Source organism: Malaya genurostris, chromosome 3 (assembly GCF_030247185.1).
Source record: "Malaya genurostris strain Urasoe2022 chromosome 3, Malgen_1.1, whole genome shotgun sequence".
Classification (NCBI taxonomy): Eukaryota; Metazoa; Arthropoda; class Insecta; order Diptera; family Culicidae; genus Malaya; species Malaya genurostris.
This window is the reverse complement of record NC_080572.1, coordinates 226,904,058-226,976,146: the sequence shown is the minus strand read 5'-3', so window position 1 is coordinate 226,976,146 and position 72,089 is coordinate 226,904,058. Positions and strand designations below refer to the sequence as shown.

At 36.4% G+C, this 72,089-nt stretch overlaps 1 protein-coding gene across 1 annotated transcript; it reads right to left on the bottom strand.

Moving 5' to 3' along the window:
- Nucleotides 1–17,341: 17,341 nt before the first annotated feature.
- Nucleotides 17,342–67,442, bottom strand: LOC131436212 (uncharacterized). Its single transcript, XM_058604826.1, has 3 exons — nt 67,068–67,442; nt 18,473–18,724; nt 17,342–18,418 (listed from the first exon to the last, which is right to left on the bottom strand). Exons 1-3 carry the CDS (start codon nt 67,092–67,094, stop codon nt 17,549–17,551), a joined length of 1,149 nt encoding a protein of 382 aa, XP_058460809.1. The 5' UTR covers nt 67,095–67,442; the 3' UTR covers nt 17,342–17,548.
- Nucleotides 67,443–72,089: the final 4,647 nt, after the last annotated feature.

Here is a 72,089-nt window from a genome sequence, read left to right as displayed (position 1 = left end):
GTGTGTGTGTGTGTGTGTGTGTGTGTGTGTGTGTGTGTGTGTGTGTGTGTGTGTGTGTGTGTGTGTGTATGTATGTGTGTGTGTATGTGTCAAATAATCTCACTAGGTTTTCTCGGAGATGGCTGAACCGATTTTGAAAAACTAGGATTCAAATGAAAGGTCTCGTGGTCCCATACGGAATTCCTGAATTTCATCTGGATCCGACTTCCGGTTCCGGAATTATAGGGTAAAGTGTGTTCAATATTGTACACTGTCACTTAAACCGGCGAAACAAAAAACGTGAAATTTTTTCTAAACTGGTCTCAAAACTACACAAATCGATAGTCATTATCAGTAGGCAACTAAACAAACCGATTCCGGCTATCCTGGTTCCCGGTATCCGGTTCCGGAAGTACCGGAAATAGTGGTCATATATACCAAAATGGATCTCACTCACTTTTCTCAGCGATGGTTTGACCGATTTCCACGAACTTAGATTCAAATGAAAGGTCTTCCGATCCTATACGAAATTCCTGAATTTCGTCCGGATCCGACTTCCGAATCCGGAGTTATAGGGTGCGTACTAGAAGAGTTTGTGTGTCATGTTAGTTGGTGGCCGTACGAACCGACTTCGATTATACCGGTTCTCGGGTTCCGGTACCGGAAGTGCATATAATAGTGAACCTATTTCGTTCTTTTAAGGATGGCTTACGTAATCAAAGCACTGTTTTACTCTGTATTTTATGCATAAACAATCACTTGGTTTCTTTCAAAAATCGAAGAGAAAATGTTTGAATAGAATACCACAATATTATATGTACATGAGAAAGGCATCATTACACCACTAGGTGGATTAAAACAGGTTTTTTTGTTTGCCGGTCGGGCAGCTGAATACCGCAGATTCTAAACCGGGCCCATTTATGGATCCAGGATATACAATATCAATTCCTTGACAGACGAACTAGTCTATGTTGGCCAACTGAACACTGGCGGCCAGGAATTGTGCATTGATCCTTTCACCATGTGTAAATTCGTTGTTGAAATATTTAAAGAAGATATTCAATAGAAATTATACTTGATGGTGTACTTAATCTATAATCTTGGAAGAGGAAATAAATATATGTTTTGCATAGTAGAATATGAGTAATGATTGATGAGTTAGTGAATCATTAGTTTGGATCTAAGTAAAAGTGTCGAATGTCTGAGAAAGCGTCAAGCATACTACAATGTAATCTAAGAGAGAGCTACTTTCAACAAGCAACTAAACTACTATGTGTGGATGTTTCGGGTGCTGTTATCCACTCCATTTGCGGTTCCAAGAGGTAACAAAGAGTACACGATTCGGTGATCATATAACCAACGGCATACTGCAAAAGAGATTAAATTTGATTAGTATATCGCTTCTCTTCCTTAGATCAAAGTGTAGTATTTGTTGTAGCATGGACAATGCCGGACAAGTTTGGCACACTCAGAAAGATGAACATATTCATTTTACTGCTCCCATTCTGTGTATTGTTGCCTTTTCTTGTCAGACATTATCCATGGCACCATTAGTGTGCATCCTTCTCCATTAAGTAAGGATACAGACAAGCCCTGGGACCGCGACAGCATCATTCAATCTGTCTCAAGGTTGTGCTAACGCCCAGGGAACGAACTTCGAAACTTCGATTCTGGAACTGAATTTTGGTACGGAATATAAGTTTATAATTTAATGCTAGATTTTGTAAATTCTGGAATTGAACGAAAGAATTCTAGAACTAAATTCAATAACTGTATTTTTGATCTTAGTTCCGAATCTGGATTTTACTACTGAATTCGAGGCCAGTCTCAGGTTCCGAATTTAGTTCCTTAATTCAGTTCTTGTGCAATTCTGGTGAAAATAAATAAATGGTGTCATAGAAATGTTTCACAATGTTTCATTGTGAAATTTCAATTTCATAAGGCTTTTTTATTGGAATTCAAATTTTCGTGACTTCATAAGGCGGTCTTATGATTCGCATACGATGTTCTTGTGGCTTAAAACTATACAAAATCATAATGAAATTCCATATATTCTTTGCCTCAGTGCACAGTTGTGAAAGCGAAGTAGTAAAAGTTGTCAAATTGGCACAATTAATGAACTGTCGGTCAGTTTTCAATTTTATACCTATTCACGTTCTCCACTTATGTCTCTGACATTACCTTTCCGTCTTTTTTCAAGTTTTGGATATGTTGTGAAGAAAAGTTCGTGCTTTCCAGGAAAAAATATGGAAATATGACAAAATTAAATTTTGTGTTTGAAAACGCTGATTGTTTTACTAATAATTTCAGAATTTTTCACATTACATGCTTGTTCGTTACTTAATAACGTTGCATGAAGAAACTGCGAACTTTTAAGATAAGGGCCTACGCAGATTTCTCTGTAACCAATTTATCTACTTTTGTTCCCAATTTTTGATTTTTTTTCTGTACTTGTAGCTTGTTGTTTGTATTGAGAGAGTTCTCTCTTCAAGAGCAGAGACACATGCAAAGTATGCACGCATCATGAAAGCGCGTGTTTATTTTCTTTCACCTCTAGGACTGGATCACACCAAATTGCTAGAGCAATGCTCTAAAATTCTCTGAGGTGGATGCAGAAGAGAAGCGTGGGGCCCGCATATTCAGCTAAAACGCAATTTACTGTTGAAATTTAGTTTTTCCTTGATGAGAAAAAAATTTTCATAGAAAGACCAGCGCTACTTTCTGTAAATTTAGTCACGCTCACCAGCACGCGCCAGTGGTCACATGGGTGTATTTAGGCGAGAGCGCGTGAGAGCGATCCATGCGAAGAGAATGTGGTTGTGGATGGATAATCCCTTTATAAAAAATCCCAAAGCATGATACCAAGATGCTAAAGCACACCAGAATAGGCGACATGACTGCATAGGAATGGTATTAATCGTTTCTTTAGGCATTCTTCACGATATATTTCCTTGTTTACTGTTCGAAAGTTGGATACATTTTTATTTTGACGTACCGAAGAAAAGGGTCTCTTCGGCAATATTTACTTCACTTTCGTGTCCTTCTGGTTTTTCAAGTTTTCTTACTGACAGATCCGGATTTTCATTGCGACCAAATTCAATTGCTTTTCGCATATGATCTCTTAAAAAGTTTCTGTTACTGGTCTTGACATTCACTGAGTGTCAACATGGATTCGTCAGCTGATTGGTAAAATAAAATTAGGGTTAAACAACATTGAAAATTTGGTTTCTTAGTAGCCGGGAGCATGAAGATGGAATATATTTCAATTTATTGTAGCCCTTTGAAGGTTTACCCGAACATATCTCTGTCTGTGATATTAAACTGGTTTTATATTTTGTCAGATGGTAAGACTTACCATTTTTATGCTTAGAAACGTTTTCCATTAATACTGAAGCAAAACCGAATAAAACTGTTTTTATTAAATATGTTATTGAAAATCTTATATAAATTGTAACAATTTTTTACTTTAATACATATTAACAGCAAACTATACATTTCACATAACGAAATTTTTGAAGAAAATTACTTTATAGTAGGATTTTTTTCACCTTTTATGCTATTTCATGAACAATTTTCACATAAAAAACTGCTTTTTATTGTGTATAGGAGAGTAATTCATCGAATAATTATATTTAGACGAAACAATAATCATACAACGAAATCTATATAAAGTTTTCTTGAAGTTTTCGATGAACGCTGCATTTTTTCCGGGTAGTATACAATATCATCGGATTCTAGTGTTGCCTTCTCCATATGAGAAACATAACAACTTATGTTCAATGATCCATAGTTTTCAATCAGCTCTAAAACGTTTTGTTTGAATTTTGTTCAACCTAGATTCGAATCCTTGAATTGTAAAATTCACAATCGTTGATTCGGTCGAAGTGAAAGAGCGAGCATCTCTAAAAATCGTTTCACATGTTTGACTGCTCCTGAAAATTAATGATATAAAAAATATCATCATTTTATTTAAATTTAATACCATTGTTCTTTGAAAAATAAAAAACTTCAGTCTTTGAAATTATATTTTTCTTCATGTGACATTTGCAATTTTCAGGTTACTTTGCTTATTACGATACATCATATCTCCATGGTTATGTTTTTAACCAGCAAAACCCCAAGAAAGGACGATCCATATTCAACCGTTATTATGTGTATCAAAGAGAAGGAAAGCGTACATGATCGTATGCAGCGTAAAAAAGCCTAATCGAAGCGAAGTGCAGTTTTTTAGTGTCGCCCCCTCGCGTTTTTGTTTAATTCAACTTATTTATTTTTTTGTGGTTGTTTGAAGTCAAAACAATAATTTTCCAAGAAAAAACCCGCCATTTTGTATCTGTAAAACCTCTCTAGAGTAACAAAAAACGAAAAAAAAAACATTTGGATCTGGTATTTTACATGTATAAAAAATGTGCAAAATTTAACAAAATGTTGATGGACATAGTTTTTGAATGACGATGGACATGCTTTCAAAAAAACGCGTTCAAAGTTCATAGTTTACAAAATCGAAGGAAACAATTTATTTTTCTTTTGAGCGAGTAGCGTCTAAAACTTTAAAAATATCGTATTATTTCTTTGTTTTATTAAATTCTCAACTTAATCGAAGCAGAACTTTTACGCCGAGCCTCTTCACAGTGCACACAGAGAAAAAAATTGTAAAGAAAACTAAATTTGGGTTCCATGCAACGGTTTTTTTTATTGAAATAGTGACAAAAGAAAATCTGATTTGATATAGTAAATATTGCTGCCTGAAACTATAAAACATGATAATTAATTTTTAGTTTGTTTCAATCCCTATTTTGATAAAAATAACAAATATTTTACTTGTGCGTTCGAGACAATTTGACAGTAAATTGAATTTGAAAAATTTATTTTCAATGAACTAATTTCAGTTAATAATAGTTAATAATAGTTCAGTCAATAAGTTAATAATTGTAACATTTGAAATTTACAAACATTTTAGTTGAAATAAATGAAAAAATGAAATAAATAAATAAAATAAATGTTTGTTATAATCACACATTTTTGTTTGTTTTTAAGAATAAAATGATTTCTTTTTAACTTATTAGCTTGTTATGTAATTGTAATTAAATTATGTAATGTTATGCCATTTTGAAAATTATGATTGAATATCAATACAAACGCTTGAATTGTTGATACCCTCCTAGGAAATTGAATTTAAACAATAAACTTAGTTGTATCATTACACAAATAAAATCATAGATAAACTGAACCTTTTTTCTTGATTCTTGATATATGGTATGATAGAATTGAATCAACATAGATATTGACGATAACATCAACTCAACATTGGATGATATGTAATAAATAGATAGTTTATTTTAATCAGGCACGCACACAGAAAAAATTGCGGGTGGTCTTTTCATAATATAAAGGATACATGGGCTAAATCGGATACTCTTTGGAAACATCCATTAAACCAAGCCATTTCTACTGCGTCATCTCCAAGCGCGATGACAAAGTCAATCCATGAATCGAGATAATAGCAGGTTTATAATATATGTTATTTAAGCTGTCCGGTTTAACCACGTATCCGGACTAGCCCCTGTATCCCATAATAATTTCTTGAGTTTCTGAGGGGGGGGGGAGGGGGCGCTGGGGGGTTATAACCCATAAAACGTCCCTCTGTATGCGCGCCTGATTTGAACAATAAAACAGCCGGAACAAATATTTTTTCCATTTGATTAGACAAAAATTATGATTCAAATCTTCATAAATCAAATTTAAAAATCTAATTACAGTTTTGTTATTTCAAACGTGCTGCATTTCTCTGCGTGTATGAGATAAGCAAAGATAAAGTTCCATAACTTCCAGATCTTGGCTCCGATATGCTTGAAAATTTAACAAAATATTCTTGCAATGGTTTGCTTTAAGAAAATACAAAGAAAACAGAGGTGATTTTTCAAAAGTGTTGGAAGGTCTCACCCCTTATATCGTTAAAAGAAAACGTCTGGACTGAACAATTTATTGATGAACAAAGCGAATGACCAGATTGGAAATTAACGATTCCTAATATGAAAGAGTAAATTAACAATCAAACAGCAAAGCAAAAGCACTTTTTCGATGCAAAATTTGACCTTCTTTTTTAACAGACTCTCCAGTCGATTCATCGGTGTTCAGGACGACTGCATGAATAGTGAAAAATGCTACTGATTTTAGGAACCCTACAATGTCGAAGCTCTAACAACGTCAACTGGCTTGAAAAATCAGTAGTTTATGCTTTGTACACGGCTGGGCCATTTAGGGATCAAGAGTAAACCAAGTTAACTTGTGTTGGTAATTTGTATATTACGTACATTTTATTTGGTACGTATGTCATAGATCTATGTATTCATATATGCAGTGCACCCAGTTCATCAAAGTGGCTTGCAGGATTGAGTTTCAAACAATCGTTTTTTTAACAATAATTTATTCTCAAATGAATGTTAAGCCTGACTTTCTCGATGAAATATCAGTTTTGATCAGCTTTTTCACCAACTTTTGATGGAAAATTGCTTACATTTTAAGATTTTAAGTCCCTAATAAAAAAGTTAGCAACACTGTTTCAATGCATTTGTATTAGATTGCACTACACAAAATAAACAAAACTAAATCTTTTCTGTTACAAAAGCAGTTTTCCGGAAAAATCCCCTAATAATTTCTTGAGTTTCTGAAGGGGGGGGGGGGAGAAGGGGTGCGGTTGGGGGTTTAAACCCATAAAACATCGCCCTGTATACGCGCGTGATTTGAACAATAAAACAGCCGAAACAAATTTTTGTTTTCATTTGATTAGACAAAAATTTTGAATCAAATCAAACAAACAACAATGTTTATTTTTAAGGGAAAAAAAATCAGATTCTAGCTAGAAATCATCATAAATCAAATTTCAAAATCTACCTAAAGTTTTGTTAACTTCCAGATCTTGGCTCCGATATGCTTGAAAATTTAACAAAATATTCTTGAAATGTTTTGCTATAAGAAAATACAAAGAAGACAGAGGTGATTTTTCAAAAGTGTTGGAAGGTCTCACCTCTTATATCGTTGAAAGAAAACGTCTGGAAAATAGTTTTACGACAACATTTCATGTCCATTGCTGTTAGCCTGTTAAATTAAAGGTTCCTATTTTGCGGGTTATAAGTAAACCCGCGTACGTAAGTAGGTACGTAAATCTTTATATCACAATAATTTCTGCAAGAGGATACCGATACCCAAGCAATACGTTAAGTTGCTGTTCTGTATTTTTCTACTGATTGTGAAATTTATCAAATTAGTTTATATTACTATTCTAGTAACTGTTGTGTTATGGAAAAAGCGCATTTTTTCTTGGTTGTGCAACATATCTTTATGGGCCGGGTAGGGCCTAACTCGTTTGAAAAATCATTTATTATTTTCTGCATGTTTTCTTGTAGAAAAACATTTCAAGAATTTTCTGTGCAATTTTCAAGCATTTTGGAACGAAACTCTGGAAGTTATGGACCTTTATCTATGGCTATCTCATTCTGCAAAGAAGCAAGAGCTCGGCGCACAGGCCTAAAATTTCTACTTCGATTGACTTCAAAACTTGACAAAACATTCTCAAAGTGTTTCGTTATAATAAATTATGAAAGAAAAAATATGATTTTTTGAAAATGTTAGACGACCCTGCGGGCTCTTTGGAGTAATTAATTGTTTCCATTGATTTTGTAGACAAAAAACTTCAAACGCGTTTTTCTCGAAAGCAGATTTTGAAAGTCCGTATCCATCGTCATTCAAAAACTACTGCACCATTTTTTTGAAATTTTGCACACATTTTCTACAGATAAAAAACCAGACCCCAACGTTTTCCTTTTCGTTGTTTGTTACTTTGGGAAAGTTTAACAGCTACAAAATGGCGGATTTTGTCGTAAAAAATCGTAGTTTTCACTTTGAACAACTACCAAAAATAAAATGAAAACTAAAAAATCAAACAGAAACGTTGGAGTCTAGAAAAACTTCTTCTCTAACTATGCTGCATTCATTTGTTCACTTCTGATTAGTCTGCGCTGAGATACAGTGGACAAAGCAAATCATGATTTTTGAGAAGCGTCTTCAAAATACCTCTTCACCGACCTATTTCTCAATATTTTTCCACGAAAAAATTGCGAAATGTTGTTCGAATGATGCTTTTTATCATGCAAAACATTTGAATTTATTTTGTTGAACGACTGAACGTCACCCCCCTTAAGTTCTTTCGTTGTTACGAACATTTATTCACAATTATTGTGCAACTAATACAAAAACTCATCGCATCGACCCCATTACAAATACAGCAATTAAATCAGCGAAAAAACGATTGTGAAACTACGACGTAATGTAAACAAGAATTGAATTGATGTTTACAAAAAAATAGCAAACATAATCTCTAATGGATAAGTTTCACATTTGATTTTCAAAACAACTGCTCGTAACACAAACATGGAACTTTAAAAATATTCTGCACATAAATAAATAGTAATACTACATTTTGTAGAATTGATCTTTTATGTTTTAGTAAATAGTAAATCGACAACGAACTGCCTTTTTATGGTGAAACATGTCTTAGTACGCCTGAAATTTTCAAGTGCCTTCGAATGTACGTATTTCGATGATTGCACATCAATTTCTATGAAAATAACAATCTATTCTTTTCAATGAATATGATCGGAATAGTGTTCAAAATATGTATAAGAAAGCTATCAAACATTCATACACCTTTTCAGACGATTTTAATCATATTGATGTTTCAATTAATCTGAAAAATCTTGAAATGAATTTTACTTCAATATTTTTCAATATGGCATCGAGGATATCAGTGTGTTGAAAAAAAAAAAGGTTCATCCAACGTAATGATTTATTTCACCTAAATAAAAGAAAATACAAACGTGTAAATATTGAAAAGAAAAATTTTTGTTTTTATTTTTATCAAAATAGATGTTTTTATATTTATCAAACTAGTTGACTTAAACAACAATATAATTTAATCATTCATCTTAGTGAACCCGACTTTTGTGATACACACTGCAGGTATGCTTTAGTTGCAAAAACAAGTTGCTCAAGCTCAACTATGATGAACTTAACTTTTCTTTCACTATCTTTAAAAAGTGATGTCAAGTCTGTTCATTTTTTTCGCGAGATAAAAATCGGATACAAATTATCTCATTGTTTTTTGTTTTCATTGCATAAATACAGCATGCATAAATACAGCATTACTATTTCTGAAACTTTTATGATAATATTCTCATGTCGCCAAGTTTTGCGTTCATTTCAAGCAAATAAATCTGGTACAACATATTTGAAAGTTTCGAATTGTGTTTCTAAAAATGAAGAAATCTGCATTATTTTTACTGCGAGGTTTTCAATTCGGCTTAACATTTTGTGACGTGCGGAAAACATAATTTCGCTAATTTCGCCTTCACGAGAGATTTATAGCAATTTCGACGTTTATTGTGTCCGATACAATCATGACAGTCATTTTAAAATTTTTTTGATAAGTTGAACAATTGTTTTAGTTACTTCGATTTTACATGACGATGTGAAAATTTTTGCTGAGCTTCTATAACTACTAGTGCAACGTGAGCAAGTTGGTGATTTGCTGCACAATTGTTTCAGATGTACCTTAAATTGTTCGATAGTGATTTTTTGAGTAGTGTTGTAAAACTTAACAGTGATAAGTTGCACCACCGATTTTAATATATTTGAAAATGTTTCTGAGCTTATCTAACATAAAAAACAATTCTAAAACAATTGTAGAACCTCTTGAAATTTCAAAAAGTTACATTTGCTACTTGGGCATAGGAATGTGTTTGTTGCTAATCAAATGTGTTAGTGGAAGTAAGCTGAAACTGAAATAATTTTGCTCGAGCAGTTTTAAGTTAAACGGAAGAGTTTTAGACTAAGATTTTAGCTTTTCTTGAATTGAAATTTTAAGCAGAATGAACCGATTGGTTTATTTTTTAACCATATGGAAAATAATTAATTAAAAACAGAAAAAGAAGCGCCGGAATTGGTTTTCACGCACACATTGTTGACATTCTCATACGCTTGCGAAGAGTCTTGCTTCTTGAAGTGGCATCGTGCAACCAAATAACTTTTGACAGAATTGTCAGATCGACTGATGGCATATCGCGTTCGAAGCGTCATTCCAAGACAATCTTATCATGGAAAAGTACACACCAAAAAAATGCGCTGAGCTTGTTCAGCTTTACATTCAAAATAAATTCTTAATTGTGAAAACCAATTAAGATAAAACCAAACGTTAGTGGTTGCGTTGAAAAGCAAAATTATCGGTTCAATGCCACTGAAAAACCTCAATCAGTTGATGTATTTTCATATCTTTTGTTCAGAAACAAATGCTTCCACGAACTACGAACCTGGCGAGAAAATGATAAATTCTAATTCTTCTCTGTTTTCACTGTATATCGAGGGCAGCTTCAAGATGCTTGGAGTTTACACGAGAATATATAAATACAAACAAACACATAAGAAAATGTTTTCAACGATTCTGAAGACAATTAGGAATATCTCACAAGTTTCAGTAAGTTCTCATTATAACAAAGTTCATGCGTGACCAACCATATTTTACCATACAGCGTGGAAACAATTTGAAAACCACGAATCATTCAGTGTTCCTCACATTTTTTGAGTTCTAACCCTGAAAGATCCAACCTCCTGGCTATCAAAATAAACGAGAAACATCAATCCGCTTGAATCGTTCATTGAATAATTGAACGCGATTAGTTAGATAAATGGGGGTTGTTTCTGCCGTACCGGCTAAATTCACTCGAAATTGATATCCAACTCTTACTTACTTTCATCTCCGCATAAGCACTGTACAATCCATTTTGCTTTACCTGTTGCACGTTCCGAAACATGCCGCCATAAATTCACTTTGAACCTGGTAGTATGCTACCCGTTGAATTAATCATAATCACACCTACAACTTATAACGTCATTACCAAACCGCCAGTCAAACAAACAATAGAGTAGAAGCTAGGGGAAATTAAACTGGGAAATTACCGCGCTGGTCACCGAAACCTCACAGCAAACCACCAAAGACCAACTAGGCTGACTGCTTCGGACATTTGGTACGATCCGATGATTGACTCGAATTACCTTGTTGCTCTTGCTGCTATAAAACTGCTGCTCAAAAGACGACCGCTTGTAGTTGATTATCTCACGCATAAATGTGCTCCCAAACTGGCACCACATTACTTATTATGTCGCTTTACAGCATAACGGCGGTACCAAGCGCAGAGAGCACCGAACATTTTCGCCATTAGCTTGTTCCGGTGGGAAATGATTTCACTTTTCTTTTGCCAAAATGATAAGCAGAAATGTCACCACAACAAACGCCTATTTGAATTGAATATAAATCATGTTTTAATCATAATTGCAGTTTTGAACATTTCTCGGGTTCATTAGGTTTTGTTGTCCACATTGCGAACTTTTTCTCCCTACCTAGTCAAAACGGCGATAAGTTTATTTTCGTGTTTTTTGTTTTTACTGCTTAAGCTATCCTATCGAATTTCCATTCGGCAGAGGTCTTACTTACAATGTCTAAAACTATTTCGTTTTCATTTGAATAGGTCACGGCAGTTCCTCACGGTTGGTATGCCTACTTTATTACTTACTTACCTTCTTACGGACCGTGATTAATATCGTTGCAGTAAAGGAAACGACGTAAATAACACAGTTCCTGGCATGCAGTCGGCCGTTTATTTTACTGCGGCAACTCTCGAACCACGGGTGACCGGCGGAGGACCGGGACCGAGGCAGTTGCGGAGACGATAAGCTGAAATTCATGGTGACGAAAGCACATGTAAATTAAGTGTTTGTGATGCCGGCGTTTATCACAGTGCACTGGTGGTGGCTGAATTGTGGAACTGTTCCTAGACTATTTGTTTTCTGTGAATACAGGAAACAGAAATGCCAAAAATATTACTGTATATCGAGTACAGAAAACTAATTTTTTTCAATATTTTGAGTATTTCTAAGTGGTTTTTCAAATATGCGTAATTTATGATTTCGGTAGAGATGTCGAAGAAAATCGACAAACGATTCGCGAACAAATTTTGTTCAACTGACACCTGCACAGTGTTACCAAAACGTGTGCCTAAAAATTCTCGAAATTTATAATAAAATACTGGTGCTGTGTCATTGACTTTGAAGCCTACAACAAAGCGATTGTAATGCAATTGCCAGGACAATATTTCACTGACAATACTGAATGTTTACCGTTCTTAAGACAGCATGATCAGAAACCTCTATTAAGATGCGATTTAGCTTCATACCATTGCTCCATAGTAGAAAAGTTATTGGCCTGACTCGGAAAATTTTAGGCATATAAATCAATTCCAGAAAAGAGGTGGCAGGCCAGCAAACTTCACATACTCTGATCTGAATGAAACTGTGTGCACGTTTTCAGTATGAGTATCAGTACCAGTAACTCCGAATCCCTTTAAAACCATAATAGTTGCCCGCAGACTCCCACGTTAACACTCCTAATACCAAGCCTCAAAAAGTTACGCGAAGCACCAAGCCTCAAAAAAAGTTGGAACGGTAATTTGAGCTGTCATAGCTCAGCTGTTTTTCAATTGATCTCAATAAATTTTACAAAATTTTCGAATTTTGTGCAGTTCGCAGATTATTTTAAGTATGTCGTTATTGACAATCAGTTAGGAAAAATCAATGAAAATGTGATTTTTCCCGTTCCAAGTTTTTTTTCACGCACAAAACATGCCCTATCTGCATTTATGCGGCACCAGCATTGTGAATAGAAGTTTGAGAACTTCAACTTTCTCGCGTCATAACTTTGTTGTTAGTCAACCGATCTTCGAAATTTGTTCACCATTGGAATGGTACTATAAAATAAAAAAAAATTAAATGCACTAAAACATACGTAAAATAGAGTTGTCTACCTAAAGTTATAGAGAAAACTGTAAACAGAAGACTACAAAAAAGTGGGATTTTTTACAATGGTCGTAATTATCTCTGAATTCAAAGCGATGACCTATATGTTTTTATACATTATTCGATTGCTAGTCAGCCCAGCTACAATTTATGCTAAGCTGACGTTTTTGCACCATCAAAAACAACCTGAAAATATACAATGTAAATGTAAATATTGACAAATATTACAAAAAAAATATTTTCAACATAAAAATCAAAAATGAAAGCGATGACTTGTACATTTTTTGCTCCAAATTGTTAGAATCATTATCATAAAGATTGTTTTGATGAATAAAATTATGTATTCTCTTAAAGCAACTAAAAAAATTGGTAGAAATACATTCAATTTCTATCAGCGGAAATATATTGCCTAAAAATTTCAAGCCAGAACAGTTACGTTATTGATTAATATAATTTATAATTTTTTATATTTTGAAATCAATTTACATATAAAGCAAACTCAATTGATATCTACTACAATTTTGAATTTGTCCAACATTTCCGTAGAATCTAAAAAATCGGTGCAGGATCGGAAATTTCAGTTATGCCTTCAACGTTTCAGTATACACTCTAACCTCAATTTACGCGCAAAGTCGTGGGTGCGTAAATTAAATTTCGCGTAAATTGAGATTTTATTGTATCGAAATATGTTTTCATACTTCTATTGTTTGCAATCAATAGAAACTATAATTCTTAGAGACTCATAATTTTAATTTCACCAATAGATTTTTAGTTTTTAGATAAAACGGAAATTCTTAATATTTGCGATGGCTTTGTACAATAAGAAAGTAGAACTTGAACTGAGTATTTTACATACTAACCCATCGCAAAAGAAATCAACTACTATTTAGGAAAAAATATTGTTTGATTTTGTTTCAAAAAGATCTCAAGAAATTAGGTGAAATTTCATAAAAGTTTCCTATGATGCCTGAGAGTTTTCGTCTACGAAAAAAAAATCTAAATTGATTGGTTCATGTTTTAGGAACAAATGTAACAGTTTTGGTGGTATACTATTTTGCTGTTTATTTCGCATAATCAGAAAGCAGTAAGATTCCCATGGCTTCGAGTCATTGGTTCTAGCCGTTGTTGTAAACATTGCTTGATTTATATTTCGCTCTTCATCAAAGCAGTTGTGATGAAGGGATGCACAAAGAGCTTGCGAGACAATGGGCCGTATGAATAAAATGTAGTAAAGTCTGTTGTTTGTAGTATCTTCTCAAAAACAAAGTCCACAGAGTATAACGCGTTTTGGTATGAATAAAAAACAAGTTCGAACATGCAGTTAATGCTAATGAATTTAAGCATTTACTGCATACTAATTAAGTATATAAAAAGTGTATTTTTTGTTATATTTGTCAATATTTACATTTACACTGTATATTTTCAGGTTGTTTTTGATGGTGCAAAAACGTCAGCTTAGCATAAATTGTAGCTGGGTTGACTAGCAATCGAATAATCTATAATATAAAAACATATAGGTCATCGCTTTGAATTCAGAGATATTTACGACCATTGTAAAAAATCCCATCTTTTGTGGTCTTCTGTTTACAGTTTTCTCTATAAATTTAGGTAGACAACTCTATTTTACGTATGTTTAGTGCATTTTATTTCTGAAACTAGTACCATTCCAATGATGAACAAATTTCGAAAATCGGTTGACAATCAACAAAGTTATGACGCGATAAATTTGAAGCTCACAATATTCAGTCGCGACGTTGATGCCAAAGGAAACAAAATTAGGTAGCAGATAGGGCATTTTTGCGCCTGAAAAAAAACCTGGAACGGGAAAAATCACATTTTCATTGATTTTTTCTAACCGATTGTCAATAATGATATACCTAAAATAATCTACGAACTGTATAACATTCGAGGGTGAAATATTTAGTGAGATCCGTTAAAAAACAGCTGAGCTATGATAGCTCAAAGTTATCGTTCCAACTTTTTTTCGGGCTTGGTATTTGGAGTGTTAAACATAAATTTGCACTCAATTGCATGCATACCTATTATCACAATCTAAAATTAGAATGAAAGGTCTTATAGTTTCCTAAAAAATTCTAGAACATTTTATCCGGATCCAATTTCCGGTTTCGGAACTGAAGCATGATAAGTGTAAAATTATCAATTTCATGAGTATTTTTTCACGAACGATGGTCAAAACCAGGTACAATTCTCATCAAACTTTCTGATACATTCTTCTAGTTTGCAGAACTTATTAGTTTTTGAGCATATAAACCTTAATTCGCCACTACTGCCCTCCCCCTCTTTTCTTGTTCCGGAATCACTGAAGGCAGTGAGGAAAAACTTTAAAAATAGAACTCTGTTCCATTTCTCAGCCTTGCTTGAACCGATTTCCATAAATCATACTGTAAAATAAAGCTCTTGTTTTAAAAAGTTACTGTGGAATATCATCCTGATCCGACTTCTGGTTCCACAATTACAGGGCGATGAGAGTCAAAGTTTTCAAACCGTCATAAAGAATGACAATATGTACAACACCGGTACGCGCAACATGGAAGAAGAAAACACAACACGAACGATGCGTACTTTGTTCTATGTCGTACACGCTGTATAAAAAACGAAACGGTTACGGATGTCTGCTACTGGTGTGTGATATTGGTAAAATACAGTGCTGCTGTTGATAGCAAATTTTATGAAAAGAACGGACGAAAGAGTAAAGTAATGTCAATACTACATTTTCTATGTTATGACCTACTTATGCAAAAGTAACAGAAACGCAGGTTCGTTTTGTTTGTAAGATTTCGCTTATTTGGTTTATTCTAAATAGAACATGATATGAGACAATAAATCTAGGTTCAAAACTGTTCCAATTTTTAGGTCTTTTTTGTTGTTGGCAAACGAACCAACTTCGGCTATTCCGGTCATCTGAATCCGGTTTCGGTAGTGTTGGAAATAGTGACCTAAAATTGCAAAAAAATATCTCACTCACGTTTTTTCAAGATGGCCAAATCGATTTTCACAGACGTAAACTTAGGTTTAAAGAGATCGACTTCTACCTTTCTCTTATCATATAGTCCCATTGTCCGGATTCAAGCTTTTTTTTTGTTTTCGATTATAGAGGTTTTAACCTTAAGGTCATTCACCTCTTCCGTCCAGAAAAGTTTTCTGACCCTATGTGCGGGGTTGGGTATCGAACCCAGGTGGGCTGCGTGAAAGGCATCGACTAACCCATCACGCTATACCCGTCCCCGGATTCAAACTTCGATTCCGGAATTACGAGTGATAAATTCTAAAATCTTCAATTTCACGATTTTTTTATAATAAGTGACAATGTATAAAGGAGCAAGCACTTTGAAACTATTCGGTAATCGCTTCTAGTTTGTAAATTTTGATAATTTTTTTTACGAGCACATTTAATTGAAATATAGCGGTTCCGAAAGCGATCAAATATTTTGAAACAGAACTCACATCGTTTTCTTTCAAACGAAACTATGCCATTCGACGGAATCCGTTGCGCTGAAAGGATACAGAGTATCAATATCGCTGTGATAGAACGACCGTAAATGAAATGTAGTATTTGCATCTGACTCTAAGAATTCCTTTGATAAGAACGGTTGTTTTACTGCCCAACATTACGACTGCTGATTTTGTTTTTAGTAGAACGTTATTTTTTTATTTTCAATAACATAAGGAAATCGATATTATTAACCAGTGTATCAAAAACTAAAATTCGCTGAAGATATATTTGTCTATTTTGCAGAGTGTAAAATGATTGATGTTGATGAATGCGATCGTAACACCGTATTCCAGAATACTGCGTACTAGTGCAGACGCGACACAATTAAAATCTGAAGTATCCAGCAGGAAGACAGATGGTAAATTAGATAAATGGAGTGTTGTCTTGCGGGAGGATGTCACAGAGAAGCGAATCAGAGTTGCACTACGTAGCGACCGTGCAAAGTTGAACATGCATGTGGGTTCTGTTCAAGTAAGTTGAGTTCTGTATCGTGTTTCATATTCGGAGTAGCAAAATTGTAAAAATAGGCTAACCTGACATGTGAAAAGTCCTGAAGGAGTCCCGTCTTTATGGTAAGTTTTTTGCAAATTTATCAAAAGCAAAAAACATGACTCAAATATATTTCGATTCTATAATCGTAAAAGTTGTTGTAACTTTTTTTTTCTGTGAATATTCTTAAAACAACTTTTTTAACACGTACCTGTTGATATTTGTTAGAAAACTCCGAATAAGTGCACTAATGATACAATTGCAATAAGCACCCCGCCAAAACATGTCTATTTTTAGCTGCACGTTTTAGGCAACGCAAGGCAAACGCAAATATCAATCTAATCATGAAATATCATCAAAATGCAATTCATCTCGTAAATACACTTTATTGCCTCCTTAGCCGACAGAAACAGGGAGCTTTGATTCTCAATCCGTAAACAAACATCAATCCGAAAATACATTTTCAGGTTTTGCTTTATTGTCTGCCAATCAAATTTTTTATTGGAAATTTTATTCTCTTTCGTTTGAATTTCGCTGCTCAGGTTTTTGCGTTCTTTTCTGTTTATTTATTAATAAATCGTTTGTTGAAGGAAGAGATCTCTTGCACTGTACACATAATTTTCAAGCCAAATTACTATTCCAACAAATCGGCTGAAAGTACCATCACTGAGCGCTGCTACCCTTCTGTTTTGGGGACACCTGCACGTCATGAACGGCGGCAATCAGCTGTTCTCCGGTCTGCACCGCCTTGAACGAAACTCGCGTGTCTTCAAACACTGGTTTCTCCAATGGACTCGCTTCCTGAGGAGTAGATTTCTTGTCTGTTTTAGGGTCTTCAATAGGTGCTGCTTCGACAATAATTTCATCGTTGACTTTCGGTTCCGGATTCGATCGCTTGACCTTTTGGTTCTGCGTGCGAGCCCTAGCTGCTTCGGACTGAATAATGTTGAAAACTGGATATTCAAATTTATAGAAAAATCCCTTCGGATCGTAATGTGGTTCCTCTTTCTGTTCCTGATCAGCAGATTCAACACTACCTTCTTCATTCTGACGTTTCTTGATGTTACGCTGTGCCTCAACAACAACGGCATCGTTGGAAGCAGCTGGACCTGTTCCCGGGGAGATGTGATCCTGGTAGGGAAGGCTAGGGTACCGGACAAGACTTTGATGTTGATTCGAAAGAGCACCCACTACTTCGTCATCCTCCTCTTCAACGCCATTTTGAACCGGTCGGTTTAAATTGTTAATCGGTTTTCCTGAGTGAACCAAGCTTGCTGCTTCCTCCCAAGCCTTCAAATGGGCGATTCGGGCTTCGCGAACTTCTGGTGTCTCGGTGACCGGTTCCAGAACAATTTCCGGTCGGTTATCGATCTGATGAAAACCCAGAGCGTCAGACCAGTACTGCACCACTATCTCCTGACCGAATGGATCCATGTACTTGTAGGACCCCCGAACTTCACCGTTTGTGTTGCGAGCTTCCAGTCGAGCTTGATTGTAGTCGGTATAACCGAACATGGCTCGCCCTAAGCCGTCCTGAAATCAAACAAATATAACCAACCGTCATCGTTGAAAGCAACCTAGACAAACCTGTCCGTGGAATTGTGAAGCTTCGTACGCTTCTTCCACATAATCCTCCGGGTTGTCAATCAATCGTCCGTTCTGGTAAAACTTGCCCGCTTTCGGATCCGGAATGTTTCGGAAGTAGCCCAAAGGCTGTTCGCCGAGAAGCTTCGCGTAGTGCAAGTCCAAACTTTGCTGTGTGATGTACCTTTGAGCTTCCTCCGGTGTCAAATTAACCAGTTGAATCCGGCCTGCGAACAGGAGCTGGGGTGCGGCGATCTAGATTTATTTGCGAGATGGAAAAGAAAACCGGTAAGCCAGTGTGGAGTTCGGAACATCGATTTACTGTTGGTAGAACAAACAGGTTTACTAAATTATCCAAATTGATTTTTTTTTTTTTTTGTTTTTTTTTTAATCCAAATTGATTGTCGTTATGACGGTTCGCTAAACTGATATGACAGAGTGGAATCAAGTTTGTGTTATGTTCGAATAATTTAGGTTGCCATCAATCAAATGCGAGTTATTTCAGAGCAACTTTTTATCAAAAGGTTTAAAGTTTTTGGAATTTGTTGGTAAAATGACATGCCAAACAGAAATAAAACCTTAAATGAATCGATTTTATTTTTGGTGAAAATCAGATTACCAATACGATCTTCTAGAGAATATTCTTCAACTGTCATTTGATTGCTCATAAAACGATATTCAAATCCAGTTCAATTTACTATTATCTTCTTACTTTAAATACCAACTTTTCTGAGGATAAGTTTTATGGACTATAAAACTTTCTATCAGTACTAACATGCAATTGTTTGCATTTTGGAATGTTTTTTTAATCGAGAAAGTTATCATCCCATTAGATCAAAATTTTTTAGTTAGCTGCTATGCACTATTTTGTTCTTCTGCGTTAATTTTTTTTTTCATGAGATGAAATTTGCGCTATAAAATTTATAATATACAGTAAATTTTATTTTGGAGAATTTGAAAACGCTTTCTGTGATGTTAAATAAAATATCAAAAAGATCAAGATTACACGTTTGTTGGCGTCATTTATAAATGAATCCGTTTCAATATTAATCAAATTTGTTTGAAATACAATGATTTTGCAATAGTCCTAGCGATGTAGATAACAACTTACACTTTTTATTATTTCTGATTACAAAACCTTCAACAAATCGAGAAAAAGTTTAGCTACAAACTAGAGCTAAGCTGCCCTAAGAGTAACTACGAACGACAGGACAGGGTGTGACTCTTTTAATCCAGCTCCTACCAACATATGCGATATTATTTCAGAATTAGATAGGGTAAAGTGTTATAATATGCTCACTTAAGAAAATATTGATATATTCAAAAATGTGTCAATATATTTTATTCAAGTTTATATTTCATTGAACTACGACTGAGAAACACTTTCATGACCATTTAGGGGTTATCCTATTTTGTGCATTGGGCACATAACCAATTTCTATACTTTATGTTTCGTCTTAGACTCGTCAGTACATAACAGTTTATGCTGAACTATTATGTAACCTAGCAGCTCAACATAAACCGCTAGGCAGACATAAAGTTTCTGCTACATACAGACGATTGACGATAATTGATTAATCAAAACACATATTTACTAAACGACCACCAGTGCGGTGAAATTTGATCATCAACTCGATGACACAAAATTAAAATACGGAAAAATAAATTGAAGATAGCTGTTCTCATTTGAGTTCCTAAGTATCACCAGCAAGTGTAAATCAATAGTTTTTGTGAAATACACTGAGGGGTGTTCCAAAGTATACAAATTAAAAGCGGAAGCAATAAATTTAGACACATTTTGTGATTTACATTTCAGTTATCAAGACTGGTTTACCGTTCATCTAGTATCTTCAACCAAGTGGAATGCTCACCGAGAGATCACTCACTAAATCGAAAGAGATATTTGTGATTTCATGGGAGCTATTGAAGGCACGGTTTAACTGAGTTTCAATTGACAGTGAAACGAATGAAGAACTGAGTCCTGTCCAATGAGTGTGTCATGTGTGTTTTGATACTCATCGTGACTCTTAAATTGTAAAAATCACTATATATGTATCAAAACCGATAAGATGCGAGATAGTTATGTGTAGAACGGACGTGTTGTGAGCCTATCAATCTAATAATATAATAGTAGTTTTCAAACGTATTTAAAACTTTAGAGTTCGATTCAGCTATCGTCGAGAAATTCTGGCACACGTTTTGTACGGTTAAGTCATATATACATGATTAAATCTCCAGGAATGCTATGAAACAATTTTTCAAACTACATTGCAGCTTTTAAATAATCCTTAATTTATCGAAGTTTGTTGATTATTTCCGAGAATTTTAAGCCAATGCAAAAAGTGCAGTTAGTCGCTTACGTCACTTTTGATATTATATCTCCGGAAACGGGAGTGCCAACCACTCGATCTTCGATCTTAATCACTAATCCAATAGTAGCTTTCAAACGAATCTAAGTTTGTTAAATTGATTCAGACATTTCTGAGAAAATCGAGTGGTAAAAGAAGCAACACGTTGTGTCGGTTACGTCACATATCCCATTATATCTCCGAAACCAAAAGTGACAACCCTTTGATTTTCCAATTTGATCAACAGCCCAATAGTAACTTTCAAACAAGCCTAAACTTGTTGCAATCGGCTAAGCCATCTCTGAGAAAAACAACTCGTTTTGCCTTTCTCATATAGAAAGGCTATACAATCACTGCAAAAACCGACTTTTTAACCCAGGCCCGGAGTGTATGTGTGTGTGACTCACTTTCCTCGGAGATGGCTGAACCGATTATCACAAACTTAGATTCAAAATGAAAGATCTTATGGTCCCATACAAAGTTCCTGAATTTCATTTGAAGCCGACTTCCGGTTCCAGAATTACAGAGTGATATGCACTCAAAACGTGAAAATTATGTCATTCACTTTTCTCGGATGTGTCTGAACCGATTTTCACAAACTTAGATTCAAATGAAAGGTCTTAAGATACCAAAAGAATATACCAATTTTCATTCAGTTTAAACCCTGCTTCCGGAGGTAGGGTGCTTAGTGTAAAAATGTCAGTTTCAAGAATAACTATAAATAAAAATGAATAATTTTTCATAACCTTCCTCTTTATATTTTCTAGTTAATTTCTCTAGCTAGCAAATTATGAAAGTCTATAGCCAAACAAACCATGGATAGTCCCATGATTTATCTACTGAATTTTATTCAAGTCGGTACATTATTTTTCCATTTTCCATTATTATTAAAATCTTTATAGATAATTGTAAATAAATTTGTAGGTTATATTAGTGTATGGTTGAATGAATCGAATGTCACTGTGCCGATATCCAACTTTCGGTTCCGAAAGTACCGACAATAATAATCGAACATGATAAAATGAATTTTCTCATATATGGATAGATTTTCCTTAACTTAAACTCAAATGTAGTATATAAATGTAGTAGTATTATACAACAGAAGTCTTCAAAACTATTTTCTAAACTTTTTAAATTGTAGTATTTCGGGGAATTTCTGCTGTAATATACAGGGTCCGCCATCTAACTCTTTTTTGAACTAGCGGTTATTACGACATTGGTAACCTTAATGTCACTTCTGATTTGACAGAGACTTAGTTTTATCCTTCCGCTGAACAAAAATGGTGGTTTATACGCTTGAGGAACGCATGAAAATAGTGCAAAAAAAATCATGGTAATGTTGCGGAATGTGTGCCAAAAAATCATATTCTCGGATGAGGCACATTTTCATCTCGGCGGGTATGTTAATAAGCAAAACTGTCACATCTGGGGGACGGAAAACCCGCACGTTATCATGGAGAAGCCAATGCATCCTCAGAGAGTGACGGTTTGGTGCGGATTTAGGTCTGGCGGCATCATTGGGTCATTTTTCTTCTAAAAAGAGGTAGGAGCCGCCACCACGGTCACCATTTGGTTCCAACAAGACGGCGCTCCGTGCCACACAGCCAACGCTACGATCGATCTTCTGCCACAGTCTTCGAAGATCGAATTATCAGTCGAAATTCGGATGTCGTTTGGCCGCCTCGGAGCTGTGATTTGACGCCGTTAGACTGTTATCTTTGGGGGCTGTCAGAGATAAGTGTTATGTGGATAAGCCAGAGACAATTCAAGCCTTGAAGGACAACATTCGTGCAGCCATAGCTGAAATAAAGCTGCATACAATCGAAAATGTACTAAAAAACTGGGCCGACCGTATGGCGTACTGCAAGGCTAGCCGAGGCAGCCATTTGAATGAAATCATATTCCACAATTAACTGGAAGGATTGTACTTCAATATGAAAAATGTTGAAATCGGATGAACCGTTTGTGTTTTATTGCATGTTTAAAAAAAAGTTACTAGCGGACCCTGTATAGTGTGATCGCCATATTCAAGCCAACAAATGTATTTTAGGTTGCATTTTCGTTATCATCACGTTGGGAAAACCTATCGATAACTATCTGAATCAATGCGGAAATTGTATGTTATAATCTTATAATATCTATGTTATTTCTTTATCAAGTCACAGTAACGATTGACATATACGCTTACGTATTTATAATGGTTTCACAACGGAAAATAAACCTTTTTTCAACTAGTAGCTAAAAGCATAGCTGTGATTAAGTAGAATCAAGTAACGATAACTTACAAATGATAGTTAGTTCAATGTTTATGACATAAAGAAACACTGTTGTCACCTTATTTTAACCAGTATAATATAAAAAAAACATGTTCGTGCTCTTGTTGCAACATCGTTTGGACTGAGCCGTATCAGAACTAGTTGCGGATTGCTACTTGGGAAACCATATAGCTGAAATAACAATTACAGAATTACAATTACATAAATTGATAGTTTTCTCCTCCAGTTTTCTTTTTTTAATACTTTATTCCATTTGTAATTCTATTCATTCCGAATTACTCACTAGCAACAGCGAAGACAATGAAGCAGCTAGACTACTGCACTTGAAATTGAACAAGCGAAGCTTCAAATTACTAGATACGATTATTCAACCTAAGATCAGTGGTCATAAATTTCATTTTCCTCTGATATTATTCGATTGAAACTGAAGTTTTACCGCACTGATCTTGATACTAATATTAATATATTGATAGTGTGCATTTACTTTAATACAACAAGGTAAATAATGTTTACATCCAGTTTAAAAAAAAAGTTGGATGCAATTCAATTCACTAAAGACAATAACAATGTGCACTATGTGGAGCATGAAAACATCAAGTACAACATACCAGTATATATGGAAGATAGTGCTGTAGAAGTGCGTGTGCATGATCTACCCTCAAGCATCTGTGATCCTTATATTCGCAAAACTATGTTCCAGGGTGGAGAGATTCTTTCTGGAAGAACTTTTTCCTTGGTATTCCAAATGGCGTACGTTCGTTACGCATGCGCTTGAAGAAGGCTATACCTTCTTATGTGACTTTTGGCTAAGATACAAGGGTTCCGTGCAAATCACTTATTACCTATGACAATCAGTTGGCCTCATGCCAATATTGCAAAAAGCTGTTCACTATGGTAAACCATATGAAAAACTGCACAAAAAGACATCTGCACAAAATGACAAGAGCGCTCCCTCCACACCAACCCCAAAAAACCCAGTACATCGGAGACAATCATTAGCAACAATGAAGCATCCTCCTCAACGAAACCATCAGTATCCCCTATAGAACAAGGTACATCAGCTGCAGCTAACAACTTACCCAACGTCTGGGCAAAAAATAACGATTATTCCGCCGACAACAGTGATGCCGAACCAATGGACGGGAGCGTAAATAGAGAACCACTGCTCCCCCTTCAACGACCATGAACGGAGGTTTAGGTAAGTAAGGTTACAAAATTTATGAGAAAAAAATGCTTTGAAAGTCCTCGCTTTGCTATAACACCTTAAAATGTTTTCGCAATTGTCACACAATAAGTTTAAGTTTATTATATTATATTATATTATATTATATTATATTATATTATATTATATTATATTATATTATATTATATTATATTATATTATATTATATTATATTATATTATATTATATTATATTATAAAGTTTCATTAAAATATGTTTGTTAACGTACCGCGTAGTTTGGTTTAAAATGTGATGAAAAATTTCATATTACAATAACTTTAAGTAAAAAATATTCTTCAGCGTTCCTTTTGGAAAGCTATTTTAATGATCAAACAGAATCAAATTATCAAGACTTGTTCAAGTTATTAAAAGTAATTTTTTTCTGGGCAATTTTAAGAATTCTGACACATTCACATTTACGAATTCTGAGAAGAATACAAAATTGGGCTATTCGGAAATAAAACTGGTTACTATTCCAGCTGGCATTCGATCTCCAGTATTCAAGTCAACTATAGTTTGCGTTATTTGGGACTTGGTTCGTAAAAAAAGTTTGTTTGGAATTTATTTCGTAAAAAAAAGTTTTGTGTAATGAATGCGGAAACCGCGCATCAAATGGCTATTTTCGCAACGGATGTGAAGAATAAATGCAAGAAAATGATGTTTAGGCTCGTTTCAAAATCCAAGGCCATCAAATCATTGAGCCGCCATGGCTTGCGGTTTATTGAGATTACTTAAAACACCTAACTATATGGGTAACTTCGGAACGGAATTGATGAGTAGATTTCGGAAAACGATGTTTGAGGTAGTTTTGAAATTCAAGACGGCGACTTCCGGTTGGTTGATATTCCTTGGAAGCCCTTGCAATATGGGTATTTTCGGAACGGGATTCCAAGATGGCGACATTCGGATTTCAAAGGTTTTCAAGGAATATCAATCAACCGGAAGTGACCATCTTGGATTTCAGAACCACCTCAAATATCGTTTTCCGACATCTACTCATTAACCCCGTTCCGAAAATACCCATACTGTAGTAGTTTCCGAGTCGGAAATCGCTTTCGATGTATGTCAAAACCTCTTTTTACGAAGTAGGTTTGTAAAAAAAGTTTAAAATAAATCGTTTAAAATAAATCCACAATACTTTGAAAATTCGCGTGAAAAACAATAATCGCATAAAAACCGCATAATTTTGAAATTTTTTTATGAAAGCTTCGAATAACAAACGTATAAAGAAAGCGCACAAAAAGAGACTTGAGCCATTCGCGATTTAATTCCTTCACATTTGTCCTATCTTTCTGGCATAGGGTGAAGATTAACGGTTAAACTAAACATTTTAGAATAGCGTATAAAACACATAATATTATTTGAGATGGATTGTTTTGGACTCGGATATAGACGTCTTCATAAAACATTTTGAAAACAAATATAAGCCCACATAAACTTAACACCCCACCTCCCTCCCCCCTAACAACTTCGTAAACTAACGTAGAGTTCTGACACTGCAATGAGACTACGTGGTCATTGAACTATTGAAATCGATTTTTATTTTTAATCACTGCTAAGGAGTAACAGACCGAAAAGGAAGAAGAATAAATTTATGAAACTAGGAACATATTAACTATCCTGCCTTAATGGAGAACATAGTAAAGAGAATAAGAAGACAAATGAGCTAAACTAGAGTGCCTATAACCAGAGTGACAACTTCTTATCCGTAATGTTGGCAACAATTCAAAACATTTAATCCGAAATGTTGGCAGTGTCGTTAGCTTTACAATGTAATTGACAGGTCGTTTGCTCGTTTGGAACTGAAAGCGACCATTCCAAACGAACAGCTGTCGTCACTCTGGTTATAGGCATTCTAGGTTAAACAAGTCTGAACGAGATTTGCGGTATGAGGTCTGCAGTCTCAGTAGTCTAGGTGGTAGTTTTTTGCAGTTTTATTCATCTAATTACTGTCCCGGTTGGCTTCCATTCCCGATATACGAAATTCCACTGTATTGCTTTGAATTTGCAGGGATTTTCGTGGAATGTTTACAAGAATTGTTAAAATTGTCAATGTATAGATGGTCAGAATGATACTGGAAAGCGGAAAATTCTTATAACGCTACCGCTTGAATAAGTAGAAACCTTAATCAAATATTCCAACTTGCTGTCAAATAATTTTATTACATTTCAAAATAGAAGCAGTTAAATTAACAGCTAGGATAATTCGATAAATTTCGACTGTGATGCCGTCGAAGGTCATAAAATCCAGAAAACGGTTCCATAATTTTCCATGGCATTCAATGTAACCACCAGTAATAAAGACAAATAAAATTCAGAACTGTGATCGGGTGTCCTTTCCGAGGACAAATCACTGGCGACATTGCCAAAACGCCAGAACCTCCCCATAGTGACACCTCTCGCAGCAGTGGCCAGTCAGTATGCTGCTTTATGGTGGCGATGGTCGAGAAAGTTTCGCACGTTCTTGGAAATTATTTAGCGCTGTTGCCTTGCTGCTGGCAGCGTGCCGAATCTGTTGTTGTCTCCATGCTAAATATCACGCCATTCCGGGGATGGCAAATTGTCAGTGCGACAGAGCAGTGCGATAAAACTGATTTACAACGTAGAATGAAAGGAATGAGTGACGTTATCGGGAATAGAATTCTATCCATTATTAACGCACCTTTTCTTGAACCGCCTCAGCTTAGCTGACCGCAAGCCGCATTGACCGCGCCTACGCGATATTGTGTCGTATTTATTAGAACAGTAAAAATTTTGAAACGAAAGCGCGTGACAAATTACCTTCGCCACCAGTGTCTTCTCACTTTTTTTTCAGTAGAATTTCATCCCCAGGTGAAATTCGATTTGTTTGTTGACGCCTCGACACTGACGCTAAGCCAAACCACACTGAGTCGGCAAACACGAGGCCCACCTGAAGCGAATTTGTCGACGGTAGTAAAAATCCCATCTTAATTGCTTATACGGGTATTAATGCAAATTACGGCGCGAAAAGGAAATACAATAACTTTTTGCGCACTTTTCGGAGAGCGGTCCGAGGATGGCGTGTTATTTATTTGCTCCGATTTTGGTACTCCCTGGGAAGCTTTTAATGACATTAAGGCTCAATCAACCAAAGTATAACCGCAGTGAGGTGGTAGTTAATGGGTTTGTTTTCTTGTTTCACGAATTATGCGGCATAAATCTAGTGATTTTGCGGAGTACTTTTAATTTATATACAGCAACTTTGGAATATTTGCTGAATTTATAATCTCAACTTTCTACTTCCACAGACGATCAGAGAAAATCGTACATCACAACTAAAAAAAACCGTAAAATTTAATGGTCGAATATTTCAAACTGTGTTCTCTTATACTGATTTGTTTTCAACCTGAAATAATGCTATTCGGCTTCGGACCTCCGCCGGTAATGGCCTAGCTGAATCGTAATTTAGACACCACGTCGTCGGTCGTTCGTCGCCTGGCCGTAACTAAGCAGGAGTTGATTGACATATCTGGCACGTGCCTCAGCAATAGTGAAGCCTTCCTAACAGGTGACATGTTACACGCCACACTTGAATATCGGTTTTTAGTACCCGCAGTAGTGCTGCAGAAATGCATGCCCACAGCAGCGTTGTTTATTCATACAAAGAGCACACGTCGTTTAGGAAGAAGGATCGTGTGAATTTTAACAATTTATGACCATTTTGATTTTGATTAATTAAATAATAGTTCGTTCGTGTCTAACGTGTTTTCTCCTTACCTTCACCAGTTGTTATTTATTTAAATATTACAAGCTTAAATTAGACACTTAGAGCTCAGTTTAATTTAATTTTATACCGGCCTTTCCTTTCTCAATTCAACCAAATATATCGAGTTTCTGAGAATAAATCTGTCTAAAAATTCCATTTATTAGTCAGTCGTTTGCTAGACGTCAAGCCGTGAAAACCAAACATGTTTATATCACTTCACTTTGTCACTCAGCAGGAATTATACATTGTAGCGAAACTAAATTTGCTTCAGAATATGGAAATAAGTAAATGATTAATTTAATAGAACTTCGAATCATCTGTTGAAACTGTTGCTAGGTGCCGAATACTTATGACAGATTTATTAGATTTGATATTAGCAAAAAGAACGTGCAGTAAAATTGTGGTTCTAAATTCAATTTGGAATATTTCGAAGTTCTGAGAATTACCGTTTCTGCTATTGGAAATAGCATTGGAAACCAGATGAATACTCGTAATAAGGCAAAAAAGAACACTGAAAACGAGTTTGATTTCTGCGTTTCGAAATAACTCTCTAAAAGAAAAAAGGAACGTCTCATAAATCAGTTTGATCGGATCGTCTTTGAACAATAAAAATATAAAGATTGAACATTGCCATTTTAAAAGAAAAAAATTATCAAATCAACTATCCAAGGTTTTAGATTTATCATCCCCTTTTTTAAAATTTCCGGAACGACCAAGATAAGTAGCAAATGTTTAGCCTCTCTGACATGCAATACCAATCCAAGGAAAATTGTGTACTATGATTTTAAAATACATTTCAAATACAAAACAACCGACTCTTCAGGATCATATTTCAACTGTACCCACAATCACTGGATCACTGGAATGATCTCACAATGTTTATTCATATACAGAGGTTACCCCAATTTTGGACATTAAAGTGAGGATAAAGGGTGATATTTTAAAGAGGTACAAGTTCTGAATTTCAAAAAAAAAAAAACAAAAAAATTGAGAAAATTGATGTAATCTTTACCGGAATCGATAAAACGATCAATATAATCTAATGTTTGGAGATGATTTCATGGAAATGTTGGCTGCGCCTTAACATGACCACACGAGCCCGAAACGGGAGATAAACTGTTCACTGTTCAGGTACACAGAAAAAAATTATGAATTTTACATGTGACATAAACCTTCCACGCGCACAAAATTTTACGCGCTCCGACTGTAATTTGCACTCGGCTACCAATTACCGCAGTATGGATTTATATGTATCATTTATTCAACATGCACATATATGCTTCTGTGGTTAGTGTCGATTAATCGATGTGCTTTGTGATCTAATGTTTCTCGGTTCAAGTCCCGCTGTTGCAAAGGGTGGCAAAAACTCGCTCATCAGATTTGATTTTTTCTATTAATCAGCTCACCTCATGATTTACGATGCAATCCGTAAAATGATGGTAAAGATGAAACTCATCGCTGATCTAAACAAACACACTCACCTGTACAGAGCACCGCTGACATCAAATTATGATAGTATTGATGGTTCTCAGTTTTGATTTCATAGCATTTAACCAGCCCGGTGGCAAGGATAGGGCGCTCCAGCAAGTGCTACCGTGGCCAACATCTGGGGCATTTGGTGGGCAATCAGAGCGCTAAAAGTACGGTAAACAAACATTCGAGCATTTCAATTCGAGTAGAATCTTAATTTCCTTATCGTAGTGATGATATTCTGATCGATAATTTGCGGGGAAGTGCTTTAAAGGGTACTGAATAAACAAGTAGTTTGTAATATCCAGATTTTTGTTAGCCATTCTTCTTCATTGTTTTGGTTTTTGCAGAATGATGCTGGCCACAGTTTCATGACGTCATAGCAGGGGGCTACATTTAACTCTCATTCCTAGTTTTAAAAAGTGAGTACTGAGTTTGGCATCACCGTACCGACCTACACCGGTGAGTGTATGCTTAAACCACAGAGCTCCCAACACAACCCAGCTTTCGGTTTTGTTTTTGCTGGTACTCAAAACGAGCACGTGCATTATTGTACGAAAACAAAAGTCGAATCGTAGCGTGATGTTCCGTAGCGATTGAATTTCATGTCTCGAGCTAAACACAACTGCCTACTAAAACCGAATGCGTTTTCCAGCATACGAAAACATGTCTTGAGAATTGGATTGAAATGGCATCGATTCGAACGTTGGCCGCCCATGGCAACTCTGGTGGATGGGGAATACAAGCGAGACAGTGTCACAAGAATCTGATTCAATGTGTTGATGTACAAACACATCAAATCACAACTCACATATCGTCTCTCAGTGGGTTCTAATATTTGATGTGCACTCAGCACTCATCTGCTGATTGCTTGACACTACGATGTTGAGACGATGTTTTCTCTACACAAATGGTTACCCAGTGACTCAACTCGTTCAGCGATGCTTCTGAAACCGATTTACAGGTGAGATGAACTCGGTGATGATGAAGTACGGAGTTGATTATTGCCAGCCCTGGCTGTTGCTATCGAACTTTTGTTTTTTATTTCATTCGAGTTCAAGCCATGTAGTTTTCAAATCACACAATGTTACATGTTCTTGAAAATAAATTTGTGTGAAATACGATGCTCCAGTTATGTTCATCTTATAAGATGTAAAATCACAAGATTTTTTCGAACTGTGTAGCTCTCAATTTGGTCATTGTTTCGCGTGTCGTGTGCGATGTGGCACCGTCCTGTTGAAACCACATGTCAGACATGTCTAATTCTTCCATTTTGTGCAAAAAAAATCGTCAATCAACTCATGTAACGTTCCGCTCATTGTCGTCTTTGGAAAAGTTCGGCCCGATGATACCACCGGTCTATAATCTACACCAAACGGTGACTTTTTTAAGATGCATTGGTAGCACTTGCAATGCTTCTGGCTGGTCTTCACTCCAGATGCGGCAATTTTGCTTGTTGACGAATCCATTCAGCTTCGTCGCTGAACACAATTTTCCGATAAAAAAGTGGATCTTTCTTTAGCTTTTCCAGTGCCCATTCACCAAATGTTAGACATTGTGAGTCGATTCATTATTAAATTGCAGACCAAACTGAACAAGATTGACAATGACACAAGACACTTTTTCCGCGTGATCTGTCAAAGACAGTGTTGCCAAGAAGATACCAGCAAAAAAATACCCTTTACATAGAAGCCTGGATAAATAAAATATAATCGAATTTTGCACCAATTCAAACAAAAGTTAGCAGAACCATCTCAGATTTCAATGAAACACATTATCACGAAAAGTCAATTTGCATGCACTGTTTCTCCAAAATTTACTGATTTTTGAAAAGGGTCAAACTAAGTTGTTTAAGTCGAAAAATGAAAATTTCTACAAAAATGTGTTGTACTAGTGATTTTCCCAAAATTTATTTTCGAGTAAAAAACAAAAATTTTATTTTCGAATAAAAAACAGGAAAAACCGCTACTTAATTTTTTTTAATTCATTTCGTCAAGCAAATGTAGACTACGTATAGTTGATTTACAATATTCACTTACATTCTACGCTTTATTTCTACGACAAAGCAGAGATTTGATTTAAATTTTGACATTCGCAGTATTGATTATAGTGGCACATTATTCGATTGACTGGACTGTATTTTGCATAATTTGCTCTTGTGTGTCTTTCTAAAATTAATTTCTTGGTTCGTAATCGACGGATAGGTATATAAAAATTTAATTGAGATAATACTGAATTTGATTAAATGCGTTGAGAAATAATGTCGCTGATAAAATAAAGCTTTGCAAAGTCGCGACGTTCTTTAAGTGTTTGTATATTGATGAGCATGCAGCGTGCTTCATATGATGGAAGAGGAAATGCTGTCCAGTTTAATTTATGAAGTGCATATAAAAGAAATCGTTTTTGGATCGATTCAATGCGTTCTTCGTCAATAATATTACATGGATTCCACACAAGGCTACAATATTTCAAAAGCGGTTTGACATATGTATTTTATAGCAATTTTATCGTATATGGGTCTTGAAAGTTATGACTGAACAATTTAATAAAGCCTGAAAGTTATGACTAAAGCGTTCAATTAACCTTTCTGTTTCATCGAAACAGTCTCATTAAAATATTTTTTTATATTTAGATAATTTTTGACCCTAATTTTGGCTCATTTTTGACATTAATTTATTCAAATTTGTTCGAGTGGTTCACAAAAGCATGCTTCAGTGTTTAGGTCACACAGTCGGCATCATTTTGCCAACCTAGTGCTTGACATTTGTGTTGCCTATTTGAATGAGAAGAGTGATGCTAATCTAAAAACCCTTCTTAATCCACCTAGTGGTGTGATAATGCCTTTCTCTTCTTTCATAACAGTCTTCTGAAAATATATTTCATACTTTTATTAAATAATTTCGGATACTAATTTTCACACCAATTGATTCAGATTGATTCGAGTAGTTCACAAAAGCATGCTTCAGTGTTTATGTCACACAGTCAGCATCATTTTTACAAACCAGTGCTTGACATTTGCGTTGCCTATTTGTATGAGAACAGTTATGCTAATCTAAAAAAAGCCTTCTTAGTCCACTTAGTGAAATTTTCATATATCTTGAAAAATCACCATAGGGGGGAGTACATGAAATTTTCGAAATCGAAAAAAAAAATTTGATGCCAAAAGGCTTAGAATTGGATGAAACGTCGAGATTTAGTGTCATCTCGAAAAAAATTTTTTTTGAAAAAATCGACTTTTTGGGACTTAGAAAAAATATGAAAATTTTTCTAAGTCCCAGAAAGTTGATTTTTTCAAAAAAATTTTTTTTTTAGATGACACTAAATTTCGATGTTTTATGCAGTTTTAAGAGTTTTGGCATCAAAAAAAATTTTCGATTTTGGAAATTTCATGTACTCCCCCCTATGGTGCTTTTTCAAGATCGATAATTGTCAAACCTTTACCACCGGGCAGCACCCCTTAAGCATGTCCGATTTAGGTCAAATTTTGCATGAAGGCTTTTTTCGAGGTGCTTAAACTTTTGAGCACTAGAACTTTACGAAAATAGAGTTGATCCCAAAATTTTGGCACCCATATATATACAAGAGCGGTAAAAATCAACGTGTTTTGTCGATTACGTCACTTATACCATCATATATCTGGAACCAAAAGTCACAACCATTTGATCTTCGAACTTGATCAACGGCTCGACAGTAGCTTTCAAACGAGCCCAAGTTTGTTAAAATCGGATCAGCCATCTCTGAGAAAATTGAGCGCGTTCAAATACAACGCTTTTTGTCGGTTACGTCACTTATACAATCATATCTCCGGAACCAAAAGTCACAACCATTTGATCTTCAAACTTGACCAATGGCCCACCAGTAGCTTCCAAACGAGTCCAAGTTTGTTCAAATCGGTTCAGCCATCTCTGAGAAAATTGAACGCGTTCAAATACAACGCTTTTTGTCGGTTACGTCACTTATACAATCATATCTCCGGAACCAAAAGTCACAGCCATTTTATCTTCGAACTTGATCAATGCCCCGATAGTAGCTTTCAAACGAGCCCAAGTTTGTTAAAATCGGTTGAGCCATCTCTGAGAAAATTGAGCGCGTTCAAATATCTTCGAAAAGTGCACACACATACACACACACACACACACACATACACACACACACACACACACACACACACACACACACAGACATTTTCCGATCTCGTCGAGCTGAGTCGAATGGTATATAACACTATGGGTCTCCGAGGCTCCGTTCGAAAGTCGGTTTTTCCAGCAATTCTAATACCTTTCTATAGAGAAAGGCAAAAAGCCTTCTTAGTCCACTTAGTGGGATTTTCATATATCTTGAAAAATCACCATAGGGGGGAGTACATGAAATTTTCGAAATCGAAAAAAAATTTTTGATGCCAAACGGCTTAGAATTGCATGAAACGTCAAAATATAGTGTCATCTCGAAAAAAAAATTTTTTGAAAATATCGACTTTTTGGGACTTAGAAAAAATATGAAAATTTTTCTAAGTCCCAGAAAGTTGATTTTTTCAAAAAAATTTTTTTTTGAGATGACACTAAATTTCGATGTTTTATGCAGTTTTAAGAGTTTTGGCATCAAAAAAAATTTTCGATTTTGGAAATTTCATGTACTCCCCCCTATGGTGCTTTTTCAAGATCGATAATTGTCAAACCTTTACCACCGGGCAGCACCCCTTAAGCATGTCCGATTTAGGTCAAATTTTGCATGAAGGCTTTTTTCGAGGTGCTTAAACTTTTGAGCACTAGAACTTTACGAAAATAGAGTTGATCCCAAAATTTTGGCACCCTTATATATACAAGAGCGGTAAAAATCAACGTGTTTTGTCGGTTACGTCACTTATACCATCATATATCTGGAACCAAAAGTCACAACCATTTGATCTTCGAACTTGATCAACGGCCCGACAGTAGCTTTCAAACGAGCCCAAGTTTGTTAAAATCGGATCAGCCATCTCTGAGAAAATTGAGCGCGTTCAAATACAACGCTTTTTGTCGGTTACGTCACTTATACAATCATATCTCCGGAACCAAAAGTCACAACCATTTGATCTTCGAACTTGATCAATGGCCCGCCAGTAGCTTTCAAACGAGTCCAAGTTTGTTCAAATCGGTTCAGCCATCTCTGAGAAAATTGAGCGCGTTCAAATACAACGCTTTTTGTCGGTTACGTCACTTATACAATCATATCTCCGGAACCAAAAGTCACAGCCATTTTATCTTCGAACTTGATCAATGCCCCGATAGTAGCTTTCAAACGAGCCCAAGTTTGTTAAAATCGGTTGAGCCATCTCTGAGAAAATTGAGCGCGTTCAAATATCTTCGAAAAGTGCACACACATACACACATACACACATACACACACACACACACACACACAGACATTTTCCGATCTCGTCGAGCTGAGTCGAATGGTATATAACACTATGGGTCTCCGAGGCTCCGTTCGAAAGTCGGTTTTTCCAGCAATTCTAATACCTTTCTATAGAGAAAGGCAAAAAGCCTTCTTAGTCCACTTAGTGAAATTTTCATATATCTTGAAAAATCACCATAGGGGGGAGTACATGAAATTTTCGAAATCGAAAAAAAAAATTTGATGCCAAAAGGCTTAGAATTGGATGAAACGTCGAGATTTAGTGTCATCTCGAAAAAAATTTTTTTTGAAAAAATCGACTTTTTGGGACTTAGAAAAAATATGAAAATTTTTCTAAGTCCCAGAAAGTTGATTTTTTCAAAAAAATTTTTTTTTTAGATGACACTAAATTTCGATGTTTTATGCAGTTTTAAGAGTTTTGGCATCAAAAAAAATTTTCGATTTTGGAAATTTCATGTACTCCCCCCTATGGTGCTTTTTCAAGATCGATAATTGTCAAACCTTTACCACCGGGCAGCACCCCTTAAGCATGTCCGATTTAGGTCAAATTTTGCATGAAGGCTTTTTTCGAGGTGCTTAAACTTTTGAGCACTAGAACTTTACGAAAATAGAGTTGATCCCAAAATTTTGGCACCCATATATATACAAGAGCGGTAAAAATCAACGTGTTTTGTCGATTACGTCACTTATACCATCATATATCTGGAACCAAAAGTCACAACCATTTGATCTTCGAACTTGATCAACGGCCCGACAGTAGCTTTCAAACGAGCCCAAGTTTGTTAAAATCGGATCAGCCATCTCTGAGAAAATTGAGCGCGTTCAAATACAACGCTTTTTGTCGGTTACGTCACTTATACAATCATATCTCCGGAACCAAAAGTCACAACCATTTGATCTTCAAACTTGACCAATGGCCCACCAGTAGCTTCCAAACGAGTCCAAGTTTGTTCAAATCGGTTCAGCCATCTCTGAGAAAATTGAACGCGTTCAAATACAACGCTTTTTGTCGGTTACGTCACTTATACAATCATATCTCCGGAACCAAAAGTCACAGCCATTTTATCTTCGAACTTGATCAATGCCCCGATAGTAGCTTTCAAACGAGCCCAAGTTTGTTAAAATCGGTTGAGCCATCTCTGAGAAAATTGAGCGCGTTCAAATATCTTCGAAAAGTGCACACACATACACACACACACACACACACATACACACACACACACACACACACACACACACAGACATTTTCCGATCTCGTCGAGCTGAGTCGAATGGTATATAACACTATGGGTCTCCGAGGCTCCGTTCGAAAGTCGGTTTTTCCAGCAATTCTAATACCTTTCTATAGAGAAAGGCAAAAAGCCTTCTTAGTCCACTTAGTGGGATTTTCATATATCTTGAAAAATCACCATAGGGGGGAGTACATGAAATTTTCGAAATCGAAAAAAAATTTTTGATGCCAAACGGCTTAGAATTGCATGAAACGTCAAAATATAGTGTCATCTCGAAAAAAAAATTTTTTGAAAATATCGACTTTTTGGGACTTAGAAAAAATATGAAAATTTTTCTAAGTCCCAGAAAGTTGATTTTTTCAAAAAAATTTTTTTTTTAGATGACACTAAATTTCGATGTTTTATGCAGTTTTAAGAGTTTTGGCATCAAAAAAAATTTTCGATTTTGGAAATTTCATGTACTCCCCCCTATGGTGCTTTTTCAAGATCGATAATTGTCAAACCTTTACCACCGGGCAGCACCCCTTAAGCATGTCCGATTTAGGTCAAATTTTGCATGAAGGCTTTTTTAGAGGTGCTTAAACTTTTGAGCACTAGAACTTTACGAAAATAGAGTTGATCCCAAAATTTTGGCACCCTTATATATACAAGAGCGGTAAAAATCAACGTGTTTTGTCGGTTACGTCACTTATACCATCATATATCTGGAACCAAAAGTCACAACCATTTGATCTTCGAACTTGATCAACGGCCCGACAGTAGCTTTCAAACGAGCCCAAGTTTGTTAAAATCGGATCAGCCATCTCTGAGAAAATTGAGCGCGTTCAAATACAACGCTTTTTGTCGGTTACGTCACTTATACAATCATATCTCCGGAACCAAAAGTCACAGCCATTTTATCTTCGAACTTGATCAATGCCCCGATAGTAGCTTTCAAACGAGCCCAAGTTTGTTAAAATCGGTTGAGCCATCTCTGAGAAAATTGAGCGCGTTCAAATATCTTCGAAAAGTGCACACACATACACACATACACACATACACACACACACACACACACACACAGACATTTTCCGATCTCGTCGAGCTGAGTCGAATGGTATATAACACTATGGGTCTCCGAGGCTCCGTTCGAAAGTCGGTTTTTCCAGCAATTCTAATACCTTTCTATAGAGAAAGGCAAAAAGCCTTCTTAGTCCACTTAGTGAAATTTTCATATATCTTGAAAAATCACCATAGGGGGGAGTACATGAAATTTTCGAAATCGAAAAAAAAAATTTGATGCCAAAAGGCTTAGAATTGGATGAAACGTCGAGATTTAGTGTCATCTCGAAAAAAATTTTTTTTGAAAAAATCGACTTTTTGGGACTTAGAAAAAATATGAAAATTTTTCTAAGTCCCAGAAAGTTCAAGTTCAAGATCGATAATTGTCAAACCTTTACCACCGGGCAGCACCCCTTAAGCATGTCCGATTTAGGTCAAATTTTGCATGAAGGCTTTTTTCGAGGTGCTTAAACTTTTGAGCACTAGAACTTTACGAAAATAGAGTTGATCCCAAAATTTTGGCACCCATATATATACAAGAGCGGTAAAAATCAACGTGTTTTGTCGATTACGTCACTTATACCATCATATATCTGGAACCAAAAGTCACAACCATTTGATCTTCGAACTTGATCAACGGCCCGACAGTAGCTTTCAAACGAGCCCAAGTTTGTTAAAATCGGATCAGCCATCTCTGAGAAAATTGAGCGCGTTCAAATACAACGCTTTTTGTCGGTTACGTCACTTATACAATCATATCTCCGGAACCAAAAGTCACAACCATTTGATCTTCAAACTTGACCAATGGCCCACCAGTAGCTTCCAAACGAGTCCAAGTTTGTTCAAATCGGTTCAGCCATCTCTGAGAAAATTGAACGCGTTCAAATACAACGCTTTTTGTCGGTTACGTCACTTATACAATCATATCTCCGGAACCAAAAGTCACAGCCATTTTATCTTCGAACTTGATCAATGCCCCGATAGTAGCTTTCAAACGAGCCCAAGTTTGTTAAAATCGGTTGAGCCATCTCTGAGAAAATTGAGCGCGTTCAAATATCTTCGAAAAGTGCACACACATACACACACACACACACACATACACACACACACACACACACACACACACAGACATTTTCCGATCTCGTCGAGCTGAGTCGAATGGTATATAACACTATGGGTCTCCGAGGCTCCGTTCGAAAGTCGGTTTTTCCAGCAATTCTAATACCTTTCTATAGAGAAAGGCAAAAAGCCTTCTTAGTCCACTTAGTGGGATTTTCATATATCTTGAAAAATCACCATAGGGGGGAGTACATGAAATTTTCGAAATCGAAAAAAAATTTTTGATGCCAAACGGCTTAGAATTGCATGAAACGTCAAAATATAGTGTCATCTCGAAAAAAAAATTTTTTGAAAATATCGACTTTTTGGGACTTAGAAAAAATATGAAAATTTTTCTAAGTCCCAGAAAGTTGATTTTTTCAAAAAAATTTTTTTTTGAGATGACACTAAATTTCGATGTTTTATGCAGTTTTAAGAGTTTTGGCATCAAAAAAAATTTTCGATTTTGGAAATTTCATGTACTCCCCCCTATGGTGCTTTTTCAAGATCGATAATTGTCAAACCTTTACCACCGGGCAGCACCCCTTAAGCATGTCCGATTTAGGTCAAATTTTGCATGAAGGCTTTTTTCGAGGTGCTTAAACTTTTGAGCACTAGAACTTTACGAAAATAGAGTTGATCCCAAAATTTTGGCACCCTTATATATACAAGAGCGGTAAAAATCAACGTGTTTTGTCGGTTACGTCACTTATACCATCATATATCTGGAACCAAAAGTCACAACCATTTGATCTTCGAACTTGATCAACGGCCCGACAGTAGCTTTCAAACGAGCCCAAGTTTGTTAAAATCGGATCAGCCATCTCTGAGAAAATTGAGCGCGTTCAAATACAACGCTTTTTGTCGGTTACGTCACTTATACAATCATATCTCCGGAACCAAAAGTCACAACCATTTGATCTTCGAACTTGATCAATGGCCCGCCAGTAGCTTTCAAACGAGTCCAAGTTTGTTCAAATCGGTTCAGCCATCTCTGAGAAAATTGAGCGCGTTCAAATACAACGCTTTTTGTCGGTTACGTCACTTATACAATCATATCTCCGGAACCAAAAGTCACAGCCATTTTATCTTCGAACTTGATCAATGCCCCGATAGTAGCTTTCAAACGAGCCCAAGTTTGTTAAAATCGGTTGAGCCATCTCTGAGAAAATTGAGCGCGTTCAAATATCTTCGAAAAGTGCACACACATACACACATACACACATACACACACACACACACACACACAGACATTTTCCGATCTCGTCGAGCTGAGTCGAATGGTATATAACACTATGGGTCTCCGAGGCTCCGTTCGAAAGTCGGTTTTTCCAGCAATTCTAATACCTTTCTATAGAGAAAGGCAAAAAGCCTTCTTAGTCCACTTAGTGAAATTTTCATATATCTTGAAAAATCACCATAGGGGGGAGTACATGAAATTTTCGAAATCGAAAAAAAAAATTTGATGCCAAAAGGCTTAGAATTGGATGAAACGTCGAGATTTAGTGTCATCTCGAAAAAAATTTTTTTTGAAAAAATCGACTTTTTGGGACTTAGAAAAAATATGAAAATTTTTCTAAGTCCCAGAAAGTTCAAGTTCAAGATCGATAATTGTCAAACCTTTACCACCGGGCAGCACCCCTTAAGCATGTCCGATTTAGGTCAAATTTTGCATGAAGGCTTTTTTCGAGGTGCTTAAACTTTTGAGCACTAGAACTTTACGAAAATAGAGTTGATCCCAAAATTTTGGCACCCATATATATACAAGAGCGGTAAAAATCAACGTGTTTTGTCGATTACGTCACTTATACCATCATATATCTGGAACCAAAAGTCACAACCATTTGATCTTCGAACTTGATCAACGGCCCGACAGTAGCTTTCAAACGAGCCCAAGTTTGTTAAAATCGGATCAGCCATCTCTGAGAAAATTGAGCGCGTTCAAATACAACGCTTTTTGTCGGTTACGTCACTTATACAATCATATCTCCGGAACCAAAAGTCACAACCATTTGATCTTCAAACTTGACCAATGGCCCACCAGTAGCTTCCAAACGAGTCCAAGTTTGTTCAAATCGGTTCAGCCATCTCTGAGAAAATTGAACGCGTTCAAATACAACGCTTTTTGTCGGTTACGTCACTTATACAATCATATCTCCGGAACCAAAAGTCACAGCCATTTTATCTTCGAACTTGATCAATGCCCCGATAGTAGCTTTCAAACGAGCCCAAGTTTGTTAAAATCGGTTGAGCCATCTCTGAGAAAATTGAGCGCGTTCAAATATCTTCGAAAAGTGCACACACATACACACACACACACACACACATACACACACACACACACACACACACACACACACAGACATTTTCCGATCTCGTCGAGCTGAGTCGAATGGTATATAACACTATGGGTCTCCGAGGCTCCGTTCGAAAGTCGGTTTTTCCAGCAATTCTAATACCTTTCTATAGAGAAAGGCAAAAAGCCTTCTTAGTCCACTTAGTGGGATTTTCATATATCTTGAAAAATCACCATAGGGGGGAGTACATGAAATTTTCGAAATCGAAAAAAAATTTTTGATGCCAAACGGCTTAGAATTGCATGAAACGTCAAAATATAGTGTCATCTCGAAAAAAAAATTTTTTGAAAATATCGACTTTTTGGGACTTAGAAAAAATATGAAAATTTTTCTAAGTCCCAGAAAGTTGATTTTTTCAAAAAAATTTTTTTTTGAGATGACACTAAATTTCGATGTTTTATGCAGTTTTAAGAGTTTTGGCATCAAAAAAAATTTTCGATTTTGGAAATTTCATGTACTCCCCCCTATGGTGCTTTTTCAAGATCGATAATTGTCAAACCTTTATCACCGGGCAGCACCCCTTAAGCATGTCCGATTTAGGTCAAATTTTGCATGAAGGCTTTTTTCGAGGTGCTTAAACTTTTGAGCACTAGAACTTTACGAAAATAGAGTTGATCCCAAAATTTTGGCACCCTTATATATACAAGAGCGGTAAAAATCAACGTGTTTTGTCGGTTACGTCACTTATACCATCATATATCTGGAACCAAAAGTCACAACCATTTGATCTTCGAACTTGATCAACGGCCCGACAGTAGCTTTCAAACGAGCCCAAGTTTGTTAAAATCGGATCAGCCATCTCTGAGAAAATTGAGCGCGTTCAAATACAACGCTTTTTGTCGGTTACGTCACTTATACAATCATATCTCCGGAACCAAAAGTCACAACCATTTGATCTTCGAACTTGATCAATGGCCCGCCAGTAGCTTTCAAACGAGTCCAAGTTTGTTCAAATCGGTTCAGCCATCTCTGAGAAAATTGAGCGCGTTCAAATACAACGCTTTTTGTCGGTTACGTCACTTATACAATCATATCTCCGGAACCAAAAGTCACAGCCATTTTATCTTCGAACTTGATCAATGCCCCGATAGTAGCTTTCAAACGAGCCCAAGTTTGTTAAAATCGGTTGAGCCATCTCTGAGAAAATTGAGCGCGTTCAAATATCTTCGAAAAGTGCACACACATACACACATACACACATACACACACACACACACACACACACACACAGACATTTTCCGATCTCGTCGAGCTGAGTCGAATGGTATATAACACTATGGGTCTCCGAGGCTCCGTTCGAAAGTCGGTTTTTCCAGCAATTCTAATACCTTTCTATAGAGAAAGGCAAAAAGCCTTCTTAGTCCACTTAGTGAAATTTTCATATATCTTGAAAAATCACCATAGGGGGGAGTACATGAAATTTTCGAAATCGAAAAAAAAAATTTGATGCCAAAAGGCTTAGAATTGGATGAAACGTCGAGATTTAGTGTCATCTCGAAAAAAATTTTTTTTGAAAAAATCGACTTTTTGGGACTTAGAAAAAATATGAAAATTTTTCTAAGTCCCAGAAAGTTGATTTTTTCAAAAAAATTTTTTTTTTAGATGACACTAAATTTCGATGTTTTATGCAGTTTTAAGAGTTTTGGCATCAAAAAAAATTTTCGATTTTGGAAATTTCATGTACTCCCCCCTATGGTGCTTTTTCAAGATCGATAATTGTCAAACCTTTACCACCGGGCAGCACCCCTTAAGCATGTCCGATTTAGGTCAAATTTGGCATGAAGGCTTTTTTCGAGGTGCTTAAACTTTTGAGCACTAGAACTTTACGAAAATAGAGTTGATCCCAAAATTTTGGCACCCATATATATACAAGAGCGGTAAAAATCAACGTGTTTTGTCGATTACGTCACTTATACCATCATATATCTGGAACCAAAAGTCACAACCATTTGATCTTCGAACTTGATCAACGGCCCGACAGTAGCTTTCAAACGAGCCCAAGTTTGTTAAAATCGGATCAGCCATCTCTGAGAAAATTGAGCGCGTTCAAATACAACGCTTTTTGTCGGTTACGTCACTTATACAATCATATCTCCGGAACCAAAAGTCACAACCATTTGATCTTCAAACTTGACCAATGGCCCACCAGTAGCTTCCAAACGAGTCCAAGTTTGTTCAAATCGGTTCAGCCATCTCTGAGAAAATTGAACGCGTTCAAATACAACGCTTTTTGTCGGTTACGTCACTTATACAATCATATCTCCGGAACCAAAAGTCACAGCCATTTTATCTTCGAACTTGATCAATGCCCCGATAGTAGCTTTCAAACGAGCCCAAGTTTGTTAAAATCGGTTGAGCCATCTCTGAGAAAATTGAGCGCGTTCAAATATCTTCGAAAAGTGCACACACATACACACACACACACACACATACACACACACACACACACACACACAGACATTTTCCGATCTCGTCGAGCTGAGTCGAATGGTATATAACACTATGGGTCTCCGAGGCTCCGTTCGAAAGTCGGTTTTTCCAGCAATTCTAATACCTTTCTATAGAGAAAGGCAAAAAGCCTTCTTAGTCCACTTAGTGGGATTTTCATATATCTTGAAAAATCACCATAGGGGGGAGTACATGAAATTTTCGAAATCGAAAAAAAATTTTTGATGCCAAACGGCTTAGAATTGCATGAAACGTCAAAATATAGTGTCATCTCGAAAAAAAAATTTTTTGAAAATATCGACTTTTTGGGACTTAGAAAAAATATGAAAATTTTTCTAAGTCCCAGAAAGTTGATTTTTTCAAAAAAATTTTTTTTTGAGATGACACTAAATTTCGATGTTTTATGCAGTTTTAAGAGTTTTGGCATCAAAAAAAATTTTCGATTTTGGAAATTTCATGTACTCCCCCCTATGGTGCTTTTTCAAGATCGATAATTGTCAAACCTTTACCACCGGGCAGCACCCCTTAAGCATGTCCGATTTAGGTCAAATTTTGCATGAAGGCTTTTTTCGAGGTGCTTAAACTTTTGAGCACTAGAACTTTACGAAAATAGAGTTGATCCCAAAATTTTGGCACCCTTATATATACAAGAGCGGTAAAAATCAACGTGTTTTGTCGGTTACGTCACTTATACCATCATATATCTGGAACCAAAAGTCACAACCATTTGATCTTCGAACTTGATCAACGGCCCGACAGTAGCTTTCAAACGAGCCCAAGTTTGTTAAAATCGGATCAGCCATCTCTGAGAAAATTGAGCGCGTTCAAATACAACGCTTTTTGTCGGTTACGTCACTTATACAATCATATCTCCGGAACCAAAAGTCACAACCATTTGATCTTCGAACTTGATCAATGGCCCGCCAGTAGCTTTCAAACGAGTCCAAGTTTGTTCAAATCGGTTCAGCCATCTCTGAGAAAATTGAGCGCGTTCAAATACAACGCTTTTTGTCGGTTACGTCACTTATACAATCATATCTCCGGAACCAAAAGTCACAGCCATTTTATCTTCGAACTTGATCAATGCCCCGATAGTAGCTTTCAAACGAGCCCAAGTTTGTTAAAATCGGTTGAGCCATCTCTGAGAAAATTGAGCGCGTTCAAATATCTTCGAAAAGTGCACACACATACACACATACACACATACACACACACACACACACACACACACACACAGACATTTTCCGATCTCGTCGAGCTGAGTCGAATGGTATATAACACTATGGGTCTCCGAGGCTCCGTTCGAAAGTCGGTTTTTCCAGCAATTCTAATACCTTTCTATAGAGAAAGGCAAAAAGCCTTCTTAGTCCACTTAGTGAAATTTTCATATATCTTGAAAAATCACCATAGGGGGGAGTACATGAAATTTTCGAAATCGAAAAAAAAAATTTGATGCCAAAAGGCTTAGAATTGGATGAAACGTCGAGATTTAGTGTCATCTCGAAAAAAATTTTTTTTGAAAAAATCGACTTTTTGGGACTTAGAAAAAATATGAAAATTTTTCTAAGTCCCAGAAAGTTGATTTTTTCAAAAAAATTTTTTTTTTAGATGACACTAAATTTCGATGTTTTATGCAGTTTTAAGAGTTTTGGCATCAAAAAAAATTTTCGATTTTGGAAATTTCATGTACTCCCCCCTATGGTGCTTTTTCAAGATCGATAATTGTCAAACCTTTACCACCGGGCAGCACCCCTTAAGCATGTCCGATTTAGGTCAAATTTGGCATGAAGGCTTTTTTCGAGGTGCTTAAACTTTTGAGCACTAGAACTTTACGAAAATAGAGTTGATCCCAAAATTTTGGCACCCATATATATACAAGAGCGGTAAAAATCAACGTGTTTTGTCGATTACGTCACTTATACCATCATATATCTGGAACCAAAAGTCACAACCATTTGATCTTCGAACTTGATCAACGGCCCGACAGTAGCTTTCAAACGAGCCCAAGTTTGTTAAAATCGGATCAGCCATCTCTGAGAAAATTGAGCGCGTTCAAATACAACGCTTTTTGTCGGTTACGTCACTTATACAATCATATCTCCGGAACCAAAAGTCACAACCATTTGATCTTCAAACTTGACCAATGGCCCACCAGTAGCTTCCAAACGAGTCCAAGTTTGTTCAAATCGGTTCAGCCATCTCTGAGAAAATTGAACGCGTTCAAATACAACGCTTTTTGTCGGTTACGTCACTTATACAATCATATCTCCGGAACCAAAAGTCACAGCCATTTTATCTTCGAACTTGATCAATGCCCCGATAGTAGCTTTCAAACGAGCCCAAGTTTGTTAAAATCGGTTGAGCCATCTCTGAGAAAATTGAGCGCGTTCAAATATCTTCGAAAAGTGCACACACATACACACACACACACACACATACACACACACACACACACACACACACAGACATTTTCCGATCTCGTCGAGCTGAGTCGAATGGTATATAACACTATGGGTCTCCGAGGCTCCGTTCGAAAGTCGGTTTTTCCAGCAATTCTAATACCTTTCTATAGAGAAAGGCAAAAAGCCTTCTTAGTCCACTTAGTGGGATTTTCATATATCTTGAAAAATCACCATAGGGGGGAGTACATGAAATTTTCGAAATCGAAAAAAAATTTTTGATGCCAAACGGCTTAGAATTGCATGAAACGTCAAAATATAGTGTCATCTCGAAAAAAAAATTTTTTGAAAATATCGACTTTTTGGGACTTAGAAAAAATATGAAAATTTTTCTAAGTCCCAGAAAGTTGATTTTTTCAAAAAAATTTTTTTTTGAGATGACACTAAATTTCGATGTTTTATGCAGTTTTAAGAGTTTTGGCATCAAAAAAAATTTTCGATTTTGGAAATTTCATGTACTCCCCCCTATGGTGCTTTTTCAAGATCGATAATTGTCAAACCTTTACCACCGGGCAGCACCCCTTAAGCATGTCCGATTTAGGTCAAATTTTGCATGAAGGCTTTTTTCGAGGTGCTTAAACTTTTGAGCACTAGAACTTTACGAAAATAGAGTTGATCCCAAAATTTTGGCACCCTTATATATACAAGAGCGGTAAAAATCAACGTGTTTTGTCGGTTACGTCACTTATACCATCATATATCTGGAACCAAAAGTCACAACCATTTGATCTTCGAACTTGATCAACGGCCCGACAGTAGCTTTCAAACGAGCCCAAGTTTGTTAAAATCGGATCAGCCATCTCTGAGAAAATTGAGCGCGTTCAAATACAACGCTTTTTGTCGGTTACGTCACTTATACAATCATATCTCCGGAACCAAAAGTCACAACCATTTGATCTTCGAACTTGATCAATGGCCCGCCAGTAGCTTTCAAACGAGTCCAAGTTTGTTCAAATCGGTTCAGCCATCTCTGAGAAAATTGAGCGCGTTCAAATACAACGCTTTTTGTCGGTTACGTCACTTATACAATCATATCTCCGGAACCAAAAGTCACAGCCATTTTATCTTCGAACTTGATCAATGCCCCGATAGTAGCTTTCAAACGAGCCTAAGTTTGTTAAAATCGGTTGAGCCATCTCTGAGAAAATTGAGCGCGTTCAAATATCTTCGAAAAGTGCACACACATACACACATACACACATACACACACACACACACACACACACACACAGACATTTTCCGATCTCGTCGAGCTGAGTCGAATGGTATATAACACTATGGGTCTCCGAGGCTCCGTTCGAAAGTCGGTTTTTCCAGCAATTCTAATACCTTTCTATAGAGAAAGGCAAAAAGCCTTCTTAGTCCACTTAGTGAAATTTTCATATATCTTGAAAAATCACCATAGGGGGGAGTACATGAAATTTTCGAAATCGAAACAAAAAATTTGATGCCAAAAGGCTTAGAATTGGATGAAACGTCGAGATTTAGTGTCATCTCGAAAAAAATTTTTTTTGAAAAAATCGACTTTTTGGGACTTAGAAAAAATATGAAAATTTTTCTAAGTCCCAGAAAGTTGATTTTTTCAAAAAAAATTTTTTTTTAGATGACACTAAATTTCGATGTTTTATGCAGTTTTAAGAGTTTTGGCATCAAAAAAAATTTTCGATTTTGGAAATTTCATGTACTCCCCCCTATGGTGCTTTTTCAAGATCGATAATTGTCAAACCTTTACCACCGGGCAGCACCCCTTAAGCATGTCCGATTTAGGTCAAATTTTGCATGAAGGCTTTTTTCGAGGTGCTTAAACTTTTGAGCACTAGAACTTTACGAAAATAGAGTTGATCCCAAAATTTTGGCACCCATATATATACAAGAGCGGTAAAAATCAACGTGTTTTGTCGATTACGTCACTTATACCATCATATATCTGGAACCAAAAGTCACAACCATTTGATCTTCGAACTTGATCAACGGCCCGACAGTAGCTTTCAAACGAGCCCAAGTTTGTTAAAATCGGATCAGCCATCTCTGAGAAAATTGAGCGCGTTCAAATACAACGCTTTTTGTCGGTTACGTCACTTATACAATCATATCTCCGGAACCAAAAGTCACAACCATTTGATCTTCAAACTTGACCAATGGCCCACCAGTAGCTTCCAAACGAGTCCAAGTTTGTTCAAATCGGTTCAGCCATCTCTGAGAAAATTGAACGCGTTCAAATACAACGCTTTTTGTCGGTTACGTCACTTATACAATCATATCTCCGGAACCAAAAGTCACAGCCATTTTATCTTCGAACTTGATCAATGCCCCGATAGTAGCTTTCAAACGAGCCCAAGTTTGTTAAAATCGGTTGAGCCATCTCTGAGAAAATTGAGCGCGTTCAAATATCTTCGAAAAGTGCACACACATACACACACACACACACACATACACACACACACACACACACACACACACAGACATTTTCCGATCTCGTCGAGCTGAGTCGAATGGTATATAACACTATGGGTCTCCGAGGCTCCGTTCGAAAGTCGGTTTTTCCAGCAATTCTAATACCTTTCTATAGAGAAAGGCAAAAAGCCTTCTTAGTCCACTTAGTGGGATTTTCATATATCTTGAAAAATCACCATAGGGGGGAGTACATGAAATTTTCGAAATCGAAAAAAAATTTTTGATGCCAAACGGCTTAGAATTGCATGAAACGTCAAAATATAGTGTCATCTCGAAAAAAAAATTTTTTGAAAATATCGACTTTTTGGGACTTAGAAAAAATATGAAAATTTTTCTAAGTCCCAGAAAGTTGATTTTTTCAAAAAAATTTTTTTTTGAGATGACACTAAATTTCGATGTTTTATGCAGTTTTAAGAGTTTTGGCATCAAAAAAAATTTTCGATTTTGGAAATTTCATGTACTCCCCCCTATGGTGCTTTTTCAAGATCGATAATTGTCAAACCTTTACCACCGGGCAGCACCCCTTAAGCATGTCCGATTTAGGTCAAATTTTGCATGAAGGCTTTTTTCGAGGTGCTTAAACTTTTGAGCACTAGAACTTTACGAAAATAGAGTTGATCCCAAAATTTTGGCACCCTTATATATACAAGAGCGGTAAAAATCAACGTGTTTTGTCGGTTACGTCACTTATACCATCATATATCTGGAACCAAAAGTCACAACCATTTGATCTTCGAACTTGATCAACGGCCCGACAGTAGCTTTCAAACGAGCCCAAGTTTGTTAAAATCGGATCAGCCATCTCTGAGAAAATTGAGCGCGTTCAAATACAACGCTTTTTGTCGGTTACGTCACTTATACAATCATATCTCCGGAACCAAAAGTCACAACCATTTGATCTTCGAACTTGATCAATGGCCCGCCAGTAGCTTTCAAACGAGTCCAAGTTTGTTCAAATCGGTTCAGCCATCTCTGAGAAAATTGAGCGCGTTCAAATACAACGCTTTTTGTCGGTTACGTCACTTATACAATCATATCTCCGGAACCAAAAGTCACAGCCATTTTATCTTCGAACTTGATCAATGCCCCGATAGTAGCTTTCAAACGAGCCCAAGTTTGTTAAAATCGGTTGAGCCATCTCTGAGAAAATTGAGCGCGTTCAAATATCTTCGAAAAGTGCACACACATACACACATACACACATACACACACACACACACACACACACACAGACATTTTCCGATCTCGTCGAGCTGAGTCGAATGGTATATAACACTATGGGTCTCCGAGGCTCCGTTCGAAAGTCGGTTTTTCCAGCAATTCTAATACCTTTCTATAGAGAAAGGCAAAACACCCTTCTTAGTCCACTTAGTGAAATTTTCATATATCTTGAAATATCACCATAGGTGGGGGGGGGGGGGGGAACAATAGCGCTTTACGAAATTAGAGGTGATCTCAAAAGATTGGCACCCTTAAATACATTAGAGCGGTAAAAAACAACGTGTTTTGTCGGTTACGTCACTTATACCATTATATCTCCGGAACCAAAAGTCACAGCCATTTGGTCTTCGAACTTGATCAATGGTCTGATAGTACCTTTCAAACGAGCCTAAGTTTGTTAAAATCGGTTCAGCCATCTCCGAGAAAATTGAGCGGTAAAAATATCTTCGAAAAGTGCACACACATACAGACATTTTCCGATCTCGTCGAACTGAGTCGAATGGTATATACCACTATGGGTCTCCAAGGCTCCGTTCAAAAGTCGGGTTTTCCAGCAATTTAATTACCTTTCTATAGAGAAGGCAAAAACCCTACTGTTTTAGATTAGCATCCCGAACCGCAAATACTTGACATAAATTGACATTGACATTGATCAGAGATAACATTACTGCTTTTAAATAAGCCTAAGTTTATCGAAATTCGTTGATTATTTTCGAGAAGTTTTAGCCAATGGGAAAAGTGCAGTTGGACGATTACGTCACTTATACTATTATATCTCCGGAACCAAAAGTGACAGCGATTTAACTTTCGAAATTGATCGATGATTCAATAGTAACTTTCAAACAAGCCTAAGCTTGTTCAAATCGGCTCAAAAAATCGTTGAAAGGAACACGCACATACGCACACATACACGTACAGACATTTTCCCCGATCTCGTCGAACTGAGTCGAATGGTATATAACACTATGGGTCTCCGATGCTCCGTTAGAAAGAGTTTTTTTCCAGCAAATATATTACTTTTCTATAGAGAAAGTCATTTTAAAAAATTTTAAGTTTTTTTCACAAAGCAACACCATTAAATGACGCATGTGTTCTTCGTGTAACTAATTCATCCATCCATCTTCAATGCGAATATTCTTATATTACTCCTCGCCGTCTCGAACAACGTTGAACTATTTACTGCACGAAAGAGAGAAAAGTGAATATGAATAAGCAATAATCGTAGAGAAACCAAATCTACTAATACATTCTTCGCTGCTGGTATACATCGTGCATGTTCGTTTTATACACTTGTTTGTCATTCGTTCATTTACTTTACTCTTCGAATTGGTTCGAATAGCATCACTGCGATGATCGTTGGATTCCATTCTTCGCGAAGCATTTTTCATCTAATAAATTCATCATATCTCGTGAGGTAGCAGTAATGGGAGAGTGCTGGGATATGGTTCATCATACACAAACATAAGTCTATGGTACTAATACAGAGAAAATCGTCGAACGAACGATCATCGCGAAACAGGTTTTGATGATGATCGATGCATGAACTTTCGTTCCAAATTCGCGTTAAGTCATTCGGGGATTAAATCTTCATGCGACCAACGAAGCAGCGTCGGTTTCGTTCGCACCCGAATATACGGACAAGTCCGAATATCAGAGCGATTATCGAGCAAAGGCGAAGGGAAGCGAACGATGATCATTGGCGTTCGTTGCATTTTTGATATTCAAGAAACATTGACACCATTTTTGATTTTGGTGTAATTTTGTCCAAAAATAGATTCCATACAAACCGTTCGTACATTGCAAAATGAACACAGACAAACTTATTCTAATTCCATTTAGTGGTGTGATAATACCTTTCTCTGGCCATTGACTCAGTCACATTAAAATAGATTTTGTCATTTTATTAAAACAATTTGAAACACGAATTTGGATTCATTTTTGGTACGAATTCAATCAGATTGATTCGCAAAGCATGATTCAACGCTTCGCTTTCGTCAAGTATGGTGTAACATTTATAATAGTTGATTGAAAAACGGCTACTGCTCAATCGAAGTCGATGTGCGTGGGAAGTGCTTGTTGTAGAGTAGCCGTTTTTCAATCAACTATTATAAATGTTACACCATACTTGACGAAAAATATTTGTAGTCGTTTTACCCTGAAGATGAAGGTATAACCTTCGAAACGTTGGCCTTTAACGAAAAATAAATGTTTTGACGAGAAACCAATTGACCAAAAAGCCATCTCTTTATTTAAAACTAATGAAATCGGTTCATGAGCTCATGAGTTTTGTCGTTTACGTCACTTACACCATTATAATATTAGGTGTTCAACTTTGCTTCCGTCGATTTCCGATAGGCGGAGGCTGGTCAAAATACATAGATGATAATGCCTTTAAAGTGAGTGTGTACAGTGCCTAACGAACTGTCATCGCCGTTTCAGTGACAGATGTTCTTGTTTTCGTATTATTCACGCTCGAAAATGTCTGTTTATGTGCCCAATTCTCGCCATTTGCGGAAGTTTTACTTTTCTGTTACAATTCGAAAAAAATGCAGCTAAAGCGCATCGAATGCTATCAGAAACTTACGGTGATGCTGCTCTGAGTAAAAGAACGTGTCGGGAGTGGTTTCAATGTTTTAAAAACGGTGATTTCGATGTCGAAGACAAACATGATGGTGGAAGAGAAAAAACCTTCAAAGATGAATAACAATTTACTACGAGCTCTTAAAACCGGGTGAAACCATCACAGGAGATCGCTACCGAACGCAACTGATGTGCTTTAGTCGCGCGCTAAAAGAAAAGCGGCCACAGTATCAAGAGTGACATAACAAAGTCATCCTCCAACACGACAATGCTCGGCCTCACGTCGCAAAAGTGGACAAAAAGTACCTGGAAACGCTGAAATGGGAAGTCTTGCCCACCCGCCGTATTCCACAGATGTCGCCCCTTCTGACTTCCACCTATTCCGTTCGATGGCACACGGCCTGGCAGATAAACATTTTCAATCCTTCGAAGAGTTGGAAAAATGGATTGCTTCATGGATAGCGTCAAAAAAGGACTCCTTTTTTCGAGCTGAGATCCGAATATTGCCGGAAAGATGGGAGAAAGTTGTCGCTAGTGACGGACAATACTTTGAATAATACATCTGTAAGCACTTTTTCGCAATAAATCTTTTAATTTTGGAAAAAAACGGCTGAAGCAAAGTTGTACACCTGATACTTGATCCGTAAGTTACAGCCTTTTGAACTTCAAACCTTTTTGGTGAACCATTTGTAGCTTCCAAACGAGCATAAGCTTGTTGAAACCGGTTCAACCGTCTGGAAAAAGGGCGATAACATATATAATTTATAACATTATATCTCCGGAACCAAAGAGCTTCCCCCACTTGAAGAATATGACTTCCTCGTTTGTTCGATTCTGGAGGCCGCAGAACAAGCCCAAACCAAACGATTTCTTGGTCCATCGTCTAACAGAAGACCTCCAAATCCTTGGTGGGACAAAGAGTGCTCAGATGCTAAACACGCGAAACAAAATGCTTTCAAGACGTTTTTAAAACGAGGAGGAGGAACTCCTCAGAATTTTGAAAAATTCTTGGTTTTAGAAACCAAGTACAAGAACATACTTCGGGTTAAGAAATGCAGCTATTGGAGACATTTTGTGGAAGGTTTGTCAAGAGAAACCTCAATGAGCACTCTTTGGAATACGGCCAGACGAATGAGGAATCGTAACGTAGGAAATGAGAGTGAGGAGTACTCGAATCGATGGATATTTGATTTTGCGAGGAAAGTTTGTCCAGATTCCGTTCCTACGCATAGCATTGTTAGGGAGTCTTCTTCAAATGATGATTCCATTGATAGCCCCTTTTCAATGATGGAATTTTCCATAGCACTCATGTCTTGTAACAATAACGCTCCTGGATTGGACAGAATTAAATTCAACTTGGTGAAGAATCTGCCCGACCTCGCAAAAAGACGTTTGTTGGAATTGTTCAACAAGTTTCTTGAGCAAAATATTGTTCCACCTGACTGGAGACAAGTGAAAGTTATCGCCATTCAAAAGCCGGGGAAACCAGCTTCCAATCACAACTCATATAGACCCATTGCGATGTTGTCCTGCATCAGAAAATTGTTCGAAAAAATTATTCTACGACGTCTCGACACTTGGGTCGAGACGAACGGTTTGTTGTCAGATACTCAGTTTGGCTTCCGTAGAAATAAAGGGACGAATGATTGCCTTGCATTACTTTCGTCTGACATCCAAATTGCCTTCGCTCAAAAGCAACAAATGGCATCTGTATTTTTAGACATTAAAGGAGCATTTGATTCAGTTTCCATTGATGTTCTTTCAGACAAGCTCCACCAACATGGACTCCCAGCGGTTATAAATAATTATTTGCACAACCTTTTGTCAGAGAAACGCATGCATTTTTCACATGGCGATTTGGCAACAATCAGAATTAGCTACATGGGTCTCCCGCAAGGCTCATGCCTCAGTCCGCTCCTCTATAATTTTTACGTGAATGACATTGACAGCTGTCTAGTAACCCCATGTACACTAAGACAATTGGCAGATGATGGCGTGGTTTCAGTTACTGGATCCAAAGCTATTGATCTGCAAAAACCATTGCAAGATACCTTAGATAAATTGTCCGTTTGGGCTGTTCATCTTGGTATCGAATTCTCTGCGGAGAAAACAGAGCTGGTCGTCTTTTCAAAAAAGCATGATCCCGCGCAACTTCAGCTTCATATGATGGGAAGAATAATCGAACAGGTTTTGACTTTCAAATACCTCGGGGTGTGGTTTGATTCCAAATGCACGTGGGGAGGACACATTAGGTATCTGATAACGAAATGCCAACAAAGAGTAAATTTTCTTCGAACAATAACAGGGTCTTGGTGGGGTGCTCATCCGCAAGATCTAATAAAATTGTATCAGACAACGATACTTTCAGTGATGGAATATGGATGCGTTTGTTTTCGTTCCGCTGCAAATTCTCATATTATCAAACTTGAGCGAATTCAGTACCGTTGTTTGCGAATTGCTTTAGGCTGCATGCATTCGACACATACAATGAGTCTTGAAGTTCTGGCGGGAGTTCTTCCATTAAAAGATCGATTTTGGGAGCTTTCATCACGCCTGCTAATAAGATGTGATGTGCTGAATCCCATGGTAATTAATAATTTCGAACGACTAGTCGAGCTTCGATCTCAAACAAAATTCATGACAGTATATTTTAACCATATGTCACAGGAAATCAACCCTTCAAGATATATTCCTATCCGTGTCAGCCTCCTAAATGTACCTGACTCAACTTTATTTTTCGACACATCCATGCAGCGCGAAGTGCGTGGAATCCCGGACCACCTACGCTCTATGGAAATCCCAAAAATATTTTCAAGTAAGTTCAGGCATATTAACTCTGAGAAAATGTTTTACACGGACGGATCGCGAATGGAAGAAGCGACAGGGTTTGGTATGTTCAACAATAATGTTTCGGCCTCATTCAAGCTTCAAGAACCTGCATCTGTTTATATAGCAGAGTTAGCAGCAGTTCATTATAGCTTGAATGTAATCGTCACATTATCTCCAAACCATTATTTCCTCTTCACAGATAGTCTGAGTGCAATTGAAGCCATTCGCTCAAACGCTGCTGGCAAAAATGAACCGTTTTTCTTGGGTAAAATAAAACAGTGTCTGAACGACATATTGAATAATAATTATCTAATCACAATAGTTTGGGTTCCGGCTCATTGCTCCATTCCAGGCAATGAAAGAGCCGATATTTTAGCCAAACGTGGTGCTATTGAGGGTGAAATTTATGAGAGACCGATTGCTTTCAACGAATTCTATAGCGCGTCTCGCCAAAGAACACTTGCCAGCTGGCAAGCTTCTTGGGATAAAGATGATCTGGGTCGGTGGATGCACTCAATTATTCCTAAAATATCGACAAAGGCATGGTTCAGGGGACTGGATGTGAGTAGAGATTTCATTCGTGTGATGTCCAGACTCATGTCCAATCACTACACGTTAGATGCACATCTCCTTCGAATTGGACTTTCCGAGACTAATCATTGTGCTTGCGGCGAAGGTTACCGCGATATTGACCATGTTGTTTGGACATGCGTGGAGTTTCGTGATGTCAGATCTCAACTAATAAATTCCTTGCGTACCCAAGGTAGACTATCCAATGTCCCAGTTCGCGACATTCTTGCTTGTCGTGACCTTCCATACATGAAACTTCTTTATCATTTCATTAAATCCATTGGAGTTCCAATTTAAATTTTATTTTATGTTAAACTGTTTTCTCTTCCATGAGTTCAACCAATAGCCAACTATAGGATATTGAATATAAGTGGTGAACTGATACAAACAATCCTGAAATAGTTATAAGATCATGTACAAAATAAATGTATTTTATTTAATGTAATTAAAATAGCAACTCGCTTGATAAAAACAGTGTTTAGATTAACTAATGAGTACCAACATTCTAATATGATATTCGAAATGTATTAGGTTTAAACTACTATGTATTGTGGATGCCACGGCGAAGAAAAACTTATGTATATTGCCTATGAAATAAACGTATTTATGAAAAAAAAAAAATCTCCGGAACCAGAAGTCACCACAATTTGATCTTGTCGGATACGCCACTTACATAAATAAATCTTCAGATTCTTGATCAATGGCTTTATAATTGTTTTAAAACAAGCCACAGCTTGTTGAAATCGGTTTAGCCATCTGCAGCAAAATTGCGTCGTGAAAAAAAAAATTACTGTTACGTCACTTATACTATTATCACCCTTATTCTAAATAACGACATTGTGATTTTTCGATCGTATGTATTTCCAATAACATTGGGCGATTAGAACATTGAGCAATAAGAAAAAAGTTTAAAAGATGCACACACACTTGATATTTTCTTATCTCGTCAAGCTGATTCTTTACTTTGGATGCTACCGATTATCATTACTGAATCCATATAATTGTACAATTTTAGGTTTCTTTCTTATTCATTCTGGCATCAATGCCACTATAGTTTTGTAGTCTCATGTAATTGTTTCGATTATAGTTGTTTCATGCTTTAGACATCTGAAATGTTGAAAACTACTGTTTTACTACTACAATAATAAAATGACACATGCAAGTAACAAATGAATAGTTTCTGTTTTATATATGACATATGAGAGAACACGAAATCAGTGATTATGCATAAAATATAAAGAGAAACCACAAATTAACTAGATAATAGAAACTAAATAAAACAAGCTGCAAAAGACGTCAAAATATAATAATTCAACAGCCAGCTTTTCAAATATGTTCTTTTGTTGAATAACCGGCTCTTGAAGCTCGCGACCTAATCAGCGTTGGTTGGCAATTCTGAAGAAAAAAATTCCACAGGTCATTCAACTAGCACTGCGCTCCAGATTCTTGCTTCATCTCCGGTGGATACTGTTGCAAACATTCTTGAACTTGAAACCCATCTTCGAAGCGCTACTGCGAACATAAAATATCACGCTTAGATAGGAAACATAACACAAAACAAAAACTTGTCAAACCTGCTACACTTCCGACAGGTTGATCGGCGACTGGTTGTTTTTATTTTTTTTTAGGAAAGATGATCTAACGCATTGTTCTGGCATACGGGAGGCGGGGTTGAATCGATTGCTTTCTGTTGGTCGATGAAATAACAACATCAACAGAGTACTGAACTTAGATCGGTAATTAAAGGTAAATTACAAAATAATTCGATTTCCCAAGACGCATTTTATACCATTTCCTTATCTTTCTTGTATTCGACTCTATAAAAGTTGAACTGCGTTTAAGTGAAAGATATCACTCAACTGCCGAGAGAAAAATCTACAAGAAATGACATGATTTCGATCCCACAAGATAGAAGCCTCCCTAATAATCAGTTTGCTTCGATAGGCAATGATTCATCTTGTTAACAAGCCAAAAACCGAAAATATTTAATTATCATAAAATTCTAATTCCACCCGATTAGGACACCATAATATATAATATATACGGCTCCTTTTTTTTGGAGGTATTGTATGTATTTCTCCGTTCTCAACCGTGGAGACGAGTATAGTGATCAAATTTTTTTACACCATGAAATAGGTTGTTTTTCGTTAGTCTGTCCATTTCTAACTATGAGACAGGAACATGTTTGGACTTGGAGTTTATTTTCTTGAAAAACTATTTTGCCTGCCTTACACAGGAGTTCAGAATGCATTCACTCTGAAAACCGGCTGGAAAAACTGAGTCCCGAAGAGACTTCATATAACATTCGACTCAGGTAGTCACACTTAAATAAAGAAAATGTCTATACATGTATGGCTGTAGTAGTATCGGAGATGGCGGAACCGGTTTTCACAAACTTCGATTCAAACGAAAGGTCTTACAACAGGTCTTTTGGACTGCTACTGAATTTGATGAGGAACTGACATCCGGCTCCAAAATGGGAGGATACGAGTGAAATGGTGTGAAAAGAAGCAAATTATTCTAATTTTTAAATCTTTCTATTAGTTGTTTATCTCACTTCGACTAAGTCGGTCCCCGATTTTCGGAACCAGAAGAACTGGAAGTAGAAGTCTAAAATGTCAAAACGACACTCATATCGATTTCTCATAATGGTTTGGACCTATTATCATAAAATTAGTATTTAAAAAAAGGAAAAATGATTACAATACTTTTACAATCTTTCCAAATTTTACTTTTGGTTCTGAAATTGCAGGGAGATGGATGTCAAATATTTCAAACCTTTATGTAAATGACGACACAAAAAAGGTACAAAGTTCTGAGAACCGATCTCTAACTAATGAATTTTAAATGGGTCTTGTTAGTTGATAACGAACCATATTCACTTCAGCTATAGCGGTTTCCGGTTTCGAAAGCACCAGAAACATCGGTCTAGTTCTCCGGAAAGGAACTTTTCCGAAGAGGCTAAACTAATTTATACAAACTTACGATCAAATAATAGGTATGAAGAACACTTAGGTTGCAATTGAATTTCATTCAGATTTGACTTTCGGTTTCGTGCAAGAAATGATAAAAATTACAAACCAACATGTTAACAAATAGCTAGATAACAAGATAGGAAAAAGTGTTATAAAGGATGATTTTTATTGCTGGTATCTTTTCGGCAACACTGTTTTTGACAGATAGCGCATGAATCGTGTCTTGTGTCGTTGTCAAACTGGTTCAGTTTGGTCTATAATTTAATCATGAATCATCGTTTGGTCTGTAATTTAATCGCCCATTCATGATTAAATTGGCAAAGTTGTAGAAAGATCCACTTTTTTTAAAGAAAAAATGTGTTCAGCAACGAAACTCATTTCTGGTGGAATGGAAACGTCAATACGCGCTACTGAACTGTTTGATTTCGCCCCAAACTAAGAGGGTATGCAGACAATCAATACATGATGATTTTTAGAGCCTGGTTGGCAGCTGTCCAGTGACATAAGCTATTCAATCTTTATCGTACAATGTTGCTAGTTGATAGTGACAGATATCAGCTGTGCCGGAAGCTGAGAATCGATATAGCCAAAGTTTGGGTGGTGTGGTTAGTAACTAATATAACCAACAAATTGGAATAGTTTTGAGCCAAATTTAAAAGATTTTTTCCGTATTTTGCATTGTTGTTTAAAATGACAATTCGCAATTTTCAACTCACTTTACCCTGTAGTTCTGGATTCGGTTCCAGTCGGAACCGGATGAAATTCAATAGCAATCAGTGGGACCATAAGACCTTCCATGCTGTGCAGCTATCTCTGAGAAATATTAGTGACATTATTAGACACATACACAGACATTTCTCACCTCGAGATCCGAATGAATGATGTATTATCCGAACTACTGAAGTCTTTTTTCCTTTCTCACATAGAAAGGTTATGCAATCACTGTGAAAACCGACTTTTGAACCGAGGCCCGGAGGGCCGAGTGACATATACCATTCGACTCAGTTCGTCGAGTACGCAAAATGTCTGTTTGTGTATGTGTGAATATGTATTTTTGCGTGTGTGTATGTGGGTATATGTGCATACAACGTTTTTTTGCACTAACTTTTCTCGGAGATGGCGCGACCGATTTTCTCAAACATAGATTCAAATGAAAGAACCGTGGTTCCATACGTTATTCCTGAATTTCATCCGGATCCGACTTCCGGATCGGGAAATATAGGGTAAAGTGTGTTAAAAAATTTCTACCATCACTGAAAAGGACGAAAACCCGTAAAAAGTTTTCTAAATCTACCTCAAATCTTCTCCAATTGATAGTTTTTATCAGTAGACGGTCAAACAAACCGAATTCGGTGATTTGTTTAAGAATCGAAGAAAATTATTCTGAAGAACATTATATATGATAGTATGATTGATATGAGAAAGGCATCATTACACCACTAGGTGATCAAAACAGGTTTTATGCATGGGAAACGTACCGCATAATTCCGAACCCGAAGTTCGGATCCGAAGGAATTTTCATAAGATTCATACGATCTTTCATTTGAAGCTAAATTAAAATAGTTGAACGGTCTCCGGAAAATTGAAGTAAGCTAATCAGTATTTTCGGTACTTCCGAATTCAGAAGCCTAAATAGAAGATTTTGTAAACAGAAAATAGAAGATTTTTCAAAAAAGTTTTGAAGAGTTCATTTCTGTTTGCATGGTTATTTTTGAAAACTTTTGAAATCAGAAATCTAATTATGTGAAAATCGGTTTGGCCATCTCTGAAAAAAGTTAGTGCACATATTTCCATTATTGTTTTGTATAATCACCCTGTCGTACTGGAACTGGAAGTCGGATCCATATAAAAGCCAGGAACTTTGTACTGGACCACAAAATAATCTCTGAGCAAAGTGAGTGCGCAAAAATGTTATATACACACACAGATCTTCTGCGGTCTCGACGAAATGATTCGAATGATATATGACACTCTGCCCTCCGAGTCTTGGTAAAAATGTCCGTTTCCATAGTGATTGTATAAATTTTCTATACGAGAAAGACAAAAAATCGCAAAGCTCACATAAAAACGAAATCGAATGGTATTAGAAACGCGTGAATCGTTAAAATATGATGCTATCTCGTTATTAAAAAAAAGACTGTGGGAGTCAGAAATTTTTTGTATTGATGAGATTTAATTTGAGAGAAAATTTTTAAGACATTTGACATCAAGAAAAAAATATTTAAAAATAACGCATAACTTCGGAAATTCGCATTATTTTTAGTATACGTATAATATGTCGCTAACAAAAAAAAATTCATACAAAACCTGTTTTAATCCGATGTCCGATTTAAACGATGTTTGTGATCGTTCTGAATCCAAGATGATCACTTCCGCTCTATTGATATTCTTCAAAAATACTCACAATATGAGTATTTTCAGAACAGATTTGGTGTGTAGGTACCAAAAAAGAAAGATGTTTGTGATCGTTTTGAAATCTAATTCTTTCCGAATATACCCACATTGTAAGGATATTAAAGGAATATCAATAAACCGGAAGTCGCCATCTTGGATTTCAGAACCACCTCAAACATCGTGTTCCGACATCTACTAATCAATCCCGTTCCAAACATACCTATATTGTAAGGGTTTTCAAGGAATATCAAGGAACCGGAAGTCGCCATCTTGAATTTCAGAACCACCTTAAATATCATTTTCCGGAATCTACTCTTTATACCCTTTTCAAAAATACTCATATTGTAGTAGTTTCCATGGAATTAAATGAGCCGGAAATCGCTTTCGATGTATGCCAAAACCTCTTTTTACGAAGTAGATTCGTAAAAAAAGTTTACGTTATTTGGGATTTGGTTCGTAAAAAAAGATTACGTTATTTAGGATTTTGTTCGTAAAAAGAGTTACGTAAAAAGAGGTAACGTATAAAAAGTGTTAGTAAACGGAGGTTTGGGCGGTCAACTTATAGATTACTATTTACGGTTCTTCCGGAATCGGGAACTGGGAGCCAGTCAGTGGCTTTTAGCTAGGATAATTATCGCCCGAGGCCGAATCCCCTTTAGGAGAGGATCGTTCTATTGAGCAAAAAAATGGTCCATTGATTTCACCAACGAGAAACGAGCAAAACAAGCTTCAACGAATATTGTTTTGCATCATCGAAAAGAACAATGACATTACTGGAACTAATGAAACCGGTATAGATAAAATCGATTCGTTTAGCCAGCAACTAGCATAAAATATAAATGGAAAAAGTTTTAAGCCAAATTTAAAAGAATTTTTCCGATTATTGCATATATTTCCGGAACCGGTAGCCGGATCAGAACAAAATTCTACACCAACTTATGGGAACATAATACTTTTCATTTGAAACTAAATTTGTGAAAATCATTTCAACTGTTTCGTAGAAATCGTGGAGTGATTTTCTCTATACACGATCACTTTTTAAACATATCAGTTTGTAATTCCTAAACCAGTTGTCATATCGGGATAAAATTCGACAAAGTTCTATGGAATTGTAAGACCTTTGAACTTAAAGCAAAGTCTTGGCATTACATTCCTTTTGTGGAATTTGGCCTTTCTGTGTCAACAGACTTCGCAGCCGATTCTTAGTATACAGAATCATTGCACGGCTAGTACTACGATCCTGCTGACAATAAGAATGCTTCCAAGATCGGGAATCGAACATACTTCAACTGCTAGTAAGACCAGCGTCCTATGCATTGAACCGCCAACCCGGGGTACCTTTGAACCCAAGCTTACGAGAATTAATCCATCGTTCTCTGAGAAAATCAAATGCACTTTTCTGTTATTATAATGAACATTTTACTCCGTTGGTCCGGAACCAAAAGTCGGATGCGGATGAAATTTAATTGCAGGTAATGAGACTAGTAACTAGCCATAGTAATTTGAATTTAAGTAGACGAATATCGAGATTCACTTTTTCTTTTATTTTTTACCCAGTTACTCCCGAACTGGAAGTTCGATTCGGAAAAAATTTCACAGCAGGCAGTTGGGCAAAGAGACCTTTAATTTCCATTCAATTGCCTGCTCCAAATATGTGCATGAAAATAAATGTGAATTTACAAAATATTTTTATCTGTCTACGTTTTCTTTTGGCTTAGTAAAGACATGTCACTTCAGTGCCAAATAAAAAAGTGTTTTGCGAATAGCATTAACTTTACGTTTGCTTAGCGGTTCAAGTTGAACTGTTTAAGTTTGAACTGCTCTGAACTGACGAGTCTAAGACGAAACGTGAAGAAAATTAAAAACGGTTATGCGCTCCAAGCACAAACTTAGGATAACCCCTAAATGACTCGAATTGTATATGATTGTATTCGGCCATCCGGGCCACGGTTCAAAAGTCGGTCTTCACAGTGATTTCCTAGCCTTTCTACATAGGAAACGCAAAACGGCTTCAGTATGTAAGGATTGTTGCATCATTCGGTGAAATGACGTTTTTTCGGGGGCGTGAATAGCAGAATGGGTATGTCGTTGCCTTTCAAGCCGCCTACCCGAGTTCGATTCCTAACCCCGCACTTAGAAACTTTCTGGCCCAAGAGGCAGGATTAAAACCTTCATAATCAAAACAAAACAAAAAAAAAACGCTTCCGATAAGACGGCTTTCGGTGAAATAATTCTGATCCGGTAAATAAAAGAAGATTTTTATGGAATAGAACAGGGTTGCTGATTCCTGTTCTACGTCGAAACTGAAAAAAATTATTAAACTATGAGGACACCTTTCTTTCAATATTTAGGTCAGTTATAAAATGAGTAATTATCAAAAAACTACTTCATAACTATTTTTTTTAAAGTAATTGTATATATTTCCATACCTATGAAGCAGGGGTGGAAATAAAAAATTTTTTTGATTAACAGAAAATAAAAATAGTCAGTATTATTTTTTCGTATCACTTCGAACTTTGAAAAGAATTATTTTTGATAAGATAAATTTTGGTTTCACTTATAGTTTAAAAATGTCTTCATTTCTACAAAGTTAGGCTCGTTTTAATGCTACTCTGTGTTCATTAAACAGGTTTGACCTTCAAATGGCTGTCACTTACGGTTCCTGTGATATAATGGTATAAGTGACAAAAACGTCAAAACTGATTACCGCTCAGTTTTCTCAGATATGGATTATCCGATATTAATAATTTTAGGCTCGTTAGGTGAGTTTATTTCGTCGGTCGCATCGAAATTCCATGTTTCGTGATGTATTTGAAATTTACTTAGTGATACCGTCGTAATGGAGTAATACCATTAATAAAAGCAGCTAATAATATTAACATACATGCTGCAATGAATAATAATTATAATGATAAAAAACTTGTCCAATCACAAAGTGCTTGAAACTTGAATATCATACACAGAAGTAACAGAGGTGCAGGATTTTTCTACGCCAATTCAAACGCTGCGCCAAATGCTGCGCTCTTGTTACTTCTATAATAATCAAATTCATGTCAAATAGCGTTTTATTAAGTTTAACCTAATTAGTGCATGAACATACCATGAAACCGGTAATTTTCCCAACTCTGGTGATAAGGACTGCTGAAGCAGCATTCCGGAAAGTTACAAATTGACAATTTCCCCAATTTGAGCATCCTCAAGCATATAAACTGACGAAAAAAATTGATGTACATGCTCCTTTAATATTCCTTATCACCCGTCACTAAACTTCCCAAAGATACAAAATTGGTAATTTTTCTATGATTTTTGAAGTCTCATTGATACGCGTCATCCATAGTTAAAATTCCTGTAGGACCCCTCATCGGGATCAACGATTTTAGACGTAAATCAATCGGCACTCATGTCTGATCTTGCTCATATGTGATTTTCTTCCACGATGCTCAAAGCTGATCGGAAATCAAAGTCCTGGAATTACATTCCTTTCGTGGAATATAGCCTTTCTGTTTCAACAGACTTCGTAGCCGATTCATAGCGTACAGAACCATTGCATGGCTAGTGCTACGATCCTACTAACACTAAGAATCCTACCAGGTTGAGGCTCGAATATACGACAACTGGCTTGTGAGACATGTGTCCTATGCAGTGACCCTCCAACTCGGGCTATCGTCCAGTGATTTGATCTTACAGCAATCAGTGAAATAGTAGCTCAAAATTACTACCGATTATGTGTGACGGAAGATCGATGTGATTCAAAGATCGCTGATCAACTGATCTTAAATGGATTAGATCAGTAGTGATCTTTATTGGTAAAGATCACAAGTGATCATCTTCGCTAGTGATTACGATTTTATGATTTTTTGATCCTGATTTTTCCAGACCTGACTCAAGAGTTAACAGTTTCACTGTCTGTTAAGTTCAAGAATTCAACTGCAGGATTTTTTACATATGGGTATGGCTTTCTAATTAGATGAAAAAATGGTGCCTAAATTATTCGTAGATTCTCAGTAAAACGTTCTGTCAAATCAGCGTAAAAATCAAACTCGTAATATTTTTTGAATAAATTCCTGATAATGTTCATTCATTCGATATAAAAGGTAATTTGAAATGTACGTGTGAGAGAAGTTTTGAAGATTTATAACCTTTTTGTGTTTTTTCAATTCATCATAGCTTTGTTTTGAATCTAAAAAAAATCTGCGGCATGAATGAAACATCAATTTCAAATTTTATCAAAAAATCTCTGCGTGATTTGAAAAAAGTGATTGAGCATTATATGAACGGATGATAAGTACAACTTATCGTTGGAACCCCCTTTAATTAGTTTTGAATACGAAAACAGAATTAATACTTTGTATGCCAAAATCGGACTTGGCTTGAACTTTCCAGAAAACGTTTAGAGCCTTTTTTAGTGCAAGAACATGGCAAAAAGCTTTGAATAGGATAACCGAATAAAACCGGTGCTTTCAAAGCAAATTTGTTCATTTTTACATAGAAACTTTCTACGATTTTTAAATACGGGATATTGTTGACGAATCTTTCATTTTAATCTAATTGTATAGAAATCAGATATTTTTATTTTAAACTTATTCGATAATATATGTCTATTAAAATGTTTTTCGGAATCATAATTCATTAAATTGAATTATTGTTATTATTATTATTACATTGTTATTTTAATTCACCCGGCATTTAACCATTAATGGTCATTCACCGGGTGGTTAAAGTGTAAAAAATTACTCCAACTATCCATATTATCAGGTTTGAAAAGTAGTTTAATATAACTATAATTATGAACTTGATTACTCTCTCTTTATTCTAGATCATAAATTGAATGGGTTTTCATGTATGACCACACTAACAATTTTAAATAAATTTTTTGATGGTGTTGAGCAAGATCGCATCAAGATTTTCAAGAAATAGATAAAAAAAACTTTCGAATGATTGAATAGTTACAGATACTTTTTCCGGCTTCTGAAAACCTAATTCTTAGCAATATTGTGCCGTACGCCAAGGAAAGTAATTAAACAAATCTCAGAAAACACAAATGCCGAAAAATGTAGGGTTTAATATTCTTAAAAAAATGCATAAATGTTATTAAACTGGACCACTCGAACCTCGTTTTTGTCTAAATGCGCTGAGAACGCATGAAGCGCTGTACATTCATTTCTGCCGCGGTACAAAAATGCGCAAACGAGTTTTCGTGAGAGCAACTAAAGCTCTTCACCTGCGAATGGTTGTCTTCTGAGAATGAGAACAAATTTGTCTCAGCGCAATAAAAAAAGCGCGTATGCATAAGGTCTGCTGCTACTCTGTGTAGTATACAGTTCCCACATTTTAAAAAATAATCGCAATTTTTTAATTCACGGTGTTCGGTTTTTTTATTCACAATCGAAAATCTTGATTCACATTTTCGTGCGCAAAATGGGCTTATTTCCACCTCTGCTATGAAGAATAATTAATGTATTCGAAAACACCCCCGAAATTTTTTTCTGGGAACGCTCCTGCCTCCTAGGAATAGTTTTCTGGAAGTTCATTAGTTCGATTCAATAATTTGAATTGGAATGTTATTTCTGTTGCTGTCTCTGCCTTTGCACTATATTTCTCCGTCCTTTTTGCCCAAACTGCCTCGTCCCATTTAAAAGCTTGTCACTAAACAACAAAACTGGAGCAACTTTTAGCTTTAGTATTTAGAAAAGCCTTAGATTTGTTTATCTATCAATTATCATAAAGCTTTCGGTTGCTTCTTCAGGAAAGGTCGAAAGGCTGAGGTAATCATCTTATCACACTACACAAAGATCCGAAGAGAGGAATTGCACCGCAATAACCGAAATGTTGTAACCAAAAATAAACTGGCATGTGTACATTATAAAGTTCGTTAGAAAGGCATAAAAACACAGTATCAACCAAAATACTTCTCAATCAACCGATTTATTTTTTTATGCAGAACAGTCAGGAAACCCATTTCGAATTTTAATCAGTATGTTCAATCAATTGTAAAAATATATATATCACTACACGACTATTTTTATTTGCTCCTCTCCAACGTCATTTTTTTCCTGTAAATATTTATTAGTACTCGAACGGGGAAGTATGGGAAATCCACCGTCCACGAAAAAATATTCACTTGCAAACAACAAATGCGCCACTCAACTTCCACGTTCTCAGAGAGCATACCGGCAGGCTGGGGCGTGATTAGAATGCAATCAGTCATTTGTTGTGCCGGAATATTCATGAACTCGAATAACTAAGCCAAAACTGGAACAGTAATTGCGGTACTGGGATTGGAGAATGCGATTATCGCTAGGTGGTAGGTCAACAAAATGCATCTAAGTCACCAAGTCAGTTCGGTTTCAATTCGTTCAGTCACGTTGCAACTAATCACTTCATTTCAATTCGGCTAACACGATTTTCCGCGATGATTCACACTTTTTCGAGGTCTTCATAGTTTAAAAGGTATAATTTACAAAATGATTGTATATACTTTAATTATTCAAATCATCACATACCGCAAAGATAAACAACATCCGGATCATTTTGCGTCCCAGGAATCAGCACTGTTCACTAGCTTGTGAGTAATTTCTGATCGATTCCAGTAACTCTTCCTAAGTCTTCACCATTTAGCTATCAGACACTCTGTGATCATGAAAGATTGATTCAAATCGCCGAATTCTTAACCTTTTCTTGCCGATAGTTTCAAGGTCTTCCAAGAAGATTAACATGCAAACACTCCACCGCGTGTGTGTGTCGTCAAGCGACAAACAGTCCAATACTACCGAGTATTGATCCCGAAAAAAAACTGACACCCTTGGAATGACTTCGCCCGTTGCCGGTTGAAAAAACAATAACTGGGAGACCAAACCGAGTCCCGGCTTTTTATATACGTAGAAAGAACTTCTTCACGAGGCGGTTGTTTTTATGCGCGCTCGATTACCGCGGAAACCGTTTGGATGAAGATCGCGAGCGTCGCAAATGGTCACACACATGATCTGACCGAGACACACCACAACACGGTGATACGGCTGACGGTGCAGGCGATCGCTTCCTTCCCAAACCCATACCTCTAGTCACACTGATATCCAACATCCAACCTGCAAGAACTTGTTATCCAGAATGGTCACGCTGCTAATCAGAACTTTTCACGCTCGTCTGTTCGCGTCGTGAGCATAATCGACGATTAAACACTCAGCGGAAAGAACACGACGACATTGTCATCGCTGACCAGCGTGCGGATGTTTTCTGTCTTCTTCATACCGCATTTACCTTTGGGCTGAAAAACAAAGAGGTGTTGATGGCGCGGGATCGCATTTGTTCCGTGGAATTCAGGGCCATCGCGGATGGTGGTCTCGGAGCACGCGATCAAAGAGCTGGGAGACTTCAGAAAGTGTTGGACAAGTTGGTTCCGTGCATCAAAATCAGACTTTCTGACGACATTGGGATTGTGTTTAACTGCTACCTATTGTCTTAGATTTTTTTTTGCTATTAGAAGATCCTCAGAGAAATAGTATGATCGAAATAGAAGTGTGCAAAGGTCCAGCAAAACTTTGTCTTTATCACAATCACATTTCATGAATCTCTGTTGGATTTGATTATAGCCCGTTCACAGCGAAACCCCTTACAACAACTTTTCACTCGCTAAAAATATGTACTTTTCGCGAAACTTGGAAATCTCTTATCTAGAACCTCTTCTTTTGATCTCGTATGTAAACGAAAATTCCTTTACAATCAAAAATACAAAAGTTGGTGCCGCGAAAGTCGTCTTCAATGAAATGAAACTTAATGAAAGTTTTTTTTTGCCCACCACACTCCCCCGCACCAAAGAGCTTCAATTTGTAAAATACCCTGGTAGTGGACGCGAACTAATCTCAGCTCAAAGAAAAAAAAATAATCTGTCAAAATACTACTAAAAGAAAGTCTCACGTAACAATAAATATAATAAAAAACGAAAAAATGTTTGTATTGTCATGATGTGCAAATAAATATTATTGAAAAATATAAAAATGATTTCCTTTTAAAGGATCCACAATGATACAGACTAACTAAAAAAGAAGAAAAACTTATGTATATTGCCTATGAAATAAACATATTTATGAAAAAAAATCATGAAACCCTTGTTACATCATAACCTTCAAAAAGTAATGCATGTTATGTCTATCACTTACAAAAAGTAACGCGTAAAACCTTAGGTAACGATTAAAATTTTAGGTTTTTTTAATGATGCCTTTCTCATATCTCTCATATTCTCATATATAAATGTGTGGTAGTCTTCAAAATAATTTTCTTCGATTCTTGAAAAACAAAAAAGTTTGTCCATAAACTAGTATAACCTACAGAGTGAAACAGTACTCTGGCCAGTTAGAACACGAAATGAGTTTCACTATTGCAGGCAAGGATGGTTTTTATCGTATCAAAGAACGCTCTCTAGCAACTCTTCACACGATTCAATCAGTGCCATCAGAGAGAGACGGATATCATCTCAGCAACAAAAAACCCGGTATGATCCATTTAACAGCGAGAGCGAATTTCTCCTGATGACCCGTCTGAGCATCACGTGTTAGCACGCTGCTGTGGAGATTCGCTCTGAAGCCACAAATGATCGCTCATTCTCGTTTTGCGATCCGATTCTATACGGACAGTGGATAATTGCGATAGAATCATTTTACTATTGCCGCATATTCTAACTATGTGCATATAACCTTAATATAAGTTGTGGCTATAAAAATGTCTGTGTTAATGCTCCACACAAGGGTTTTGAAATATTGTAACCTGACAATGACTACCGAGACTAGTTTGACAATGACTACAATGAGACTAGTTTTGAGGCAAGTTTAGAAATTATTTTACCAGACAAACGACCATTAGTAAGTTATACATATATATATATATATATATATATATATATATATATATATATATATATATATATATATATATATATATATATATATATATATATATATATATATATATATATATACCTACATATATATTATTTAAGAAATGGCGGTATAAATATGTTAACAATGTTCAGCATGTAATTCCAGAACCGAATGTCGGATTCGGATAAAATTCAGGAATTCAATATGGATCTACAAGACCTTTCATTTGAACCGAAGTTTGTGAAAACCGGCCAAGTTAAATGAGTGAGATCTATTTTGGAATATATGACTACTATTTCCGTTGCTTCCGGAATCTGAAGTCGGAAACCTGGATAGCCGTAATGAGTTTGTTTGGTTGTTGTGGTTACTGATTGGAGTAGTTTCGAGGCCAACTAAGAATTGTTTTTAGTTTTTTTGTTTCGCAGCTCTCGGTATCAAATTTTTAGCATAAACTCTATCCTATAAATACAGAACCGGAAGTCGGACCCGGATAAAATTTCTAAGTTTTGTATGCGACCATTAGACCTTACATTTGAAGTTAATCAAAATTTGGTCAAATTGGTCACACCGTCTCTCAGAAAATTTAGGAAGTAATTTGAAATAGGATTTTTTATACTAATCTCCCTGCAATTCTGGAACCGGAAGTCTGATCGAAATAAAATTCATAAAATTTGTATGCACTTAAAAATTTTTATATCTTATTAGATGCACATAAATAGAGCGTCGCAGCTCACGCAAATTTACGAGCCACAGAAGCATGCATCTGCTTGGCTGGTAAAAGGTGTATTTGAATTCATACAGTCGCACCTGCTAGCAGAACGCAAGTTACAGTCGAAACCAGTAAAATTCAAGCTTATCTAACATTAGGTCATTACAAATGAGATTTTCCGTCATTTTACAAATTAGGTCTTTATGAATTTCATCGTATGAGGGATTAAGTCACCTGTAAAATACAAATTTTTTTGGTGTGTGGGATAATTATACCTGTCACTTGAATCTAAGTTCATGAAAATCAGTTCAGCCATCTCCGAGAAAAGTGAGTGCAAAAAATCTAACATACACACACATACAGAAATTTTGAGTACTCAACGTACTGAGTCGAATGGTATATGATACTCGGCCCTCCAAACCTCGGTTCAAAAATCAGTTTTCACAGTGATTGCATAATCTTTCTGTATGCGAAAGACAATCATGCTTCTAACGCTTCGTAACGTCTATAACTTACAAAAAAGCAGACCCTGTCAATTTGAAGCGAAATCAATCTTCAGTTCAGCAACGCCATCGAACGGCATAACATTCAACATATCATGTCAATTGTATGGGTGCGTAGTGCTGCTATTTTACGTGCACGAATTTGACATTTCTCTCCCCTACTTCTACATCTGAGATTCAATGCGGTCTCGCCTGAGGGCGCCATGCTAGCAAAAAAGAATGTTGCAATGATTTGTTCAGGAAATGTAAGAGCTGAATATCTTGTTAGTATGATGTCTTCGAAAAAAGTGAAGCATGTAACACTTATAAATTAAAAAAAATAACGTATGTAACATTTCGTAACACCTGTAACTTACAAAAAAATAACGCATGTAACGCTTCGTAACGCCTATAACTAACAAAAAAAGAACGCATGTAACGGTTCGTAACACCTATAATTTACAAAAAAGTAACGCTTCTAACGGTTCGTAAAACATATAACTTACAAAAAAGAAACGCATGCATTGCTTCGTAATGACTATAACTATCGAAAAAGTTTCGGTTCGTAACACCTAAAACTTATAAAAAATAAAATAAATATCGCATGTAACGCTTATAATTTTCAAAAAATACACACATGTAATATTTCGTAACACCTATTACATACAAAATAGTGATTCGTAAGACCTATAATTTACGAAAAAAAACATGCATTTATTGCTTCGTAACACCTATAACTTACATAAAAAATCAATGTGGGTGTCGTTTCGAAACATGTCGCGCGAAAGGAAATCATTTCTTGATGAATATATTCGGTTCATGCACTCAGAATCTTCTCTAGATGTTCATAATGAAGTTTTGCGTTGTTCAAGAAATTTATAAACGACCGAGATTCCTGAAAATCGCGTAATCAATCAACGATAAAATCTACAGTCTCACGACAAAGGGGCTTAACTTCGAATGACATTATCTCTTTGTTTACTTTTTCTTTAACGATTTACCAGATTGATGTTATGTGATTTTATTGTAAGTAATTTTCAAGGAAATTTCGGCAATGGCTCCGTAATAATCGAGAGAGAACATAAACAAAGAGAGGCTCTCATTTGCCGTTAGGCCCTTTTGTCGTGGAACTAGACGCAATATCTTCATGACAGTTCTCAATATTATGGGTATGGAAAGTTTAGCTGTAAGGCAGTGTGGTCAGCCCAACTTGCTATAATTAAGTTCTTTAGAAAAGCTTTCCAAATTCACAACGTAGGTTTTAAATCGGCTTAGCTGAGAAATAAAGCTTCTCTTTTCTGCTCGAACCGTTCAGTAAACCAGACCGTTTGAAATATATCAATTTTGTGCTCAGTAGTGACGAGTTTCAATTTATAATTACCATTTCCGTTTGGCGGTGTTATTCGTTCGTTGCCGTGTGTGATATCCAATTATAAATCCGTTGGAAACTACGATCCTGCC

Excerpts from the sequence above, each read along its gene's own strand:
- LOC131436212 (XM_058604826.1), bottom strand. The coding sequence starts at position 67,094 with ATGATCCGGATGTTGTTTATCTTTGCG. Across the intron at positions 18,725-67,067 it reads GGATGTTGTTTATCTTTGCG|ATCGCCGCACCCCAGCTCCT; the intron begins GTATGTGATGAT and ends AAATAAATCTAG. Across the intron at positions 18,419-18,472 it reads CTTCACAATTCCACGGACAG|GACGGCTTAGGGCGAGCCAT; the intron begins GTTTGTCTAGGT and ends GTTTGATTTCAG.